The following is a 72,089-nucleotide window of genomic DNA, read 5'->3' on the forward strand; positions in this document are numbered from 1 at the left end:
GAAGAGGAGGTGGCCCAGGAGGAGGAGGAGGAGGAGGAGGAGGAAGAGGGGTCATTTTTAGCACTTTCAGGCCAGTCTCTTCGAAGTGACTCAGAGGGAGGTTTTTGGCAACAGCAGAGGCCAGGTACAAATGTGGCCAGCCAGGGCCCACTACTGGAGGACGAGGGGGACGAGGATGAGGAGGAGGTGAAGGAGGATGAGGATGAAGCATAGTCACAGCGGGGTGGCACCCAACGCAGCTCGGGTCCATCACTGGTGCGTGGCTGGGGGGAAAGGCAGGACGATGATGATACGCCTCCCACAGAGGACAGCTTGTCCTTACCCCTGGGCAGCCTGGCACACATGAGCGACTACATGCTGCAGTGCCTGCGCAACGACAGCAGAGTTGCCCACATTTTAACGTGTGCGGACTACTGGGTTGCCACCCTGCTGGATCCACGCTACAAAGACAATGTGCCCACCTTACTTCCTGCACTGGAGCGTGATAGGAAGATGCGCGAGTACAAGCGCACGTTGGTAGACGCGCTACTGAGAGAATTCCCAAATGTCACAGGGGAACAAGTGGAAGCCCAAGGCCAAGGCAGAGGAGGAGCAAGAGGTCGCCAAGGCAGCTGTGTCACTGCCAGCTCCTCTGAGGGCAGGGTTAGCATGGCAGAGATGTGGAAAAGTTTTGTCAACACGCCACAGCTAACTGCACCACCACCTGATACGCAACGTGTTAGCAGGAGGCAACATTTCACTAACATGGTGGAACAGTACGTGTGCACACCCCTCCACGTACTGACTGATGGTTCGGCCCCATTCAACTACTGGGTCTCTAAATTGTCCACGTGGCCAGAGCTAGCCTTTTATGCCTTGGAGGTGCTGGCCTGCCCGGCGGCCAGCGTTTTGTCTGAACGTGTATTCAGCACGGCAGTTGGTGTCATTACAGACAAACGCAGCCGCCTGTCTACAGCCAATGTGGACAAGCTGACGTTCATAAAAATGAACCAGGCATGGATCCCACAGGACCTGTCCGTCCCTTGTCCAGATTAGACATTAACTACCTCCCCTTAACCATATATTATTGTACTCCAGGGCACTTCCTCATTCAATCCTATTTTTATTTTCATTTTACCATTATATTTCGAGGCTACCCAAATTTGAATGAACCTCTCCTCTGTCTGGGTGCCGGGGCCTAAATATATGCCAATGGACTGTTCCAATGTTGGGTGACGTGAAGCCTGATTCTCTGCTATGACATGCAGACTAATTCTCTGCTGACATGAAGCCAGATTCTCTGTTACGGGACCTCTCTCCTCTGCCTGGGTGCTGGGCCTAAATATATGCCAATGGACTGTTGCACTGGTGGCTGACGTGAAGCCTTATTGTCTGTTACGGGACCTCTCTCCTCTGCCTGGGTGCTGGGCCTAAATTTATGAAAATGGACTCTTACAGTGGTGGGTGACGTGAAGCCTGATTCTCTGCTATGATATGAAGACTGATTCTCTGCTGACATGAAGCCAGATTGTCTGTTACGGGACCTCTCTCCTCTGCCTGGGTGCTTGGTCTAAATTTATGAAAATGGACTGTTGCATTGGTGGCTGACGTGAAGCCTGATTCTCTGCTATGATATGAAGACTGATTCTCTGCTGACCAGAAGCCAGATTGTCTGTTACGGGACCTCTCTCCTCTGCCTGGGTGCTGGGCCTAAATATCTGACAATGGACTGTTGCATTGGTGGCTGACGTGAAGCCTGATTCTCTGCTATGATATGAAGACTGATTCTCTGCTGACATGAAGCCAGATTGTCTGTTACGGGACCTCTCTCCTCTGCCTGTGTGCTGGGCCTAAATATATGCCAATGGACTGTTGCACTGGTGGCTGACGTGAAGCCTGATTGTCTGTTACGGGACCTCTCTCCTCTGCCTGGGTGCTGGGCCTAAATATCTGACAATGGACTGTTGCATTGGTGGCTGACGTGAAGCCTGATTCTCTGCTATGACATGCAGACTGATTCTCTGCTGACATGAAGACAGATTCTCTGTTACGGGACCTCTCTCCTCTGCCTGGGTGCCGGGGCCTAAATATCTGAGAATGGACTGTTCCAGTGGTGGGTGACGTGAAGCCAGATTCTCTGCTATGGGACCTCTCTCTAATTGATTTTGGTTAATTTTTATTTATTTAATTTTTATTTTAATACATTTCCCTATCCACATTTGTTTGCAGGGGATTTACCTACATGTTGCTGCCTTTTGCAGCCCTCTAGCCCTTTCCTGGGCTGTTTTACAGCCTTTTAACGTGTGCGGACTACTGGGTTGCCACCCTGCTGGATCCACGCTACAAAGACAATGTGCCCACCTTACTTCCTGCACTGGAGCGTGATAGGAAGATGCGCGAGTACAATCGCACGTTGGTAGACGCGCTACTGAGAGAATTCCGAAATGTCACAGGGGAACAAGTGGAAGCCCAAGGCCAAGGCAGAGGAGGAGCAAGAGGTCGCCAAGGCAGCTGTGTCACGGCCAGCTCCTCTGAGGGCAGGGTTAGCATGGCAGAGATGTGGAAAAGTTTTGTCAACACGCCACAGCTAACTGCACCACCACCTGATACGCAACGTGTTAGCAGGAGGCAACATTTCACTAACATGGTGGAACAGTACGTGTGCACACCCCTCCACGTACTGACTGATGGTTCGGCCCCATTCAACTACTGGGTCTCTAAATTGTCCACGTGGCCAGAGCTAGCCTTTTATGCCTTGGAGGTGCTGGCCTGCCCGGCGGCCAGCGTTTTGTCTGAACGTGTATTCAGCACGGCAGTGGGTGTCATTACAGACAAACGCAGCCGCCTGTCTACAGCCAATGTGGACAAGCTGACGTTCATAAAAATGAACCAGGCATGGATCCCACAGGACCTGTCCGTCCCTTGTCCAGATTAGACATTAACTACCTCCCCTTAACCATTTATTATTGTACTCCAGGGCACTTCCTCATTCAATCCTATTTTTATTTTCATTTTACCATTATATTTCGAGGCTACCCAAATTTGAATGAACCTCTCCTCTGTCTGGGTGCCGGGGCCTAAATATATGCCAATGGACTGTTCCAATGTTGGGTGACGTGAAGCCTGATTCTCTGCTATGACATGCAGACTAATTCTCTGCTGACATGAAGCCAGATTCTCTGTTACGGGACCTCTCTCCTCTGCCTGGGTGCTGGGCCTAAATATATGCCAATGGACTGTTGCACTGGTGGCTGACGTGAAGCCTTATTGTCTGTTACGGGACCTCTCTCCTCTGCCTGGGTGCTGGGCCTAAATATCTGACAATGGACTGTTGCATTGGTGGCTGATGTGAAGCCTGATTCTCTGCTATGATATGAAGACTGATTCTCTGCTGACATGAAGCCAGATTGTCTGTTACGGGACCTCTCTCCTCTGCCTGGGTGCTGGGCCTAAATTTATGAAAATTGACTCTTACAGTGGTGGGTGACGTGAAGCCTGATTCTCTGCTATGATATGAAGACTGATTCTCTGCTGACATGAAGCCAGATTGTCTGTTACGGGACCTCTCTCCCCTGCCTGGGTTCTTGGCCTAAATTTATGAAAATGGACTGTTGCATTGGTGGCTGACGTGAAGCCTGATTCTCTGCTATGATATGAAGACTGATTCTCTGCTGACCAGAAGCCAGATTGTCTGTTACGGGACCTCTCTCCTCTGCCTGGGTGCTGGGCCTAAATATCTGACAATGGACTGTTGCATTGGTGGCTGACGTGAAGCCTGATTCTCTGCTATGATATGAAGACTGATTCTCTGCTGACATGAAGCCAGATTGTCTGTTACGGGACCTCTCTCCTCTGCCTGGGTGCTGGGCCTAAATTTATGAAAATGGACTGTTGCAGTGGTGGCTGATGTGAAGCCTGATTCTCTGCTATGACATGCAGACTGATTCTCTGCTGACATGAAGCCAGATTCTCTGTTACGGGACCTCTCTCCTCTGCCTGTGTGCTGGGCCTAAATATATGCCAATGGACTGTTGCACTGGTGGCTGACGTGAAGCCTGATTGTCTGTTACGGGACCTCTCTCCTCTGCCTGGGTGCTGGGCCTAAATATCTGACAATGGACTGTTGCACTGGTGGCTGACGTGAAGCCTGATTGTCTGTTACGGGACCTCTCTCCTCTGCCTGGGTGCTGGGCCTAGATATATGCCAATGGACTGTTGCAGTGGTGGCTGACGTGAAGCCTGATTCTCTGCTATGACATGCAGACTGATTCTCTGCTGACATGAAGACAGATTCTCTGTTACGGGACCTCTCTCCTCTGCCTGGGTGCCGGGGCCTAAATATCTGAGAATGGACTGTTCCAGTGGTGGGTGACGTGAAGCCAGATTCTCTGCTATGGGACCTCTCTCTAATTGATTTTGGTTAATTTTTATTTATTTAATTTTTATTTTAATACATTTCCCTATCCACATTTGTTTGCAGGGGATTTACCTACATGTTGCTGCCTTTTGCAGCCCTCTAGCCCTTTCCTGGGCTGTTTTACAGCCTTTTTAGTACCGAAAAGTTCGGGTCCCCATTGACTTCAATGGGGTTCGGGACGAAGTTCGGATCGGGTTCGGATCCCGAACCCGAACATTTCCGGGAAGTTCGGCCGAACTTCTCGAACCCGAACATCCAGGTGTTCGCTCAACTCTATGTGTGGTCTCTTTATGGCACCATATTACCAATAGTGATGGATGAACATCGGCCGGGACGATTCGCAAACGCAATCAAATGTTTGTGAACTGCAAGGTCGCAGCGGGACCCATTCACTTTAATGGCAGGCGACCCTAGTAAACCTTCAGGTCATATTTGCAGCCACCAAATACTTACTAGTAGTACACAAATAGTCCCACAACATGGACAGTGACATACCAGAGGGGGAATCAATTACAAAAATTCCCACAAAAAATATGTATTTTAATCAAGGGAAATTTTTATGCGTCTTAAAAGGAAATTATCTAAAATGTGGCCTGCTGGAGCCTAGAAACATTTTATTTTAGGCCACGGGAGTACAGGCCCCAAGAATTAGGAATTCACCTACAAGAAAACATCAAGTGATTATGTGGCTGGAGGTATATTAGACGGTCATTGGATATCAATTTTACTGCAGGCCAGTACAAATAGATGTCAAATACATATGTTTAAAAGAACAAAAAATATAAAATTGGATTTAAAATATGGCTAACGACATCCCCCCTCTAGAAAAAAAAACAAATGATAATAGTTGAAATTCGATAACACGTGGTTGTTGTCAACAGGTGTAGACTTCCTCCAAGGTCCCAAACATTAGGCTTTCACCGGTCAGAAAAGGCCTTTTATGCCGCTGTATTTACCTAAGACAGGGACCATTATTTGTTCTGGGTGGTGGCGGATATTTGTGGGCTATCATAAGGAAATTCAATTAAACGTGGTCGTCACAGGTGTTGAATTCCTCTGAGATCCATGCCTCATTAATTTTTAGAAATGTGATGTAGTCCACACTGTCGTGAGCTAGGCGAGTGCGCTTATCGGTCACGATTTCCCCTGCTGTGCTGAATGTCCTTTCGGGGAGGACACTAGACGATGGGCAACCCAAGAGTTCCGTGGCAAATTGTGCCAGCTCTGGCCACAGGTCAAGCCTGCACACCCTGTAGTCTAGGGGTTCCTCGCTGCTCAGAACGTCAACATCGGCCGTTACCCGATGTAGTCGTACACCTGTCCATCTAGGCGTTCCCTGAGGCTGGATCCGGAGTGCGGCTGTCGATGGGTTGGCTGCAAGAATGATCTCATATCCGAACTGACCAACACATTTTCAAACCGCCCTCTTCTTGCATGTGCTGTAGTATTGGTACTCGCAACAGTTTCTCTGTGGGTGGAAATTCCTGTGCCAGCACCTGCATCAGCAGAATGCAGCATCTCTCGCAGCAAGGCCTGTAAATGCTGCATTCTGACAGCCCTCTGTGATGCTGATAACATGCCTGCCATTTTGTGTTTGTACCTGGGGTCTAAGTAGGTTGCCACCCAGTACTGGTCCTTTCCCTTTTTCCTTTTTTACAGGGGTCCCTCTTCAAACACTGGAGCATGAAGGCCCCTATTTGCACTAAATTGGAAGAGTACCACCAATAGAGAATGACTCACAAGAAATGTGAGTACACATGCTAAGCCTGCACGTACGGTATAACACCAAAAAAGAAAACAAGGCTAGCACAAATAATGATGAATGTAAGCTTTATTATAGTCTCCACATGAGACAAAATGTTTTAAAATACACATAAAAAAACAACAATACAATGGTGAGTGGAGAGCACTCAGAATAATGGTACACCACTGGATAACAAAACGTATCAAGGCTAGAAAAATAATACAGATGTCCTAAGATGTATATGTATGGCACCGGCCAAATATCAAATATATAAAACTAGCCAAGACTATAAAACTAGATCAGAGTAAGATAAATACATGCCACAATATAAAGTGCATAGTGCAAAACATGACAAGGTGCATAAGTATATCACATTGAAATAGCCATTAAACAGCCATAGAATAAATACCTGAGTGATGAACCAAAAGAGCCCCAACGCACGTTTCGCGCAAGCTGAAAGAAGCTTCAGAACCCTGAAGAAGCTTGCGCAAAACGTGCAATGGGGCTCTTTTGGTTCATCACTCAGGTATTTATTCTATGGCTGTTTAATGGCTATTTCAATATTCAGTATTTGTGGAAGCAGGTATATAGAACCCTTTAATCAGTTTTTTGGGAGGGGAAACTGGTATATCACACCAGTTGCAATTAGTTATTCCAATGACGTTTGTCCCTCTGTATAGCTACGGTATCTCAGCAGAACCGCACACAAATGCTGCACAATAAAAATGCACTATGCAGAAATTATATTATAGGTTTATCACACCAATGCCTCAATCAGATTTTTTGGGGGCAACTGGTATATCACACGAGTTGCAATTAGTTTTTTAAATAGAGTTTGTCCCTCTATCTAACTGCGGTATCTCAGCAGAACCGCACACAACTGCTTCACAATACAGATACACTATAATATAATTTCTATGCTAGAAAGTATGTTATAAGTATATCACACCCCTCAGTATATCACATCTATCGATAGCACACCTATACCAATCTTTTAAAGGACTTTTGTGGCCTTATTAGCTAGCATTTGGTGTCTCTATACTATCTAACAGTCTTTCCCTACTCCACACAGCAATCTCTCCCTACATCCCTCGCCATTGCATGCTTCTACTTAAATGCTCTACTTTCATGATATAATATCACTGTACCGTGAACTTTTTCCGTTTTCCATACATTTCACCTGAAAGCCAAATATCACTAACTTTTTGTGAGTATTGTATATAGCAGGCTCCAAATCGCCCACAGGGCAACAGGTTATTCCCCAAGTGGGCCCCTAGTCCTCCAAACCCTAAAAAAAATAACACATGATACAGTTGGCTGATGGTACAACATAACGACAGGCAACATACAGCACCTCAACCAACCCATCTCTTAGGCTACTTTCACACTGCCGTTTCAGGGTCCGTCTGTGAGATCCGTTTCAAGGCTCTCACAAGCGGCCCCAAACGGATCAGTTTAGCCCCAATGCATTCTGTATGGATGCGGATCCATTCAGAATGCATTAGTTTTGCTCCGTTCTGCCTCCGTTCCGCTCTGCAAGCAGCGTTTTGGTGTCCGCCTGGCGGTGCGGAGCCAAACGGATCCGTCCTGACTTACAATGTAAGTCAATGGAGACGGATCAGTTTATATTGACACAATATTGGTGCAATTGTAAACTGATCCGTCCCCCATTGACTTTCAATGTAAAGTCAGGACGGATCCATTTGACTTACACTTAGTCTTAGACTTTTTTTTACTAAGTTATGCAGACGGATCCGTACTGAACGGATTGCATCGTTTGCATTTAAAGGTGCGGATCCGTCTGTGCAGATAGCAGATGGGTCCGCACCTAAAGCAGGTGTGAAAGTAGTCTTATATATATAAAAATTAGTTTCTGTCTATCTGTCTGTCTAGACGTTGTGGGGATCCGCTCTGGTAGGCAGTGGTAGCGAGTGCAGTATAGAGGCAACACAGAATGGTCTTGGTGTAAAACACGATGCTTTGTTTATTCACACGGTGCATACAAGTGAAAGACGGTGCAGTTCATAGGGAGGGTGGTCACACACAACAGCAAAATAATAGTTCAAACACAGCAAGTCCCTGCTGCAGGCTACTTGAGGCCTGTTTCAGTCACATAAAGCAAAGTCTATTTAAAGCCAGGAGTAATGTCACATTTTTCGTGAAGTAAGTCCATGGGTCCTGCTTCTAGCCACAGGACACGGATCCCTCCTGGTTTCAGCTGCAGGATCCTGCACAGTCCTCCACAGGCCTCAGCACACAGCCCAGCTCACCTCCACTTCTCACTCTCACAGCCAGAGAACACAGAAGCTTCACATTGCACACCACACCCTTGTTGCTGGTCAGGTTTTAACCCTTCCCTGAAAAACCTGGCCTGGACCGTGGGGAGACAGGCACCCGCCCGCATATCTGCCTGCTCCCAATAAGAGCCGGCCCGGATCCGCTGTGTTAACAGCATAACCGCTGCAATATGCACTTTTCTGGCTCTTACTCCACCGGTGCCAGGACCCCCGGTGGCACGTACCTGCCGTCTATTACCACCCCAGGTATTCTCCTACATATCCCCCCCCTTTGTTCAACCCTGAAGGGTTGCACACCCTGTTCAATCCTGAGGGGTTGGACACATGTACAACAGTGTACCCGGGAAAGGGCATCGGCATTCCCCTGTAAGCGGCCTGCCCTGTGTTCGACACTGAACTTAAAATTCTGGAGGGACAAGAACCATCTGGTGACCCGGGCACTCCCCTCCTTGGCCCGGCTCATCCACTGGAGAGGGGAATGGTCGGTCACCAGACGGAACCTTCTCCCTAACAGATAGTACCTAAGGGACTCGAGGGCCCACTTAATGGCCTGGCATTCTCTCTCTACCACACTGTACCTGGTTTCCGCTGGGGTGAGTTTGCGACTCAGGAAGACAACAGGGTGTTCCTCCCCACTGATTTCCTGAGAGAGTACTGCCCCTAGGCCCACTCCAGAGGCGTCCGTCTGAACGACAAATTCCCGTGTGAAGTCGGGTGTCACCAAAACCGGGGACCCACACAGAGCCGACTTCAAACGGGAAAATGCCTCCTCCGCCTGCTCATCCCAGCGGACCATCACCGTCTTCCTCCCCTTTAAAAGTCTTGTCAATGGGGCCGCTACTGTGGCAAAGTTGGGGATAAAGCGCATGTAATATCCTATCATCCCTAGGAACGAACGTACTTGCTTGGTGGTAAGAGGTCTGGGCCAGCTCTTGATCGCCTCAACCTTGTCTACCTGGGGTTTGACAACTCCCCGCCCAATCACGTATCCCAGGTACCGGACCTCCTCGAACCCGAGCGAACACTTTTTTGGGTTGGCCGTCAGTCCAGCTTTTCTAAGTGAATCGACTACGGCCTGTACCTTGGGCAGGTGACTCTCCCAGTCCTGGCTAAACACGATGATGTCGTCCAGATATGCCGAAGCATATGGACGATGGGGCCGTAGGATGACGTCCATCAATCGCTGGAAGGTGGCTGGAGCACCATGTAGGCCAAAGGGCAAAACTTGGTACTGAAATAACCCCTCGGGGGTGACAAAGGCAGTCTTCTCCTTTGCCGCCTCCGTGAGAGGCACCTGCCAATATCCTTTTGTGAGGTCGAGGACCGAGAAATAGCGAGCTTTCCCTAGCCGTTCTATGAGCTCGTCTACCCGGGGCATGGGGTAGGCATCGAATTTCGACACTTCGTTGAGCTTTCTAAAGTCATTGCAGAAGCGCAGAGTACCGTCAGGTTTTGGGATGAGGACTATGGGGCTGGCCCACTCGCTCCTTGACTCCTCAATAACCCCTAACCTCAACATGGACCTTACTTCTTCTGAAATGGCCTGTCGCCGGGCCTCCGGTACACGATACGGCTTTAACCGTACCCTGACGTGGGGCTCAGTGACGATGTCATGTCGGACTACCGGAGTTCGACCAGGAAGCTCAGAGAATACGTTCCTATTTCGACTCACCAACTCTTTGGCTTCCTGAGCTTGTTTAGTCGACAGACCACCCGCTATCTTTACTGCGGAGGTGCCCTCCCGGACCTCGGGTGGAGCTGGGATCTTCCCCGCAGTCAAGACAGTGCTTGGGCTGTCCCCAATGAGACACTCCCTATCTCTCCACGATTTCAGTAAATTTACATGATATACCTGTTCTGGCTTCCGCCGGCCTGGCTGGGATATCTTGTAATTCACTGACCCTACCTTCTCTTTCACCTCGTAGGGACCTTGCCACCGTGCCAAAAACTTACTGTCAATGGTGGGGACTAGCACCAGTACCCGGTCACCCGGGTTAAATGTCTGGACCTGGGCACTCCGGTTGTACACCCGGCTCTGTGCCAGTTGGGCGGCTTCCATGTGTTCCCGGACAATTGGTAGGACTGTCTCTATACGGTCCTGCATCTTTTCTATATGCTCTATAATACTCTTGTGGGGGGTGGGCTGTTGCTCCCACGCCTCTTTTGCGATGTCCAGCAACCCTCTTGGCCGTCGACCGTATAATAGCTCGAAGGGCGAGAATCCCGTAGATGCCTGGGGCACTTCTCGCACTGCGAACAATACGTACGGCAGCAACAGGTCCCAATCCTTTCCGTCTTTGGCTACGGTTCTTTTAAGCATAGTTTTTAGGGTTTTGTTAAAGCGTTCCACTAGTCCGTCGGTCTGAGGATGGTATACGGACGTGTGCAACCGTTTAACCCCTAAAAGCTTGCAGAGCTCCCTCGTCACCTTAGACATGAAGGGCGTCCCCTGGTCGGTCAGGATCTCTTTTGGAATCCCCACCCTTGCGAACGTACCCATGAGTTCTTTAGCTATGAGCTTAGCAGAAGTATGACGTAGTGGGATCGCTTCAGGATATCTGGTGGCATAGTCTAAGACCACCAAGATATGCTGGTGCCCTCTGGCCGACTTGTTTATGGGGCCTACCAGATCCATCCCTATTCTTTCGAAGGGGACCTCGATGATGGGCATGGGTACTAGGGGACTGCGATAGTGGGGCTGGGGGCTCGTCATCTGACACACTGGACAGGATTGGCAAAACCTTTTGACCTCCTCATAAACCCCGGGCCAATAGAACCTTTGCAGAATCCGCTCTTGGGTTTTTTTTACGCCCAAATGTCCTCCCAGCACGTGGGAGTGGGCCAAGTCCAGTACCACACGGCGGTATGGCTGGGGTACCACCAGCTGCTCCACTACCTCGTGCTGCACTTTGTCCACCCTATACAGCAGGTCCTGGTTAAAAGCCAGATGGGGAAACACAGAGTCGGCCCCTGGGTGCTGAGCCACCCCATTTACCACTGTCACCCCTTCCCTCGCCCGTAATAATGTTGGATCCTGGAGCTGGGCGGTCCCGAACGTGTCACGGGATACCTCCAGGTCCGGGATGGACGGGGTTTCCACGGATTCGCCTGCCAACACCTCTAGGGGAAACCTATCGGGATGACACTCTACGGGTGATGTGGTGACCCCTACAGCTGGTATCCCTGCATCGGGATCCTCGGGCACTGGGCCCGATTGTCGTCTGTCCCTAAGGGAAGGCATATTGCTCTTCCACAGAGTCCAGAACAAAGGAAAATCCCTTCCCAGTATGGCGGCATAAGGGATTTGGCGTCCCACTCCGACGACATGCTGCACCTCTGTGCCCAACACGGACATGGTAACCCTGGCAGTGGGGTACTCCCGGCGGTCCCCATGGATACAGACAATGGACAGGGTTTGCTTCTCTGGGAGTGTCTCAGACACTAAGGACTCATGCACTAGGGTCACCAGGCTCCCAGAGTCCAGCAAAGCATTAATCAGATACCCATCGACCAAGACTTGGCACAGAGGTGGCATATCGGTGGTCGGCCTGGCATCCGCGGTACATACAGGCCGGGCAAAGAAAGAGGACCGGCGAGCGAACCCGCAGTCCATGGGTTCAGGTGTTTGAGGACAGTTCGCTGCGCTATGTCCCAGGCCGTGGCAGTGCCAACATTGAATCCCCGTGGTCCCTCCCCGGTCTCTCTTCCCTGGAGTAGGACTAGCCTTCCCCCCCCTTTGTGGTTGGGTCCCTTTTTCCGGATCCCTAGCCTGAGAGGGAGCCCGACGGGATTCCTGCGCCTGCGTTGAGTCCCGCACCAAGTCCTGGGTTGCCACATACCTCTCGACAAGGCTTACTAACTGATCTAGGTTGCCGGGGTCTCCCTGACCAACCCAGCGCTGTATGGCCCTTGGCAGTGTGCGCACCAATCGATCAACCACCACCCGTTCCACCATCTGCGAGGGGCTCAATGTCTCAGGCTGCAGCCATTTTCTTACCAGGTGTAACAGGTCATAGGCCTGGGACCGAGCAGGCCGGGACTCGGAGAAGGCCCACCGGTAGACTCGATGTGCACGCACATAGGTATTAACCCCAAGACGAGCCAACACCTCCCCCTTCAGCCTCTTATAGCTTTTGGCTTCCTCCTGACTGAGGTCTTTTGTGCGTCTCCCACTAAAAATGGCGCCACTACTTCGGCCCACTGTTCTGCCGGTAACCTTTCCTGTTCCGCAGTGCGTTCGAAGACCATCAGGAACGCCTCGATATCCTCTTCGGGGCCCATCTTTCTTAACGCTGAGCGCACCTTATCCCGGGCAGCAGGTAGGATTGCGGTCCCCCCCGGGACGGCTTGTTGTTGTAACACCCGCATGGACTCCTGCATAGTCGCCAGTTGCTGGGCCAGTAGACTATTCAACTGCCGCTGGTCTCTCAGGGCTTCCTCATGTCTCCGAGTAGCCTCCTCATTACTTTGCACCAAGTGTCTAATAGCCTCCTCCATCTTGTCTGGAGCCACAAAACTTGCTGGCTTAATATATGACATACAGTCCAAACAGCACCATTTTCAGCCTCACTGCCGTTTGCCCGCTGAAGCCACCAATTGTGGGGATCCGCTCTGGTAGGCAGTGGTAGCGAGTGCAGTATAGAGGCAACACAGAATGGTCTTGGTGTAAAACACGATGCTTTGTTTATTCACACGGTGCATACAAGTGAAAGACGGTGCAGTTAATAGGGAGGGTGGTCACACACAACAGCAAAATAATAGTTCAAACACAGCAAGTCCCTGCTGCAGGCTACTTGAGGCCTGTTTCAGTCACATAAAGCAAAGTCTATTTAAAGCCCGGAGTAATGTCACCTTTTTCGTGAAGTAAGTCCATGGGTCCTGCTTCTAGCCACAGGACACGGATCCCTCCTGGTTTCAGCTGCAGGATCCTGCACAGTCCTCCACAGGCCTCAGCACACAGCCCAGCTCACCTCCACTTCTCACTCTCACAGCCAGAGAACACAGAAGCTTCACATTGCACACCACACCCTTGTTGCTGGTCAGGTTTTAACCCTTCCCTGAAAAACCTGGCCTGGACCGTGGGGAGACAGGCACCCGCCGGCATATCTGCCTGCTCCCAATAAGAGCCGGCCCGGATCCGCTGTGTTAACAGCATAACCGCTGCAATATGCACTTTTCTGGCTCTTACTCCACCGGTGCCAGGACCCCCGATGGCACGTACCTGCCGTCTATTACCACCCCAGGTATTCTCCTACAACGTCTAGACGTTCTTTATGCGCGATCAAACGACTGGACTGATTTTCACTAACTTTGGCACACAGGTACATCAGGTTTCCAAGAAGGTTTTAGACCGGGTCTCAGCTCTCTAGAACGTACCATTCCTGAGATGTTCCCAAAAAATTTGCCCCCCCGTTTTACTCCAGGTTTCCATAACAATCCAGCAATTTTTCTTTACTGCTTAAAGGGGCGGACAATGTGGAGGTCACTGTTTTTAACCACCTCCGGACCGCCTAACGCAGATGTGCGGTCCGGAGGTGGCAGCGCTGCGCAGAGTCACGCATATACGCGTCATCTCGCGAGACGCGAGATGACGCGAATATGCGCGCGCGCATGCGCAGTTCGCGCCGGCATTTCGCACAGGAGTATTTCGGCAGCAACCTGCCAGCCGTGATCATTGGCTGGCAGGTTGCTGATTTTAAAAAAATCCAATCAAAGTGCCAGATAGCAGATCATATTTGTAAATATGATCTGTTATATGGCTGCCTGCTCCTCTGCTGGTTCTTTTCGTCGGTTGGATCCAGCAGAGGAGCAGGCTTCACAGTGAGTACACCAAACATCACACTTTAGCCCCAGATCACCCCCCTGCACCCCAATTAACCCTTTGATCACCCCTTTGATCGCCCCTGTCAATCACAAGTGAAAAGAAAAAAGTGATCAGTGCAAACTGTCACTTTTTTTTTTCACTGCTATTGACCGTTAGGTTTCAGTATAGTTTAGGCCCCTTGGTTAGGTAGTTTAGGGATCGGTTAGCGCCCAGCCCACCGCACCGCAGTCCGTTATTCGCTGATTAGCGTATCGCTAATCAGCATTTGTACTTTTATAGTATCTGGAAGTGATCAAAACTGATCACGGTCAGATCTATAATAGTACTAGTGTCACTTTAGTTCTCCCTCCACCCAAAACGCAGTGTTTGCTCGATCAGGCCTGATCGCTCGCCCACACGTGCGTTCGCCCACACCCGCCCCACCGCAGTGACAAAAAAAAAAGCTTCAAGAGCAGCAGAGTGGGGCTGGTGCTGTCGGATTACGTGGTGAGGCATACACCAGCAGCCCAGCCCTTCCTGGACCTAGTACCAGCACTGCCGTACAACCTGGTGAAGTAGCGAGCACCAGAAGGGCAGTTGAAGCTGGTACGGTGGCACGTGCAGTAGTGACCCCGTCGCAGCCACCGCAAAGACGTGCCCGTAGAGCCCCTAGAATCCCAGAGGTGCTGGCAAACCCTGATTGGCAGTCCCCAACTTCAGCCGCACCTGTAGTTTTCCCTTTCACCGCCCAGTCTGGAGTTCGGGTTGAGACAGCTCAGATCGGTTCGGCCCTGGGACTTTTTGAGCTGTTCTTGACTGCGGAGCTTTTAGACTTAGTTGTGGCAGAAACAAATCGGTATGCCACACAATTTATAACCGCTAACCCGGGAAGCTATTATGCCCAGCCTTTCCGGTGGAAACCAGTCCAAGTTTCCGAAATTAAAACTTTTCTGGGCCTCCTCCTCAACATGGGCCTGACAAAAAATGAATTGCGGTCATATTGGTCCACGAACCCGATTCATCACATGCCCATGTTCTCTGCTGCAATGTCCAGGACACGATTTGAGGTCATCCTGCGTTTCCTGCACTTTAGTGACAACACCGCCTCCCGTCCCAGGGGCCACCCTGCTTTTGACCGGCTCCACAAAATTCGGCTCCTCATAGACCATTTCAACCTGAAATTTGCAGATATTTATACCCCAGAGCAAAACATCTGCATAGACGAGTCCCTAATACATTTTACCGGGCGCCTTGGCTTCAAACAATACATCCCAAGCAAGCGCGCCCGGTATGGGGTCAAATTGTATAAGCTCTGTGAAAGGGCCACAGGCTATACCCACAAATTTTGTGTCTATGAGGGAAAAGATCAGACCCTGGAGCCGGTCGGTTGCCCTGACTACCTGGGGAGCAGTGGGAAGACAGTTTGGGACTTGGTGTCACCCTTATTCGGCAAGGGGTACCATCTTTATGTGGACAATTTTTACACAAGTGTGGCCCTCTTTAGGCATTTGTTTCTAGAACGGATTGGCGCCTGTGGTACCGCGCGAACTAGTCACGCGGGCTTCCCCCAACGGCTCGTTAGCACCCGTCTTGCAAGGGGGCAGAGGGCCGCACTGTGTAACGAAGAACTGCTCGCGGTGAAATGGAGAGACAAGCGTGACGTTTACATGCTCTCCTCCATTCACGCAGACACGACAATACAAATTGAGCGAGCAACCCGTGTCATTGAAAAGCCCCTCTCAGTCCACGACTATAACCTCCACATGGGAGGGGTGGACTTCAATGACCAGATGTTGTCTCCGTATTTAGTTTCCCGACGCACCAGACGCTGGTATAAGAAGGTGTCTGTATATTTAATTCAATTGGCTCTGTACAATAGTTTTGTTCTCTACAGTAAGGCTGGGAGAACTGGATCCTTCCTCAAATTTCAGGAAGAGATCATCGAGAACCTCCTGTACCCAGGAGGTTCCGTGGCCCCATCCACCAGTGTAGTTAGCCGTCTACACGAGCGACATTTCCCCACTGTCGTTCCTGGTACCTCAACCCAACCGTCACCCCGAAAAAGATGTCGTGTCTGTAGCAGGAGTGGAATAAGGCGTGACACCCGCTATTTCTGTCCTGACTGTCCCGACCACCCTGCCCTATGCTTTGGAGAGTGTCTCCGGAAGTACCACTCACAGGTACACTATTAGCATAGGGATCATCTCACCAGGATAGGCACACAGGGCTATTAGGGCCCATTCACTCACTGCTGCTGCAAATGTCTCCTTTCACATGGGACAAAGTGCATAACGCACTTCGCCACATCTTTGGGCGATTTGCGCTTTGCACATTGACCCATGGGGAAGGAGAGGTTTGTTCTATAAAGGTAAAAAAAAAAACAAAAAAAAAAAAACACACCAGTAAGCAAACACGTTAATGTTCAGTTCAAAAAGTTAAAGTTACATGTTCTGTTCCAAAGTTAATAAAATTATTGTGTTGCGGCCTGTTTTTTTTTTTTTTTTGTCTTTTTACCTTCCAGGTGGACCAACCGATCTACTAGCTGCAGCACCGATGTGCATTCTGACAGAAGCATTGCGCTGCTGTCAGATTACACGCAAGTCGGTGTATGCGGCGCTGCAAGACGGGATTTTCTCCTCTGCAGTGACAGATACGTTTGCCGAGGCATACGAGCTGAGGAGGAGGCGGCGTTCCTATGCTTTGGCAAACACTTTGTATATATATATAAAAAATAATAATAATAAAATCCCGGAAATGATTTATTCATCCACATCGATTGATGCGAATGGAGAAATCTGGTTTGCCAGGGCATACGAGCTAAGTGGGTATGGATGTAGGGCGGAGCTCCTATGTCCTGGCAGACGCCTTTCCCCTCCATTTATTTTTTTTTGGCAGAGATTTTTTCATCCACATTGATCAATGCGAATGAAGAAATCTGTGCCGTTCATTTTTTTCTTTCAGCCCAGAGGCTGAACGGAAAAAAAAAATCTCATTACCTGTATGCTCAATATAAGGAGAATAGCAGAAACTCCTAATGCTGGCCATACATGTAATGATTGCGGAGACCCTCAAATGCCAGGGCAGTACAAACACCCCACAACTGACCCCATTTTGGAAAGAAGACACCCCAAGGTATTTGCTGAGGGGCATATTGAGTCCATGAAAGATTTAAATTTTTGTCCTAAGTTAGCGGAAAGTGAGACTTTGTGAGAAAAAACAAAAAAAAAATCAATTTCTATGAACTTGCCAGGCCCCTCATTGGATACCTTGGGGTGTCTTCTTTCCAAAGTGGGGTCACATGTGGGGTATTTATACTGCCCTGGCTTTTTAGGGGCCCTAAAGCGTGAGAAGAAGTCTGGGATCCAAATGTCTAAAAATGCCCTCCTAAAAGGAATTTGGGCACCTTTGCGCATCTAGGCTGCAAAAAAGTGTGACACATCTGGTATCGCCGTACTCAGGAGAAGTTGGGGAATGTGTTTTGGGGTGTCATTTTACATATACCCATGCTGGGTGAGATAAATATCTTGGTCAAATGCCAACTTTGTATAAAAAAATGGGAAAAGTTGTCTTTTGCCAAGATATTTCTCTCACCCAGCATGGGTATATGTAAAATGGCACCCCAAAACACATTCCCCAACTTCTCTTGAGTACGGCGATACCAGATGTGTGACACTTTTTTGCTGCCAAGGTGGGCAAAGGGGCACATATTCCAAAGTGCACCTTTCGGATTTTGCAGGCCATTTTTTTACACATTTTGATTGCAAAGTACTTCTCACACATATGGGCCCCTAAATTGCCAGGGCAGTATAACTACGCCACAAGTGACCCCATTTTGGAAAGAAGACACCCCAAGGTATTCCGTGAGGGGCATGGCGAGTTCCTAGAATTTTTTATTTTTTGTTGCAAGTTAGTGGAATATGAGACTTTGTAAGGAAAAAAGAGAAAAAAAAGAAAATCATCATTTTCCGCTAACTTGTAACAAAAAAAAAAAAATTCTAGGAACTCGCAGTGCCCCTCACGGAATACCTTGGGGTGTCTTCTTTCCAAAATGGGGTCACTTGTGGCGTAGTTATACTGCCCTGGCAATTTAGGGGCCCATATGTGTGAGAAGTACCTTGCAATCAAAATGTGTAAAAAATGGCCTGCGAAACCCGAAAGGTGCACTTTGGAATATGTGCCCCTTTGCCCACCTTGGCAGCAAAAAAGTGTGACACATCTGGTATCGCCGTACTCAGGAGAAGTTGGGGAATGTGTTTTGGGGTGTCATTTTACATATACCCATGCTGGGTGAGAAAAATATCTTGGTCAAATGCCAACTTTGTATAAAAAAAATGGGAAAAGTTGTCTTTTGCCAAGATATTTTTCTCACCCAGCATGGGTATATGTAAAATGACACCCCAAAACACATTCCCCAACTTCTCCTGAGTACGGCGATACCAGATGTGTCACACTTTTTTGATGCCAAGGTGGGCAAAGGGACCCATATTCCAAAGTGCACCTTTTGGATTTCACCGGCCACTTTTTACACATTTTGATTGCAAAGTACTTCTCACACATTTGGGCCCCTAAATTGCCAGGGCAGTATAACTACGCCACAAGTGACCCCATTTTGGAAAGAAGACACCCCAAGGTATTCTGTGAGGGGCATGGCGAGTTCCTAGAATTTTGTATTTTTTGTCGCAAGTTAGTGGAATATGAGACTTTGTAAGGAAAAAAGAGAAAAAAAAAAATCATAATTTTCCGCTAACTTGTGACAAAAAAAAAAAAATTCTAGGAACTCGCAGTGCCCCTCACGGAATACCTTGGGGTGTCTTCTTTCCAAAATGGGGTCACTTGTGGCGTAGTTATTCTGCCCTGGCAATTTAGGGGCCCAAATGTGTGAGAAGTACCTTGCAATCAAAATGTGTAAAAAATGGCCTGCAAAATCCGAAAGGTGCACTTTGGAATATGTGCCCCTTTGCCCACCTTGGCTGCAATAAAGTGTCACACATGTGGTATCGCCGTACTCAGGAGAAGTTGGGGAATGTGTTTTGGGGTGTCATTTTACATATACCCATGCTGGGTGAGAAAAATATCTTGGTCAGATGCCAACTTTGTATAAAAAAATGGGAAAAGTTGTCTTTTGCCAAGATATTTCTCTCACCCAGCATAGGTATATGTAAAATGACACCCCAAAACACATTCCCCAACTTCTCCTGAGTATGGCGATACCAGATGTGTGACACTTTTTTGCAGCCAAGGTGGGCAAAGGGGCACATATTCCAAAGTGCACCTTTCGGATTTCACCGGTCATTTTTTACACATTTTGATTGCAAAGTTCTTCTCACACATATGGGCCCCTAAATTGCCAGGGCAGTATAACTACCCCACAAGTGACCCCATTTTGGAAAGAAGACACCCCAAGGTATTCTGTGAGAGGGCATTGTGAGTTCGTAGAATTTTATTTTTTTTTGTCGCAAGTTAGTGGAATATGAGACTTTGTAAGAAAAAAATAAAATAAAAAATCATCATCATTTTCCGCTAACTTGTGACAAAAAATAAAAAGTTCTATGAACTCACTATGCCCATCAGCGAATACCTTAGGGTGTCTACTTTCCGAAATGGGGTCATTTGTGGGGTTTTTCTACTGTTTGGGCATTGTAGAACCTCAGGAAACATGACAGGTGCTCAGAAAATCAGAGCTGTTTCAAAAAGCGGAAATTCACATTTTTGTACCATAGTTTGTAAACGCTATAACTTTTACCCAAACCATTTTTTTTTTTGCCCAAACATTTTTTTTTATCAAAGACATGTAGAACAATAAATTTGGCGAAAAATTTATATATGGATGTCGTTTTTTTTGCAAAATTTTACAGCTGAAAGTGAAAAATGTCATTTTTTTGCAAAAAAATCGTTACATTTTGATTAATAACAAAAAAAGTAAAAATGTCAGCAGCAATAAAATACCACCAAATGAAAGCTCCATTAGTGAGAAAAAAAGGAGGTAAAATTCATTTGGGTGGTAAGTTGCATGACCGAGCGATAAACGGTGAAAGTAGTGTAGTGCCGAAGTGTAAAAAGTGGCCTGGTCATTAAGGGTGTTTCAGCTAGCGGGGCTGAAGTGGTTAAAGGGGTGGGCACCGTGGAGGTCACTGGTATTAAATGGATGGGCACTGTGGAGGTCACTGTTATTAAATGGGCGAGCACTGTGGAGGTCACTGTTATTAAAGGGGCGGGCGCTATAAAGGTCCCTGTTAAAGGGACGGGCACTGTGAAAGTCACTGTTAAAGGGGCGGTCACTGTGAAAGTCACTGTTAAAGGGATGGCCACTGTGAAAGTCACTGTTAAAGGGGCGGTCACTGTGAAAGTCACTGTTAAAGGGGCGGTCACTGTGAAAGTTACTGTTAAAGGGGGTGCCACTGTTAAAGTGGCGGCCACTGTAATAGTCACTGTTAAAGGGGCGGTCACTGTTAAAGTCAATGTTAAAGGGGAGGTCACTGTTAACCACCTCAGCCCCCCTAGCTTAAACCCCCTTAATTACCAGACCACTTTTTACAATTCTGCTAGACTATTTTCACGGTTTATTGCTCGGTCATACAACTTAGCACCCAAATGAATTTTACCTCCTTTTCTTCTCACTAATAGAGCTTTCATTTGGTGGTATTTCATTGCTGCTGACATTTTTACTTTTTTTATATTAATCAAAATTGACCAACATTTTCGCAAAAAAATGACATTTTTCACTTTCTGTTGTAAATTTTTTCTAATAAAACTACATTTCTATATAAATTTTTCTCTAAATTTATTGTTCTACATGTCTTTGATTAAAAAAATGCAATAAGTGTATATTTATTGGTTTGGGTAAAAGTTATAGCATTTACAAACTATGGTTCAAAAAAATTAATTTACGCACTTTGACTTTCTGAGCACCTGTCATGTTTCCTGAGGTTCTACAATGCCCAGACAGTAGAAACACCCCACAAATGACCCCATTTCGGAATTTACTTCTTCTGAGTACGGCGATACCACATGTGTGACACTTTTTTGCTGCCTAGGTGCGCAAAGGGGCCCAAATTCCAATGAGTTCCTTTTAGGAGGGCCTTTTTAGGCATTTGGATTCCAAACTACTTCTCACGCTTTAGGTCCCCTAAAATGCCAGGGCAGTATAAATACCCCACAAGTGACCCCATTTTGGAAAGAAGACACCCCAAGGTATTTTGTGAGGGGCATGGTGAGTTCATAGAAGTTTTTTTTTTGGCACAAGTTAGCAGAAAATTATTATTATTTTTTTTCTTACAAAGTCTCATATTCCACTAACTTGTGCCGAAATTTTTTTTTTTACATGAACTCGCCATGCCCCTCACGGAATACCTTGGGGTGTCTTCTTTAAAAATTGGGGTCACTTGTGGGGTATTTATACTGCCCTGGCATTTTAGGGGCCCTAAAGCGTGAGAAGAAGTCTGGAATCCAAATGTCTAAAAATGCCCTCCTAAAAAGTACTAATTGGAATTTGGGCCCCTTTGCGCACCTAGGCTGCAAAAAAGTGTCACACATGTGGTATCGCCGTATTCAGAAGAAGTAGGGCAATGTGTTTTGGGGTGTATTTTTGCATATACCCATGCTGGGTGAGATAAATATCTCTGTAAAAGACAACTTTTCCCATTTTTTTATACAAAGTTGTCATTTTACAGAGATATTTCTCTCACCCAGCATGGATATATGTAAAAATACACCCCAAAACACATTGCCCTACTTCTCCTGATTACGGCGATACCAACTGTATGACACTATTTTGCAGCCAAGATGCGCAAAGGGGCCCAAATTCCAATGAGTACCTTTAGGATTTCACAGGGCATTTTTACGCATTTGGATTCCGTGAGGGGTATGGTGAGTTCATGTAAGATTTTATTTTTTTGTCACAAGTTAGTAGAATATGAGACTTTTTTTTAGAAAAAGCAAAAAAAAAAAAATTATTCCGCTAACTTGTGCCCAAAAAAATCTATGAACTCGCCATGCCCCTCAAAGGTGATCTTTATAGTGCCGCAGCGATTTTACAGTGTTTTTGCAGTGATCAGAAAAAAAATCTGCGGATCCGCAAAACACATACGGACCTCTGAATGGAGCCTTACAGTGGGGTGATCAATGACAGGGGGGTGATCAGGGAGTCTATATGGGGTGATCAGGGGTTAATAAGGGGTTAATAAGCGACAGGGAGGGTGTAGTGTGGTGATTGGTGCTAGTTACAGAGCTGCCTGTGTCCTTTGGTCGATCCAAGCAGAAGGGACCACCAGAGGACCAGGTAGCAGGTATATTAGACTGTTAACAAAACAGCGTCTAATATACCTTTTTGGGGTTAAAAAAAATCGCATCTACAGCCTGCCAGCGAATTATCGCTGCTGGCAGGCTGTAGATCAACTACTCAGGTTAGCGTCGCTGTGAATGCACGCGCGCGTTCACACGCGAAATCTCGCCTCTCGCGAGATGACGCGTCGATGCGTCTACGAGGAATAACCCGCCCGCCCGCAGGACGCATCCCTGCATTAGGCGGTCGGGAGATGGTTAAAGGGGTGGTCACTGTGAAAGTCACTGTTAAAGGGGCGGTCACTGTGAAAGTCACTGTTAAAGGGGCGGTCACTGTGAAAGTCACATTTAAAGGGGTGGCCACTGTGAAAGTCACTGTTAAAGGGGCGGTCACTGTGAAAGTCACATTTAAAGGGGTGGCCACTGTGAAAGTAACTGTTAAAGGGGCGGTTACTCTTAAAGGGGCGGCCACTGTAATAGTCACTGTTAAAGAGTCGGTCACTGTTAAAGTCACTGTTAAAGGGGAGATCACTGTGAAAGATACTGTTAAAGGGGCGGTCACTGTGAAAGTCACTGTTTAAGGTGCAGACACTGTATAAGTTACTGTTAAAGGGGCGGTTACTGTGAAAGTCACTGTTAAAGGGGCGGTCACTGGGAAAGTCACTGTTAGAGGGGCGGTCACTGTGAAAGTCACTGTTAAAGGAGCGGTCTCTGTTAAAGGGGCAGTTAATGTGAAAGTCACTGCTAAAGGATAACTGTCGTATTTATTTTTTGGGGAGTATTGGATTGTGGTGATTATTATCACCTTGGTGGCCCTATTTCACCTTTTTACTGTGTATTCAATTACCTTTTCCCTGTACTGCCTACTTTTACCTGTGCTTAAAATAGGGTTGCTAGGCATGGTTTCTCTATCTGTTGAAGGACGGAAGAGGACGCAGAAGCAGGCTGCGTGCAAGGTCAGATTACTGACAGCCAGGGACTGTAAGTAAATTATTAAAGCCAGCTCCTCCCCAGCAGCTGAAAACAGTGCCTGGACTGTGTGCACTTCTCCCTGTCCCTGCGCTTGGCAGACGCTCCTTCACTCAGCAGAGCTGGAGAATGCAGAGTTGAAGCAGCGCAGAGCAGGGAAGGGAGATCTACCATCTGCTCAGTGTATAAATGAAAGCAACATGTGGTAAGAGGACCCCTTTGTGCTGCAGGAGATTAACCCTTTAGGGGGGAGGGCTCTGGTTACTGACACTTTTGGCGGGCTATTGTTACTGGCTAGTGAGGGCAGGCGAGATTAATCTCATCTTAACAGAATAGTGAAATTGCAGTTTTATGCAGACTGGTTGCTAAGGGCTGAATCTTATTAAATATGGGGTAAGTCAGTCTAATAGTAACTGATTCTGGAATATCATGTTATTAGTAACTACATATATGAAAATTTAAATTAGGGTCTAAATGTGACAGATATCCTTTAAAGGGGCGTTCACTGTGAAAGTCACTGCTAAAGGGGCAGTCACTGTAAAAGTCACTGTTAAAGAGGCGGTCACTATTAAAAAGGGCGGTCACTGTTAAAGTCACTGTTAAAGGGGAGGTCACTGTGAAAGTTACTGTTAAAGGGGCGGTCACTGTGAAAGTCACTGTTAAATGGGCGGTCACTGGAAAAGTCACTGTTAAAGGGGCAGTCACTGTGAAAGTAACTGTTAAAGGGGCGGTCAATGTGAAAGTCACTGTTAAAGGGGCGGTTACTGTGAAAATCACTGTTAAAGGGGCGGTCACTGTGAAAGTAACTTTTAAAGGGGTGGGCACTGTGGAGGTCTCTGTTAAAGGGGCGGGCACTGTAAAAGTCACTGTTAAAGGGGCGGGCACTGTGAAAGTCACTGTTAAAGGGGCGGGCACTGTGAAAGTCACTGTTAAAGGGGCGGCCACTATGAAGGTAACTGTTAAAGGGGTGGTCAATGCTAAAAGGGCAATCACTGTTAAAGGGGCAGACACTGTGGAGGTCAATGTTAAAGGGGCAGGCACTGTCAAAAGGGCAGGCACTGTGAAGGTCATTATTAAAGGGGCAGGCACTGTGGAGGTCATTGTTAAAGGCGCAGATACTGTAGAGGTCACTGTTATGGGGGAAACTGTTGATATTTTTTTACGACATTAAAACATTAAATAAACTAGATGAAATATACCCGTGCGAAGCCGGGTCCTTCTGCTAGTGTCCATATAAAAACTAGGTAGAGAGTCTATCCAGTTTATCATAGTTGCATCATGGGGCTGAGATTACATCTAGGTGAGCATATAGCTATACAGTTGGGCCCCTAGAATACATTTTACTGGAGGGCCTCAGGCACCCCAATCTGATATGAGTATCACATAAAGTGTAGAGTGCATTTGGACGGCACAAAACCATATATACTTTATGTTTAGTTTCCAGAGTCGTTACCCTTTGTCCAACCTTCTGACGCTTTCTTCAGTGCATCCTGTGGCAACACGTCTTTGCAATGCATGTAAGGGACAGAGTTTACAGAAGCATAAAGTGCTCCTAATCCATGATCTCGCCCGAGGTATGCAATGCTGGTATTAGATTTGCACTGGCACAATAATATAGCAGGAATTAAATCGTGGAGTCGCAGGTGGCAAGAGATCCAGACAAATCTGTTAGCTAGAATTACATCACCTGATTGTGGCTGACCTGCTGCTGAGCGTAAGGTGCCTAAGGGGATAACATTTTAATCAGCAAGCCAGAAAATTACCCTTATTTCTACTTCCATACCATAGGGTGGCTGTTTTGGGTTTTATAGTTTAAAGCAATTGAAAGCATTTTGCAGAACATTACATATTTTTGTCACTATGGTAACAAGTAATGTAGGTACCTATTCTCTGTTAAATTAAGTGTGATTTGCTATTACGGGAAATGTGATGCAGTTGCGATCTATTTCTTCCCTGGATAAAAAATACAATTTTTAAGAGGCATTGATTTGGGGGAAGTTACAGGATAATATGTTCTTACTTAAAGCTCATCGGAACAACATGAATGTGAGCTGCACGTGACCTAATACTGTCAGATTCAAGCGTCAGATTGTGCAAGCTGAAATTTTTATATATAATATTTATAATGTTGAAACTGTATTATAATGTAATTATTCTCTTCCTATCTATCCAATATATATCTAATCTATCTATATATCTATCATTTATCTATTTATCTATCTATCTATCTATCTATCTATCTATCTATCTATCTAGCTAGCTAATGTATCTCATATCTAAATAAACAAAAGAAGGAGACAGCAGCACTAAGCAAAGTATTCAAAGTATGGTGTACCTAACCCAGACCTTGATCAAATAGTCCCAAATAGCGTGTAGAAGGAATAATACATTTTTTTTATATGCATTTTGATGACATGAATGTCTGAGTATTTTTTTTACTCATTGTCAATCTATGATTAACCCCTTCCTGACCAGCGCCGTAAAAGTACAGCTCAGCGGGACGTGACTTGCTGCCCAGCGCAGTACTATTACGGCGTGCTGATCGGGCGGGTGCAGGGGCTGCACCAGCCCAATCAGTTGCAGGGGACCAGCTGTAACCATTAGCCAGACTCCTGCTGTATGCACATCTGCGCATTAACCCTTGCACTCCCGCGGTCGGCGCTGACACCGGCACGTGTGGGCTTCAGACATGTTCTGTAACGGGGACCCGATGGCAGGGAAGGCAGCCCGATGCCTTCCTTAGGCATTGTGTCTGCCTTCTGGGAAAGCCTGTGAGATCCAGCCACCTGAATCTCACAGGAATCAGGGTGTAAGTGTATTACATTGAGTAATACACTTATAGCCAATGGATCACAATACAGAAGTATTGTGATACATTGTAAAGGGGATCAGACCCCCAAATGTTGTGGGGAAAAAAAAACAAAAAAAAATCTAGTTTAAAAAAAAATATTGTTTCAAGTAAAAAAAAGCATCCTTTTCCCAAAATAAAGTAAAAATTTATTAGGTATCGCCGTGTCCGTATTGACCGGCTCTATAAAAATATCACATGACGTAAACCCTCAGGTGAACACCCTCAGTTTAACACTGTCAAAAAAATAAAATATAAAAAGTGTGCAAAAAATTTTTTTTTGTTACCTTATATCACTAAAAGTGCAACACCAAGCTATCAAAAAGGCGTATGCCCCCCCAAACAGTACTAATCTAACCGTTACCTCATCCCACACAAAATGAGTATCTACCTAAGACAATCTCCCCCAAAAAAATAAAAAAATATGGCTCTCAGACTATGGAGACACTAAAACATGATTTTTTTTGTTTCAAAAATGATTTTATTGTGTTAAATTTAAAAATAAAAAAGTGAACATATTAGGTATCGTCACATCTGTCACAACCTGCTATATCAAAATACCACATGACCTAACCCCTAGGGTGAACACAGTAAAAAAAAAAAATGGTGTACAAAAAGCAATTTTTTTGTTACCTTACACCACAAACAGTGTAATAGCAAGTGGTCAAAAAGTCATATGCACCCCAAAATAGTGCCAATCAAACCATCATCTCATCCCACAAAAAGGATACCCTACCTAAGACAAAAAAATTTGATAACTATTGTTCTCACACTATGGAGACTCTAAAACATGATTTTTTTTGTTTCAAAAATATCATTTTGTAAAAATTAAATAAATAAAAAAGTATACATATTAGGTATTGCCACATCCGTAAGAACCTGATCTAAAAATATATCATATGACCTAACCCCTCAGGTGAACACCGTAAAAAAAATGTAAAAAAAACCCATTCTTTTTATCACCTTACATCACAAAAAGCATAATACCAAGCGAACAAAAAGTCATATGCACACTAAAATAGTACCAATCAAACAGTCATCTCATACTCAAAAAAATTGAGCCCCTACATCGTCCAAAATATAAAAAAAAAGCTATAACTTACAGAATCTGGAGAATATAATGCTTTATTATGTGAAACTGAAACAAACAACCCAAAAAATTTGTCATATTTGGTATTGTCGAATCCGTAACAACCTGCTCTATAAAATACCACATGATCTAACATGTCAGATGAACATTGTAAATAGCAAAAAATAAAAACTGTGCCAAAACAGCTATTTTTTGTTACCTTGCCTAACAAAAAGTATAATATAGAGCAACCAAAAGTTATATATACCCTAATATAGTACCAACAAAACTGCCACCTTACCCTGTAGTTTTCAAAATGGGGTCATTTTATTGGAGTTTCTAATCTAGGGGTGCATCAGGGGGTCTTCAAATGTGACATGGCAACTTAAAATTATCCCAGTGATATCTGCCCTCCAAAAACCATATGGCGTTCCTTTCCTTCTGCACCCTGCCATGTGCCCGTACAGCAGTTTACAGAAACGCCCCATATGTGGTCGTAAACTGCAGAACTAAAGCAATAAATGTTTAGTTTTGTTTGGCTGTTAAACCTTGCTTTGTTACTGGAAAATAAAGGATTAAAATGAAAAATCTGCCCAAAAAAGTGAAATTCTGAAATTTCATCTACATTTTCCTTTAATTGATGTGGAACACCTAAAGGGTTAACAAAAATCAGTTTTGAATACCTTGAGGGGTGTAGTTTCTAAAATGGGGTCATTTTGGGGTGGTTTCTATTATGTAAGCCTCATAAATTGACTTCATACCTGAACTAGTCCTTAAAAAGAGGGTTTTGGAAATTTTCAGAAAAATGTCAAGATTCGCTTCTAAACTTCTAAGCCTTCTAATGTCCCCAAAAAATAAAATGTCATTTTCAAAATGATCCAAACATATGGGAAATGTAAAGTAATAACACATTTTGGAGGTATCACTATCTTTTATAAAAGTAGAGAAATTGAAATTTAGACATTTGCAAATTTTCCCAAATTTTGGGAAAATTTTGTATATTTTTTATAAATAAAAATGAAATATTTTGACTGAATTTTACCACTGTCCTTAAGTACAATATTTGACTAGAAAACAATCTCAGAATGGCCTGGATAAGTAAAAGTGTTTTAAAGTTATTACCACATAAAGTGCTTTTACAGAAATTGGCCTAGGCAGGAAGGTGAAAACTAGCCCGGGGTTGAAAGGGTTAATTAAATTCTATTGTTTATGTATTTTTTATCACTAATAATTATGCTCATTGTGATGTCACTACCTGCAGTTGGTCTATGTAAATCATTATGTGTGTATACGTATCACAATGTGCTTGAAAAAAGCTCCAGGTGGGAGCTAAAACGTTGCAGTTTTATTGATACAGAGGAATAAATCGTTAATTTCTAACGATAATTTGTTTTCCCTTAGTCCTAACAGCAGCACAGATGGGGTTAACTGCCCCTGTGGACTGGTAGGACCGGCGGAATTTTAATGAGCCCAAGAACCAATAAACGATCTTCAGCTCCCTGAAAGGGAGGAGATCACCCCCCAGCCCAACGTGTCTTTAACAAGTATGATGTAACTTAGGGAGGGATATTTGTGTGCTGCTGTTAGGACTAAGGGAAAACAAATTATCGTTAGAAATTAACGATTCCCTTACGTCCTACCAGCAGCACAGATGGGGAGATAGCAAGATAAAACCCCTAGGGAGGGTCCTCATGCCTGGCAGAAGTAAGAACTGTCTGCCCAAAAGCCGAAAACTCTGCCTTCCTAGCATCTATCCTATAATGGGAGATGAAGGTTGACTCAGAGCTCCAGGAGGCCGCCTTACAGATCAACTCTAAGGGGAGAAGGCTTCTTTCCGCAACCGAGGTGGAGACCGCCCTAGTAGAATGGGCTCTCACAAACTCGGGAGGATCTAAGGTTTGGGAGACAAAAGCTTCCTTAATGGCCTCCTTGATCCAGCGACTAATGGTGGCTTTAGACGCTTTACGGCCTTTAGACTTACCGGCAAACAGGATAAGGAGATTCTCATCTATCCTGAACTCTCTGGATCTATCCACATAGATCTGGAGGCATCTAGAAATATCCAGCGGATCTGTAGCTGGAGTATCAGAGGAGGAGGCTGTAAACAAAACTGGTAAAGAGATTACCTGGTTGATGTTTTGAAAAGTAGGCACCTTAGGTCTGAAGTATGGTAAAAACTTCAGGAGTACTCTGTCCTGTAAGAAAATAATATACGGATGAATTGCAGAGAAGGCCTGCAATTCAGAGACTCTTTTGGCTGAGGCTATAGCCAGAAGAAAGACCATCTTTAGAGTTAAATATTTGAAATCAACCTCCTCCAAAGGCTCGAAGGGGGGAGATGCTAGACCCCTGAGCACTACTGAAAGATCCCACTGGGGAATGGGTTTCAGTATAGTAGGCTTTAGTCTTTCCGCTCCCTTCAAGAAGCGTTTGATGAGTGGGTCCCGAGAGTATGGCCTGTTGAGACAGGCCGAGATGGCACAAATTTGTACCTTCAAGGTAGCTGGAGATAGGCCTCTATCTAATCCGTCCTGAAGGAAATGTAGTATCGCAGGAAGGGGCGGATCTGCAGACGCCACCTATTTGGAATCAGACCATGCCACGAAGATTCTCATGATCCTGGAGTAGGCCTTGTTTGTAGACTCTGCTCGGGAATGTGACAAAGTTCTCAGGACCGACTCGGAAAGCCCTTCTATGTTGGGAAGGGACTGATCAACCTCCAGGCTGTCAGGTTGAACCTGTGCAGATCTGGGCAGAGGTGAGTGTCCCACGACACCAGGGTCTGCTCCGGGGGGAGTCTCCAGTATTGTCCCCGACTCATCTGAATGAGCTGGGTAAACCAGGATCTTTTGGGCCAAAACGGTATGATGGCTATTACCGAGGCCTGATCCTGACGGATTTTCATCAATACCCTCGGTATCATGGAAAAAGGAGGGAAGATGTAAGCCAGCCTGAACCTCCACGGTATCGACAGAGCATCTATCGCCAGGGGGTTGTCTTCCCGGTACAGGGAACAGAACCTCAGCACCTTGGCGTTGAACCTGGTTGCCATGAGGTCCACCTCTGGCATACCCCAACTGTGAACTAGCTGCCTGAAGACCTCCGGATGCAGAGACCACTCCATGGTCGGTAATCCTCGACTTAAGCGGTCTGCTATCATATTGAGGGAACCTCGGATATGAACGGCAGATAGATGGGAAAGGTTCAGCTCTGCCCACCGAAGGATCACCCCGATCTCTGATAGAAGGGGTAATGACCTTGTGCCACCCTGCTTGTTTATATAAAGAACCGCAGTCATATTGTCTGACTGGACTTTCACCGCTTTGCCCCGAATCTGAGGGGCGAAGTGAAGGAGGGCTAGCCGGATAGCTCGCATCTCGCGAAGATTGGAGGAAAGATGCCGCTCCAGGGGGGACCAAGATCCCTGCACTTGGGATCCATCCAGGTGAGCGCCCCAGCCTACAAGGGACGCGTCTGTAGTCAATATGACCCAAACTGGTTGGGTCATAGACTTCCCTGCTGGCAGTCGAAACCACCATCTGAGGGAATCCCGGGTTTGACCGGACAGGGAGCACAGGGAATCTAGCCCCGCAGGGCTGCCGTTCCATAAGTGTAAGACCTCCGACTGAAGGGGACGGAGGTGCCATAGCGCCCAAGGGACTGCGTCTGCAGCCACTGACATGAGCCCCACCATCTTCATGAGAGTCCGAATAGAGACTCGACGAGGGACATGAAGGACCTTTGCCAGGTCCTGAATCCGCGCTTTCCTTTCTTGAGTCAACCGGAGGGACATCTCCACAGAGTCGACCACGAATCCTAAATAATGGATTGAAGATGATGGGCTCACATTCGACTTCTGCCAGTTGATGATCCAGCCTAGGCGGAGAAGAAAGGAGATTGCGACCTGAAGATGGTGGGTAAGGATCGGAACTGAAGAGGCTATGAAAAGCCAATCGTCCAGATAAGGAATAATAGTCAGCCCTTGAAGTCTCAATGCTGCCACCACCGATACCACCACCTTGGTGAAGATAAGGGGGGCAGAAGAGATTCCGAAGGGGAGCGCGGTGAACTGAAAGTGCCTGCGAACCCCTGAAATCTGGACCGCGATCCTGAGAAATTTCCGGAAGGCGGAATGGATCGGAATGTGAAGATAAGCATCTTTGAGGTCCAGAGTAGCCATGACATCCCCGAGGTTGAGGATATGGGCGACTGACCTTATGGTTTCCATGCGAAACCTTGTTTTCCTTATAAATCGATTGAGAAATCTCAAATTGATGATAATCCGGAGGTCTCCCGTCTTTTTGGGAACCAGGAACACTGGTGAGTAAATGCCTAGGCCTCTCTCCCCTGCCGGCACCTCCTCTAGGGCTCCCTTGGAGATATAGTCCTGGATGTAAGATTCCAGGACCACTTGTTTGGCCGGCCCGAAGTTTCGTGTAGCGACGAATCTCTCTGGGGGGAGAGAGAGAAAGTCTACCCGGTACCCGACGGAGACTAAGTTCAGAACCCAAGGGTCTGCGATCAACTGACTCCAAGAGTCTTTGAAATGGGAGAGACGGCCCCCCACGGGCGTTTGGGGGAGTGGTACGGGAAAGTCTAGAGGAGACACTGCAGGGACAGCAGGGCTTATCCAAGAGCCTCGACGAGGCCCATAGTCAGGACGGTTTTGCCTCCTTAGCGGGTTTTACAGGAGCGCCTCGAATATTTACGAGACGGTTCCCCCCAATCTCTGCGCCTAGATTGCTGCCCCGGGCGTCCTTCGCGCTTCTTTTCCTGCCTGGGGCGTCCCCGAAAGGGCTGCTGGGGGAGGCTCTTCCCCTTTTTGTCGGAGAGCCCCTCCATTATTTTATCCAATTCGGACCCAAACAGCCTGTCTGGTTCGAAGGGGAGCCCACAAAGATTAAACTTGGACGCGTTGTCCGCGACCCAAGGTTTCAGCCACAGTGGTCTGCGGGCAGCCGAAACTAAGGCCATAGTTTTGGCGGCCAGCTTCAACTGCATCTGGGTGGAGTCGACTAAGAAATCCATAGCCAGGTTGGCTGACTTGAAAGCTGCTAAGATATCATCCCTGGATACGCTCTGGTCCACATCTGTCTGGATCTGATTGAGCCTAGAGCGTAGATAGGTGGCTACTTCAGTGGCCGCAATCGAAGTTGATGCGGAGGCAGCGGCCGCCGCATAACTCCTTCTGAGGGTGCACTCTGCCCTCCGATCTAGAGGGTCCTGCAGACTAGACCCATCATCTGCAGGGACTAGAGTGCGCCGGGACAACTTGGCTATAGCCATGTCCACCTTGGGAATGGAACCCCATGATTCCACCAAGGGTTTAGCCATCGGGTACATAAGTGTAAACTTTCTAGTGAGAACTGGGCCTTTCTCAGGCTTTCGCCATTCTGTGCGCATCACAGAGAGAAGGGTCTCATCCGCTCTGAAGACACGCTGTGTCCGTACGGCGGGATCGGAGGACTCCCCAATGTCAACATCATGGTCCCCCGACCTGATGGACTTAAGTAGCTTCTGCGTCTTTTCTGGAGGGAAAAAGCAAGAAGTGATCTCTTCTTCCTCAGAAGAAGACCCCACCGAACAGGGGGTGGGTCTTTCGGCTGGTGCGACTGGAGCGGCCACATCCATGGGGGTCTGAGAGGGTCCTGGTAACCTCTCATTCAATAAGCGCACCACTCCCTTAATGGAATCATCCACGTATGTTTTCGTCCACTGAAACATCTCCTGCATCGTGGGTTCCGTGGACGCCGTGCGACAACTCTCACACCTCGAGTAGGGACAGCCGTCGTCTAAGGGCGTGTTACAATCAAAGCACGCCAAATGCTTCCTCTTGGCCCCAGTTTTTCGCTGATCCAGATCCTTGGGGGAAGCCATAGTCTGTAATTGGAAACAAAAAAGACAGGTCATAACACCTACAAAAAAATTGGAGGTGGAGAAACGAGACCTTAAGGGGGCCCACCAGCACTAGAGAAATATAGAGCTGCAGAAGAGGAACACACAAACCCACGTCAAGCAATAATATAAGGATATCACAAGGCACAGGGAACTCTGGAGCTAGCTTGTCAAAGCAATGCAACCAGAGCACTGAATGACAGGCTCTGGGCGCTTTAAAGGAAGAAGCCCCGCCCCCTGGGCGGGTCCCAAATCGTAAGTCTCTTAAGATATAAGAGAGCTAAACAAACTAGCTCAACATGCTTTGGATAGCTGCCCCGGGTCATCCTGGATCACAGGATGTCTATAGGGAAGTAACTCTTATCAAGAGGGTGAGGATAGAACCTCAGCCGCGCTGCGAAAAAACCGGAAGTGACGTAGCGCAGCTAGTGCGCGTCACTTCCGGATGATGGCGGCGCCCATAGCGCCACGCGCATGTGGCGATGGGAGGAACGGGAGACCAGGAGAAACTGAAAGGAGAGGGGAGGGGGACACCCCGCTCCCCGCGGTCCCCAGGTATATAAAAAAATCGCCGCAATCCGCCTGAAATAAAGGCAAAAAGAGAGCCATGTAAAAAAACGGGGCGATCCTTTACAAGAAAGAAAAGGAGTCCCTAACTCTCAGCTCCCAGAAGGAGCGATACGCCAGTCCAACCTGTCCAAAGGACAGAAAAAAACACGGTGGGCTGGGGGGTGATCTCCTCCCTTTCAGGGAGCTGAAGATCGTTTATTGGTTCTTGGGCTCATTAAAATTCCGCCGGTCCTACCAGTCCACAGGGGCAGTTAACCCCATCTGTGCTGCTGGTAGGACGTAAGGGAATCTACTACTTTCTTCACATCCCAGGAGTGCTGTGATCCCTTCTACATGCTCATATCTCATATCTATCTACAGTCGTACTTGTTTGTTAACCCTTCAGAATTTTCCATATTTCTACATAATTTTGAGCTAATTCTACATCAGATTTTCACAGAAGCAAACAAATAATTAAAAAATATTATACTTAGTCATGTATTTATTGAGGAAAATGATTAATATCACATGTCTATGAGTGGCAAAAGTATGTGAACATTTGCCTTCAGTATCTGGTGTAACCCTCTTATAACTGCCACTGAACGTTTCCAGTAATTGTTGAGTAGTTCAGCTTGGAACCACTAAGAACCAAAGCCGAGTTCCAAGTTTTAAAGTGGTTTTTCACTTTAAAAATCAAATACCAAAGTTATTCAACGAAGTCTTGCGCAACTTTGGTGATAACTAACTTCACCTCATTGGAGGCAATACATTTTAATGCTTTACGGAGACAGATCTCCGTACAGCATTAAACAAATTTTTTAGCAAAACGACTTTGGATGTAGCATCCAAAGCTCGCTTTGCTCATCCCTAGTGGAAAGACTTGTGTGATTAGGGTCGTTGTTTTGCTCCATGACCCATGCTGTCTTCAGATTAAGCTCACGCTGAGATGTCCTGACATTTTCCTTTAAAATTTGCTGGTATAATTTAGAATTTGTTTGTGCAGCAAAACAGGCCAAACCATAATACTGCCACCAAAGTGTTTCACAGATGGGATGAGGTTTTTATGCTGGAATACTTTATCTTCCTTTCTCCAAACACCTTGCTTCTCATTTAAACCCAAAAATTCTATTTTGGTCTCATCCATCCACAGAACATTGTTTCAATAGCCTTCTGACTTTTGAGGTGATCTTTGGCAAACTGCAAACAGGCAGCAGTGCAATCCTGCCATGCACATTGCTGTTGAGGGTCCTCCTGATGGTGGACTCATTAACATTAACCCTTTCATGACCAAGGGTCAGTGATGCCCCAGTGTCCAGGTCAAAATTTACAAATCTGACATGCGTCACTTTATGTGGTAATAGCTTTGGAACACTTTTACTTATCCACGCCATTCTGAGATTGTTTTCTCGTGACACATTGTACTTCATGATAGTCATATATTTGAGTCAATATATTTCACCTTTATTTATGAAAAAATCCCTAATTTACAAAAAAATATAAAAATTCTCAATTTTCTAAATTTCAATTTCTCTGCTTCTAAAACAGAAAGTCATACCTAATAAAATATTTATTACTTAACATTCCCCATATGTCTACTTTATGTTGGCATCATTTTGGAAATGTCATTTTATTTTTTTAGGACGTTAGAAGGCTTAGAAGTTTAGAAGCAATTCTTACAATTTTTAAGAAAATTTCCAAAACCCACTTTTTAAGGACCGGTTCAGGTCTGAAGTTACTTTGTGGGGCTTACATAGTGGAAACCCCCATAAATGACCCCATTGTAGAAACTACACCCCTCAAGTTATTCAAAACTGATTTTACAAACTTTGTTTACCCTTTAGGCGTTCCACAAGAATTAAATGAAAATGGAGATGAAATTTCTAAATTTCACTTTTTTGGCAGATTTTCCATTTTATAATTTTTTTTTCTTTAACACATTGAGGGTTAACAGCCAAACAAAACTCAATATTTATTACCCTGGTTCCGCGGTTTACATAAACACCTCACATGTGGTTGTAAACTGCTGTACAGGCACACGGCAGGGCCCAGAAGGAAAGGAATGCCATACGGTTTTTGGAAGGCAGATTGTGCTGGATTGGTTTTCTGAACGCCATATGTTTTTTTATTTTTCTGCCGATCGTCTTGTGCAGAGGCTCGTTTTTTTTTTGCAGAAAGTGTTGAGGTTTTTATTGGTACAGAGGAATAAATCTACTACTTTCTTCACATCCCAGGAGTGCTGTGATTCCTTTGGGTACATAGGATTTTTTGATCATTCATTATTATACTTTATGCTTAATTGGCTGTTTTAGAACAGTTTTCATTTATTTATTTTTACAGCGTTCATCTGAGGAGTTAGGTCATGTGATAGTTTTTTAGAGAAGATCGTTAAGGACGTGGCAATATGTATACTTTTTCTTATTTATTTAAGTTTTACACAATAATAGCATTTCTGAAACCAAAAAAATGATGTTTTAGTGTCCCTATAGTCTGAGAGCCATAGCTTTTTTTATTTTTTGGGCGATTGTCTTAAATAGGGTATCATTTTTTGTGGGACGAGGTGACGGTTTGATTGGTACTATTTTGGGGGTCATAAGCCTTTTTGATCGCTTGCTGTTGCATTTTTTGTGATGTAAGGTGACAAAAATAGCTATTTTGGCACTGTCTTTTTTATTTTATTTTTATGGTGTTTATCGGACGGGGTCTATCATGTGATATATTTATAGAGACGGTTGTTACGGACGCGGTGACACCTAATATGTGTATTTTATTTTTTCATTTTTTTTTATAGGAAAAGGCAATTTATTTTTTTAATTTAATTTTTTTATTTTTTTTTATTTTTCATTTTTATTATTTTCCCTTTCTTTTTTTATCAAGTCCCTCTTGGATCATGAAGATCCAGTGGGGCTGATGGCTGTACTATACTTTGCAATGCTCTTGCATTGCAAAGTATAATACTATTAGATGCCCTGTAATGACCTGTAGGTGGCAACAGCGGACGCTTTTGCAAAGCGTCCGGTTGCCATGGCAACCATTGGGTGCTGAAATCGCAGCGCTGCAGCCCCGATGGTTGAGAGAGGGAGCAACGGCGGGATCTATGGGGTTACAGGAGAGTGTCAGCATAGAGCTGACACTCTCTGTTGATGGCGGCAGCTCAGTAATGGAGTCGCCGCCATCACACACAGCAGGGGGATCGGGGGCAGCGCTGGAAAGGGGGGGATCAGGGGCAGTGCTGGAAAGGGGGGGGAATCGGGGGGGTACGGCCGCCAATATTGAGGGAGGCTGGGGCAGGAGGGGCTGGTGAGAATGAATGTATGGGGCGGGGAGGGGGTGGACCGCATCAGGGCAGCTGCCTCTAAGAAATGAGCTGCAGGCGGACACAAGAGGGGGCTTGGAGGGGCACAGCCACAGATCGGGGGCACAGATCGGGGGGGGGGGTATTACAAGCATGAAACCAATTTTTTTTTTCTGCCGTGATCCGATTGGTTAGGCACAGACTAACCAATCGGATCGATTGCCTGCAAGGGGCCACTCTGATTGGTCCCTTGCTGGCATTACTGCACTGTATGCTGTCCGTGACAGCAGCAGGGCAGGGGCAGAAGCTTTATTCCAAGCGCTTTGCAGCGCTTGGATTAAAGAGCTGGTTTGACGTTTATAGACGTTTATAGACGGGGCATGTGCAGCTATCACGTATATATACAGATTGCGGTCGGGAAGGGGTTAACATTACTTAATGTTAGAAAGGCCTGTAGTTGCTTAGAGGTTACCTTGGGTTCCTTTGTGACCTATCAGTCCTATCAGTGTTTGACAACATTCCCTCTATGACTGTGTATACAGAAATAGCTGCCAATCACTGATAGCACTGCCCAGAATGAGCAGAAATTTAAATGAATATAATACCAGTTTTACTGAACCATTTCTTATACAGTAAAACTATACATTAATCTTTTTAGTTCCTCCTGTTCTATGACATGGTGCCTGTAGATTAAATTGTAATTTCATGGTGACAGGTAGAGATGTCGCAAACATAACATTTTCCTTTTGCGAACGGCGAACGCAAATTTCTACAAATGTTCTCGAATGTGCGAACAGCCATTGACTTCTATAGGCAGGCGAATTTCAAAACCCACAGGGACTCTTTCTGGCCACAATAGTGATGGAAAAGTAGTTTCAAGGGGACTAACACCTGGACTGTGGCATGCCGGAGGGGGATCCATGTCAAAAGTCCCATGGAAAATTACATAGTTGACGCAGAGTTGGATTTTAATCCATAAAGGGCATAAATCACCTAACAATACCATTTTTTTTTTTAACAACGTGGTTTAAAACATCCAGTGTGTGTATACGATCAGGTAAGATGTTGTATCGATCAGGTAGTGTAAGGGTTACGCCCGCTTCACAGACATTGACAGACCAAACTCCCCTTTTAATGCACCGCAAACAACCGCAAACAGTCCATTTGCCCAACCGCAAACTTCCCATTTGCACAAGGTTGTATACCAAGCTAGCCATGTCCCGTTGATGTCATTGAAGGTTTCTTCCTCCACCCAGCCACGTACAACACCAAGGGTCCCAGAAAGGTGAATTGAATAGATTTTTCGAATGGGGAGATGGTTAAAAAAAACTCTGGCTCCCTCCACTTTGTTTGAATCCACGGTCACTGCGTCTGTGCCGTGCAATTTACTGTCCCACTCGATATGAGTGCTATTTTCTATAGTTCTCTCTTCTCATCAGTTTAGTCCCTGTTACGTCCCCAATGGGGTCCATTTATTAAATGGATTTTTCGAACGGGGAGATGGTTAAAAAAAACGCTGTCTCCCTCCCCTTTGTTTGAATCCACGCCACGGTCACTGTGTCTGCGCTGTGCAATTTACTGTCACACCCGATATGAGTGCTATTTTCTGTAGTACTATTCTCATCAGTTTAATCCCTGTTACGTGACATCCCCAATCTGGGGTCCATTTATTAAATTGATTTATCGAACGGGGAGATGGTTAAAAAAACGCTGGCTCCCTCCCCTTTGTTTGAATCCACGCCACGGTCACTGCGTCTGCGCCGTGCAATTTACTGTCACACCCGATATGAGTGTTATTTTCTGTAGTACTATTCTCATCAGTTCAATCCCTGTTACGTCCCAAATCAGGGTGGGATTACCTTTTGTGAAAAAAAATTTAGGCCGGGTACCTTCGACTGCCTTCACAGTGACAGACCAAACTCTGATACACCAAACTGAATTGATTTTAGAGATGGAAAAAGCAGCTTGGTTGGTCCTCTTACTCCCAAGTTGGGGCACTGCGCGTGCACGGAGCAATGTGCTGTGACACCCTATATGAGTGGTGTCTTAACTAGTACTATTCCTATCAGTTTAATCCCTGGAATAATTTAGTTCTGAGCTTTGTACTTGATTTGTATTGGAATTGATGGGGATTTTTTAAATTGTCTGCATTATTTCTAATAAACTATTAAGAAATTTTATTATGATTTTTTTATTTTATGTATTAAAAACCCACCCATAAAACTTAAAAAAAATAAAATACAAATTTTTAGTTTTTTCTATGAAAAAACATCCAGCCGTCCCGATCGCTTTTGGTCTGATCATAATGAAGCAACGGCCTTATCATCTGGGGTGTGGCAACATTGCCAACACACTCATAGAGGTGATGATCGCTTCATTGTGATACGAAAGCCCCTTCACCACAACAAGGTAACGATCACGAAAGGGGAATTGACACTTGTATGTGCCTTTTTTTTTTTTTTTTTTTGCAGCCACAGTGCAGCACCAGAGGCCAGAAAAATTAGGCATGTACACATGCCTGAAAAACAATGTTATTGTTGCAGCCGATGTTGTAGCAGCGGCCGGAAAAATTGATGTTTTCAAGGCAGAAAGGTGACTAAAACATTGCGGCTTGAACCCAAGTTGGTGGCGGAGAATTCACGAAAGTCATCCGGTATGCAGACATTAAATACAGCAGCATGGGGACCATTTTGAGGCCAAGGCATGTCATCAGGCCTTTTGTTAGTTAAACGTATCCCCTACTGTCAGTCCCTTCGGGATCTATGCCTCATTCATCTTAATGAAGGTGAGGTAATCAACACTTTTTTGACCGAGGCGACTTCTTTTGTCAGTGACAATGCCTCCTGCTGCACTGAAGGTCCTTTCTGACAGGACACTTGAAGCGGGGCAGGCCAGAAGTTCTATCGCAAACTGGGATAGCTCAGGCCACAGGTCAAGCCTGCACACCCAGTAGTCAAGGGGTTCATCGCTCCTCAGAGTGTCGATATCTGCAGTTAAGGCGAGGTAGTCTGCCACCTGTCGGTCGAGTCGTTCTCTAAGGCTGGATCCCGAAGGGCTGTGGCGATGTGTAGGACTGAAAAAGCTCTGCATGTCCTCCATCAACAACACATCTGAAAAGCGTCCTGTCCTTGCCGCCGTGGTCCTGGTAGGAGGAGGATTACTTTCACCTCTTCCTCAGTTAGATTCCCGTTGTGCTGTGACATCCCCCTTATAAGCTGTGTAAAGCATATTTTTGGGTTTGGTTTTAAACTGCTGCATCCTTTCTGACTTCCGGTAATTTGGTAACATTTCCGCCACTTTCTGCTTATACCGGGGGTCTAGTAGCGTGGCCACCCAGTACAGGTCGTTCTCCTTCATCCTTTTTATACGAGGGTCCCTCAACAGACATGACAGCATGAAAGACCCCATTTGCACAAGGTTGGATGCCGAGCTACTCATTTCCCGTTCCTCCTCCTCACTGATGTAATTGACGGTCTGTTCTTCCCCCCAGCCACGTACAAGACCACGGGTCCCAGATAGGTGACAACAACGAGCACCCTGGGATGCCTGCTGTGGTTGGTCTTCCTCCTCCTCAAAGCCACATTCCTCCTCTGACTCCTCTTCCTCATACTCCTCTTACAGCGTTGCCGCAGGTCCAGCAAGCGATGATGACAAGGCTGTTTCTGGTGGTGATGGTGACCACAACTCTTCCTCTTCACGCTCATCTACAGCCTGATCCAGCACTCTTCGCAGGGCACGCTCCAGGAAGAAAACAAATGGGATGAGGTCGCTGATGGTGCCTTCGGTGCGACTGACTAGGTTTGTCACCTCCTCAAAAGGACGCATGAGCCTACAGGCATTGCGCATGAGCGTCCAGTAACGTGGCAAAATAATTCCCAGCTCCGCAGAGGCTGTCCTAGCACCCCGGTCATACAAATACTCATTGACTGCTTTTTCTTGTTGGACCAGGCGGTCGAACATTAGGAGTGCTGAATTCCAACGTGTCGGGCTGTCGCAAATCAAGCGCCTCACTGGCATGTTGTTTCAGCGCTGAATGTCTGAAAAGTGCGCCATGCCGTGTAGGAACACCTGAAATGGCCACACACCTTCCTGGCCTGTTTGAGGACGTCCTGTAAGCCTGGGTACTTAGAAACAAAGCGTTGTACAATGAGATTCAACACATGTGCCATGCACGACACATGTGACAACTTGCCCAAATTCAATGCCGCCAACAAATTGTTTCCATTGTCACACACCACTTTCCCGATCTCCAGTTGGTGCGGAATCAGCCACTGATCCACCTGTGCGTTCAGGGCGGACAGGAGTGCTGGTCCGGTGTGGCTCTCTGCTTTCAGGCAAGTCAACCCCAAGACAGCGTGACACTGTCGTATCCGGGATGTGGAATAGCCCCTGGGGAGCTGGGGGGATTCAGTTGATGTGCAGCCAGACGCCGCAGCAGAAGAGAAACATAGAAACATAGAATGTGTCGGCAGATAAGAACCATTTGGCCCATCTAGTCTGCCCAATATACTAAATACTATGGATAGCCCCTGGCCCTATCTTATATGAAGGATGGCCTTATGCCTATCCCATGCATGCTTAAACTCCTCCACTGTATTTGCAGCTACCACTTCTGCAGGAAGGCTATTCCATGCATCCACTACTCTCTCAGTAAAGTAATACTTCCTGATATTACTTTTAAACATTTGCCCGTCTAATTTAGAACTATGTCCTCTTGTAGCAGTTTTTCTTCTTTTAAATATTCTCTCCTCTTTTACCTTGTTGATTCCCTTTATGTATTTAAAAGTTTCTATCATATCCCCTCTGTCTTGTCTTTCTTCCAAGCTATACATGTTAAGGTCCTTTAATCTTTCCTGGTAAGTTTTATCCTGCAATCCATGTACCAGTTTAGTAGCTCTTCTCTGAACTCTCTCCAAAGTATTAATATCCTTCTGGAGATATGGTCTCCAGTACTGAGCACAATACTCCAAATGAGGTCTCACTAGTGCTCTGTAGAGCGGCATGAGCACCTCCCTCTTTCTACTGGTAATTCCTCTCCCTATACACCCAAGCATTCTGCTAGCATTTCCTGCTGCTCTATGACATTGTCTGCCTACCTTTACGTCTTCTGAAATAATGATCCCTAAATCCCTTTCCTCAGATACTGAGGTTAGGACTGTATCACTGATTTTATATTCTGCTCTTGGATTTTTACATCCCAGGTGCATTATCTTGCACTTGACAACATAACATTTTAGTTGCCAGATTTTTTACCATTCCTCTAGTTTTCCTAAGTCCTTTTCCATTTGGTGTATCCCTCCAGGAACATCAACCCTGTTACAAATCTTTGTGCCATCAGCAAAAAGACACACCTCACCATTGAGGCCTTCTACAATTTCGCTGATAAAGATATTAAACAATATGGGTCCCAGAACAGATCAATGAGGTACCCCACTGGTAACAAGACCTTGGTCTGAATATACTCCATTGACTACAACCCTACAAGATAAGATAAATCTTTTAAAAAAGAAATGGGCCCGGTATCAATACCACTCATGTTTTTCTACATACTCATTCAGAGTCAGTGTATACATTCATCACAAAGTAGACTACCTTCCATTTGACGAGAAAATAGATGAGAGGGGTAGATATGTATTCCTTCATTGTCAGTGGAATGGTATTGTATGTATCTTGGCTTTTGTGTATATACCCCTCCCCCCTTTCTCCTTAACGGTTATTCATAGACTGGTGGAGTATGCAGATTCAAGGGGCAAATGCCCCATAGTAATAATGGGGGATCTTAATAATGTTATGACTGACGAGTTAGATAGATACTCTGTGATTCCAAAGGATAAACATGTGACTGGGCGTCAATCAGTGCTGGGGAAAATATCGCAGGGACTATCATTAATAGATGTATGGAGATATCTTTATGATGATAAGCCAGGGTTTTCCTGTTTTAGTTGGGGAAATAAAATAATGTCCAGAATAGATTTGGCATTGGTTAGTTCAGAATTAGTAAATAAGATCTCCAGCATGAGGTATGAAGCAAATAGTATTTCAGATCACTCCCCTGTCTGCCTGCGGTTTAAAACAAACCTAAGACGAATAAGCCGAGAGTTTCGCCTGAATCCACACTGGTTGAACTTAATTAAGGAGGAAGATGATATTAGGGTGGATATAGAGGAGTTCTGGAAATATAATCTGGGGTCAGCAGGTTTAGGGTATGTTTGCGATGCTTTTAAAGCATTTCTAAGTGGTATTTTGGTAAGCAAAATTAAGGGCTTAAAGAGGGGATTTGCAGAACAGGAGAGAGTGCTGACAGATAGGATAAAAGAAATAGAAGTAGAACTCATGACTAAGAAAATCCCTGAACTGATAGGCCAACTGGATCAGGCTAAAAGTGCATTGAGGAATTATCTGATGGACAAGGCAGAACAAAAAGTGTTTTTTGAGGGGGAACGATATTTCAGGGAATCTGGGAAGTCGGGGAGATTGCTGTCCACACTTATACAGAATCAAAGGGGGGGTAATAGTATTGATAGTGTTGAGAGGAGAGATGGGGGATGGCATCCAGCCAGGGAGAGATAGAGCTCGAATTTATTGAATATTATGGGGGCCTCTACTCCTCGGAGGGAGGGGGGGGGGGGTGCCTGAAGAATTCAGAATCTTCCTGGAGGGAGTACCTATCCCCAGACTCTCGGAGGAGGAGAGGGACTGGTTGAACGGCCCCATTGAAGTTGAGGAATTACAGGAGACATTGAAAACTATTCAGGGGAATTCCAGTCCTGGGTTGGATGGCCTCCCTTTCGAGATATACAGAAGATATGGAGATGTCATTCTTCCAGTGCTAGTGCAAGTCTTAAACGAGTCAATGGACAGTGGCGAACTCCCGTCCTCCCTCTCGGAAGCTGTAATAAGTCTGATAGGTAAAAAGGGTAAGGACGAGAAAAAGGTGGATTCGTATCGCCCCATCTCTCTCCTTAACACAGATTTTAAAATATGTGCTAAATTACTCGCAAACCGCCTAAGAAAAGTTATTGAGAAGTTAATACACCCGGATCAATCAGGGTTTGTACCCAAACGCCAAGCTCAGACGAATATTCGACGGACATTACTGAACATGCAGATGGGTGGGGAGGGTGCTCATTCCATCCTGTCTTTGGACGCTGAGAAAGCGTTTGACATGGTGGAATGGACATACGTCTGGAAGGTTATGTATGAGTTTAATTTGGGAGAAAAATTTATTAGATGGGTACAGCTTCTATATAATAACTCGAAAGTTAGGGTAAAAATCAATGGAGTAATATCAGAGTCAATACCTTTGCAGAGGGGAACCCGTCAGGGGTGCCCACTCTCCCCATTACTGTTCGCCATATTTGTTGAGCCATTGGCTTGTAAGGTCCGAGCAGATGAAAAAATAAGGGGGGTTGGGGGAAATGGTGCACTGGATAAGATATGCCTTTACGCTGATGATATTTTGTTTTTTGTGGACGGGGGGGGGGGGGGGGTACTAATGGTACTGCACCTGATGGAAATAGTAAATCAGTTTGGCCTTTTCTCCGGCTTTAGGGTGAACTGGACAAAGTCGGTACTGCTCCCAATTGGCCAGGAAATTGGGTCGGAGGAAATTATTGTTAAAATTTTGAAACCCACGGAGTCGTTTCAATACCTGGGTATTAAAGTTAGTTCGAGGATACAGGAGTATCTAGAACTCAATATTGACCCTCTTTTAAAAAGGGTTAAGGAAAAAACAAGTACTTGGCAAAAATTGTTGATCCGACAAGTGGACCGAATTGCGATAATAAAGATGGTTTTGCTACCACAGATTTTGTATGTTATTTCCTCCTGCCCAATCTGGATAGGGGACCATTTTTTCAATGCACTAGAAGGAGTGATAAATGACCTTATTTGGGGGAGAAAAAGGGTCAGGCTGAAACAAAAATACCTGAGGCTAGATGAGAAAGATGGCGGCCTCTCCGTCCCATGTTTTAGGGGTTATTACTATGCATCCCAGCTTCAGTGGCTAATGATGGAGGATGACAGACTGCGTCGCTTTTTGGAAGGGGAACTGGGAGGTCTCCAATATAATATCATTAGCACTCTAGAAGCTGGAGTGATAAAAATAAAGGGTAGGCAGTGCCCAATTAGTAATATGATACACTTAGTTTGGGTTGATGTTAAAAAATTACTAGGAATAAATCACTCACTAAAGTTTTCTCCCATTTGGGGAAATCTAAATTTAAAAGAATTTTGGAAGTTTGAAGATTTTGTATTTTGGGATAAAAAGGGTATTAGGTTTGTGCCCCAGTTGGTGGTGGAAGGAAAGTTGAAGACACTAGAGGAAATAGGTTTAAGTATAGATAAAGATTCCCTCATATGGTTTAGATATGCTAGATTAAAACATGCCTTTGATAAAACGGAGAATAGAGAATATCTTATTACGAAACACTCAGATTTTGCAGAATTTTGTTATCAGGGAATAGGGAGTAAAGTTTCAATCTCACAGATTTACAAAAAAAATAAAGAAGGGGTTAGGAGGGATGATTAGATTTAATAGTGAAAAGAAACGGGCACAAGAGGTGGAACCCTCAACTCTGGATTGGAGAAGTATATATAAAAATGTTAAAAGGAGTACCATTTCCAGTGGCTTCCGATTGACGCAGTTTTTATCCTCCACCGGACCTATATTACCCCCAGGGTGTTGAGTAAGATGTACAAAACAGGGGAGGCAAAATGCTGGAAGTGTGGAGAGGAGAGGGCTGATTTTGTGCATTTGATTTGGTTTTGTCCGATTGTACAGGGGTACTGGACTCAAGTTTTCCAGGACCTCGGGAGAGAGACAAGGAAATCTGCACCTCTGGAGATCAGTATAGCAGTCCTGGGAGACACCAGAAGAATTTGGGCGGATAGAGAAAGTGAAAGGAAATGGGAAAAAGGGCTGATGCTGGCACGTGTTGTATTGGCTAGAGGATGGGGAGCGGACAGTCCGCCAAGTGTGGTAGAATGGAAAAACCTATGTGAAAGGGTGTTAAGCTATGAAAAACCGGTGGGTAAATAAGGAGTAAAAAGGGGAGAATATAAGTTTTTGAAAAGAGGTCATGGAAAGGAAAAAACCTTGAGGATACTCCCAAGACAACCAAGAGGGTGGAGGGGAGGGTGGAGGTGAGGGTGGGGGTGGGGGGAAAGCTCTTCCTTTTTCTGGGTCTTTGTAGTTATTGCGAAGCAAAAGTAAAAAGGATGGGGAAAAATTGGTATGGCACACCTGTGTAATTTATGACGGTGTATATTGGTATTTTTGTAATGTCTATTCCCTATCTATGTCTTGTTTTAATGAGAAGAAGAAAATGATAAATAAATATAAAAAAAAAAAAAAGTCTAGATGAGCGATGTCTACTGCACCTCCTCCATCTATTATTTTAGTCACCCAATCAAAAAAATCAATAAAATTAGTTTGACATGATCTCCCTGAAGTAAACCCATGCTGTTTTTCATCTTTCATTCCATGGGATTTTAGATGTTCCACAATCCTCTCCTTAAGTATGGTTTCCATTAATTTCCCCACTATTGATGTCAGGCTTACTGGCCTATAGTTGCCCGATTCCTCCCTACTACCTTTCTTGTGAATGGGCACAACATTTACTAATTTTCAATCTTCTGGGACGACTCCTGTTGCCAGTGATTGGTTAAATAAATCTGTTAATGGTTTTGCTAGTTCACCGCTGAGCTCTTTTAATAGCTTTGGGTGTATCCCATCAGGCCCATGTGACTTATTTGTATTAATTTTAGACAGTTGACTTAGAACCTCTTCCTCTGTAAAGACACATGCATCAAAAGATTCATTAGTCTTCTTTCCTAACTGAGGTCCTTCTCCTTCATTTTCCTTTGTAAAAACTGAACAGAAGTATTCATTGACGCAGTCAGCTAGTTCTTTATCTTCTTCCATATACCTTCCTTCTTTTGTTTTTAATTTGGTAATTCCTTGTTTTAGTTTCCTTTTTTCATTTATGTATCTGAAGAATGCCTTATCGCCTTTTTTCCCTGACTGAGCTAATTTCTCTTCTGCCTGTGCTTTAGAAGCTCTTATAACTTGTTTGGCCTCTCTCTGCCTAATCTTATAAATTTGTCTGTCATCCTTGTTTTATTTGTTTTTTTTTAATAATTCCTAAATGCTATCTTTTTGTTTTTAATGTCTTTGGCCACTTCTGCTGAGTACCACAGTGGTCTCTTCCTTTTTTTGCTTTTACTGACAAGCCTAATGCAATTTTCTGTTGCTTTCAATAGTGCCACTTTTAAGTAGTCCCATTTCTCCTGGACTGCAATTAAACTATTCCAGTCTGATAGGGACTCGTATACCACTAATCTAATTTTAGAAAAGTCAGTTTTTCTAAAATCTATAACTTTAGTTTTTGTGTGGTGTGACTCAGTCACTGTACTTATAGTAAACCACACTGACCGGTGATCACTAGATCCCAAGCTTTCCCCTACAGTAATATCAGATACCAAATTCCCATTTGTGAATACTAAATCTAAAAAGGCCTCCTTCCGGGTTGGCTCCTCCACTACTTGCTGTAGAGATAATCCCAGTAGGGAATTTAGAATATCTGTACTCCTGGCAGAACTAGCTATTTTGGTTTTCCAGTTTACATCTGGAAGATTGAAGTCTCCCATAATGATAACTTCCCCCTTCAATGTCATTTTAGCTATTTCCTCAACTAGTAGATCATCTAATTCTTTGACTTGGCTAGGTGGTCTATATATCACACCTACATGAGTTACCTTATGATTATCAAGCTGCAAGGTAACCCAAACTGACTCTAAATTGTTCTCGCTAACTTGTATCAAATTAGATTTTATGCTATCTTTTACAAACAGGGCCACCCCTCCCCCTTCTTGCCTTCTCTGTCTTTCCTGTATAGAGAGAACCCTGGTATTGATATATCCCAGTCATTACTCCCCTTGAACCACGTCTCAGTAACAGCCACTACATCTATATTCTCTGATGCCACTATAGCCTCAAGTTCATTGATCTTATTCCCTAGACTGCGAGCATTTGTAGACAAGACTCTGAGCTTGTCATTTCTTAACCTTTGTGCTACTGGCCTCTTCTGGCATTGTTCCGGGGGGCAGTTGGACTGCTGGATTATCACTCTTTTGCCCCCCTTTCTTAGTTTAAATGCTTCTTAGCAAATACTTGGAACTGTTCACCGAGGACATTCGTTCCCTTGAGAGAAAGATGCAAACCATCTTTCTTGTACAGTTCTTTTCCATTCCAACAAGAGCTAACATGAGACACAAAGCCAAACCTTTGGTTCAGACACCATTCACAAAGCCATACATTGAATTCCTTAATGCGCATCTTCCTGTCATGCTGAAGGTTATGCACAGGCAAAACTGCAGAGAATGAAACAGTTGATGCAACCTCCCGTATATCCTTTCCAAGTGTGTGAAAAGCTTCTTTCACCTTTGAAACCTCATTGCAAGCCAGATCGTTTGTCCCAAGATGGAGAATAACATCTATTTCCCTTTCCTGCTTTGCTTGCCTAACAATAATAAGAATCTGTCGTCTATCCCTGCTAGCAGTAGCACCAGGGAGACATCTCACAACACCATTCTCCTCAAACTTCACACCTCTTATGATGGAATCGCCCACCAACAGCTGCTTACTATCAATCCTCACCTTCTCCTTTTTGTCTTTGGCTGCAGTCTTACATACTTTAGGCATGGGAGACGATTGTTTCTCACCCACTGTGCTTGAGCCATGCTCCATGTTGCTCTTGCACTCTGAAAGTGCTGCAAATGAATTATGGAGAGCCACAGACTGTGGGACATGCCTTCTATCCACAACTCTCAGTCTACCAGAACCTACAGTAACCCATCTTCCATTTCTAGGGGACCTCTGTGGCAGTGGCATTGCAATGTTCTCAGCCTGAGTTTTTTTAGTGGTTAATTTAAAAATCTCATATTTCAAAAAGGTAATTTCCTGCTGTGTTATGGAGAGCTGTCTACAGATCAGACAGTATCCAAACCTCTGAAGAGTGGAACCTGAAATAAAAGCATAACAATTCCTGCACAGAACCAGGTCTGCCATTGTAAAAAGGGGAAAGATTTTAAACAAAAAATCTTACTTGTTTAGATTTTATCCACCTCCAGATTACCTCCTGAGTATCTCCTGAAGAGGACTCAGCCGAGGAGGTTATGGAAGAGGATGGAGTAGGAGGAGTAGAGGAGGTGGCAGTAGGCCTGCCTGCAAGTCGTGGCGGTGTCACCAACTCCGCTGCAGAGCCACACATTCCATGCTTGGCAGCCGTCAGCAGGTTGACCCAATGCGCGGTGTAGGTGATATACCTGCCCTCACCGTGCTTTGCAGACCAGGTATCAGTGGTCAGATAGACCCTTGCCATAACACTGTATGCCAGAGATGCCATGACTTCCTTTTCAATCACTGAGTAGAGGTTTGGGATTGCCTTATTAGAAAAAATAAATCGTCCGGGTACCTTCCACTGTGGTGTGCCAATAGCGACAGATTTTTTTGAAGGCCTGGACTCCACCAGCTGGTATGGTAAAAGCTGGCGGGCTAAGAGTTCTGTCAAGCCAGCTGTCAGATGCCGGGCAAGGGGGTGACTCTGTGACATTGGCTTCTTACGCTCAAACATTTTCTTTACAGACACCTGATTGTGGGCAGATGAGATGGAACTGCTCAAGGTGTGAGGCGGAGTGGTGGGTGGTTGAGAGGGAGCAAGGAGGACAGCAGTGGTTGACGTGACAGAAGATGCTGGACCAGGAGGAGGATGGTGGCTTTGAGCTTGTGTGCTGCTTCTACTCGTCATCATGTGTTGATCCCATAGGCGTTTGTGATGTGCGATCATGTGCCTTCGCAAAGCAGTTGTACCTAGGTGGGTGTTGGATTTCCCACGACTCAGTTTCTTTTGGCACAGGTTGCAAATGGCATCACTGTTGTCAGAGGCACTCATTTGGATTGAATTTAGAGATAATTCATTTATTTAATTGTCCATCCCAAAGAGATCTTTTTAGATAATGGCCAACGTTTCGGTCCACCAGGACCTTGTTCACGGCCTAAGTATAGATACATACAGAGAAGTTTTTAAGTACAAATTCAATTTTTCAGGACATAAAGACAATAGTATATAACAAAATATAAGTATATATGATAGATATGTAGATGTTGGAAAAGACATATAAAGTTGGTGTTGAAAATTATATATAAACATATCCATCTGGGTAGGATGATTGTAGGTATTTTTCTTCAGTCCGAGTTGAGCTATTATGGGACCTATATACAGGGGTATAGTGTGTATGAATGTATATCTTTACATCTATATTTTTACATCTACATACCCCTCTATATACAGACGTGGACAAAATTGTTGGTACCCTTTGGTCAATGAAAGAAAAAGTCACAATGGTCACAGAAATAACTTTAATCTGACAAAAGTAATAATAAATTAAAATTCTATAAATGTTAACCAATGAAAGTCAGACATTGTTTTTCAACCATGCTTCAACAGAATTATGTAAAAAAATAAACTCATGAAACAGGCATGGACAAAAATGATGGTACCCCTAGAAAACACAGAACATAATGTGACCAAAGGGACATGTTAATTCAAGGTGTGTCCACTAATTAGCATCACAGGTGTCTACAACCTTGTAATCAGCCATTGGGCCTATATATATGGCTCCAGGTAATCACTGTGTTGTTTGGTGATATGGTGTGTACCACACTCGACATGGACCAGAGGAAGCAAAGGAAAGAGCTGTCTCAAGAGATCAGAAAGAAAATTATAGACAAGCATGTTAAAGGTAAAGGCTATAAGACCATCTCCAAGCAACTAGATGTTCCTGTGAGTACAGTTGCACATATTATTCATAAGTTTAAGATCCATGGGACTGTAGCCAACCTCCCTGGACGTGGCCGCAGGAGGAAAATTGATGACAAATCTAAGAGACGGATAATCCGAATGGTAACAAAAGAGCCTAGAAAGACTTCTAAAGAGATTCAAGGTGAACTTCATGCTCAAGGAACATCAGTGTCAGATCGCACCATCCGTCGTTGTTTGAGCCAAAGTGGACTACATGGGAGACGACCAAGGAGGACACCATTGTTGAAAACGAATCATAAAAAAGCAAGACTGGAATATGCCAAACTACATGTTGACAAGCCACAAAGCTTCTGGGAGAATGTCCTGTGGACAGATGAGACAAAAATCGAAGTTTTTGCCAAGGCACATCAGCTGTATGTTCACAGACGAAAAAATGAAGCATATCAAGAAAAGAACACTGTCCCTACTGTGAAACATGGAGGAGGCTCTGTTATGTTCTGGGGCTGCTTTGCTGCGTCTGGCACAGGGTGTCTTGAATCTGTGCAGGGTACAATGAAATCTCAAGACTATCAAGGAATTCTAGAGAGAAATGTACTAGCCAGTGTCAGAAAGCTTGGTCTCAGTCGCAGGTCATGGGTCTTGCAACAGGACAATGACCCAAAACACACCGCTAAAAACACCCAAGAATGGCTAAGAGGAAAAAATTGGACTATTCTAAAGTGGCCTTCTATGAGCCCTGACCTCAATCCTATTGAGCATCTTTGGAAGGAGCTGAAACATGCAGTCTGGAAAAGGCACCCTTCAAACCGGACACAACTGGAGCAGTTTGCTCATGAGGAGTGGGCCAAAATACCTGCTGAGAGGTGCAGATGTCTCATTGACAGTTACAGGAAGCGTTTGATTGCAGTGATTGCCTCAAAAGGTTGCGCAACAAAATATTAAGTTAGGGGTACCATCATTTTTGTCCATGCCTGTTTCATGAGTTTATTTTTTTACATAATTCTGTTGAAGCATGGTTGAAAAACAATGTCTGACTTTCATTGGTTAACATTTATAGAATTTTAATTTATTATTACTTTTGTCAGATTAAAGTTATTTCTGTGACCATTGTGACTTTTTCTTTCATTGACCAAAGGGTACCAACAATTTTGTCCACGTCTGTAGGTCCCATAATAGCTCAACTCGGACTGAAGAAAAATACCTACAATCATCCTACCCAGATGGATATGTTTATATATAATTTTCAACACCAACTTTATATGTCTTTTCCGACATCTACATATCTATCATATATACTTATATTTTGTTATATACTATTGTATGTATGTCCTGGTGGACCGAAACGTTGGCCATTATCTAAAAAGATCTCTTTGGGATGGACAATTAAATAAATGAATTATCTCTAAATTCAATCCAAATGAGTGCCGTGGTTACTTCATAAATCCTATTTGACCACTTCCACTGAGCACCAACAGTACAAAGGAGTGCCATCCACTATAATTATTGTTGTCAGAGACAAACACACAAAAAAAATGCCACACTGCTGAGCTTTGCAATGACGGCATTCTGGTGGTGGCAACAGCGAGCGTTGATTGGCGTGCTGTCTGGCTGACCCCGGGTGCCGATACATGCTGTCTGACTGTGCCACTAGCTCCTTTTTGCGATGACCTCCCCCTGCTTCCAACTCGTCTCCTCCTTCTCTCTGTCTCCCCTTCTGAACTTTCCCCCTCTTCTTCTTCTCTTCGAGCAGGCACCCACGTGGCATCCACGGACACATCGTCATCATCAACCACTTCACTTGTATCTGATACCTCAGCAAAGGAAGCAGCAGCGGGTACAACATCATCATCATTATCACACTGTACGTCCATGTGTGTAATGCTGCCTGACTGAGACATATCCCTGTTATCTACATCCCCTGGCAATAATGGTTGCGCATCACTAATTTCATCCAACTGATGTGTAAATAACTCCTCTGAGGGATCAAGTGTGGTGGCTGTGGTGGTAGTGGTGGTGGTGGCGGCGGCGAGAGAGTGGTAACTTGAGAGCAGGTGACCAAAGCTGTGCTGGAGGAGGATGGTGTGCCAAGGTTCTTAGCGGAAGCTGTTGAAGATTGGGTGTCCTGTGTAAGCCAGTCAACTATTTTCTCCGAATTTTTTGGGTTCAGGGTACGTGACCTCTGAACACTGGGCATTATTCCAGGGCCAGTGGAAATCATAGCACCACGAACATGACGGCCCCTGCGGCGTGGCCTGCCTCTGCCTGTAATTTTTTATTAGATAAGTGTTACTATGCGTGCAAGGTACTGTGCCACCCTATATAAGTGGTGGGCAGTGGGCACAGTACAGTCTGTGTGGGCCTGACACACATGGGCTTGCAAATGTGATTAGATCACAGAATTTTTTTTAAATAGCATTTTTTTTCCCTGCAATGTATTTGGGTGAATAACACCCTGTAACGGTATGAGTGCAGGCCTAGCCACTAGCCAGTGGGCACAATACAGTATGTGTTGGCCTGACTCACACGGGCTTGCAAATGTGATTAGATCACAGAAAAATGTTAAATATAATTTTTTTTTTCTGCAAGGTATTTGAGTGAATGACACCCTGTAATGGTATGAGTGCAGGCCTAGCCACTAGCCAGTGGGCACAATACAGTATGTGTGGGCCTGACGCACACGAGCTTGCAAATGTGATTAGATCACAGAAATTTTTTAAATATATTTTTTTTCCTGCAAGGTATTTGAGTGAATGACACTCTGTAATGGTATGAGTGCAGGCCTAGCCACTAGCCAGTGGGCACAATACAGTATGTGTTGGCCTGACACACACGGGCTTGCAAATGTGATTAGATCACAGAAAATTTTTTAATAGAATTTTTTTTCCTGCAAGGTATTTGAGTGAATGACACTCTGTAATGGTATGAGTGCAGGCCTAGCCACTAGCCAGTGGGCACAATACAGTATGTGTTGGTCTGACACACACGGGCTTGCAAATGTAATTAGATCACAGAAAAATTTTAAATAGCATTTTTTTTCCCTGCAAGGTATTTGGGTGAATAACACCCTGTAACGGTATGAGTGCAGGCCTAGCCACTAGCCAGTGGGCACAATACAGTATGTGTTGGCCTGACACACACGGGCTTGCAAATGTGATTGGATCACAGAAAAATGTTAAATATAATTTTTTTTTCTGCAAGGTATTTGAGTGAATGACACCCTGTAATGGTATGAGTGCAGGCCTAGCCACTAGCCAGTGGGCACAATACAGTATGTGTTGGCCTGACGCACACGGGCTTGCAAATGTGATTAGATCACAGAAAATTTTTTAATATAATTTTTTTTTCCTGCAAGGTATTTGAGTGAATGACACTCTGTAATGGTATGAGTGCAGGCCTAGCCACTAGCCAGTGGGCACAATACAGTATGTGTTGGCCTGACACACACGGGCTTGCAAATGTGATTAGATCACAGAAATTTTTTTAATCACATTTTTTTTCCTGCAAGGTATTTGAGTGAATGACACCCTGTAACGGTATGAGTGCAGGCCTAGCCACTAGCCAGTGGCCACAATACAGTATGTGTTGACCTGACACACACGGGCTTGCAAATGTGATTAGATCACAGAAAAATTGAAAATATATATTTTTTTTTCTGCAAGGTATTTGAGTGAATGACACCCTGTAACGGTATTAGTGCAGGCCTAGCCACTAGCCAGTGGGCACAATACAGTACGTGTGGGCCTGACGCACACGGGCTTGCAAATGTAATTAGATCACCGAAAAATTTTAAATATAATTTTTTTTCCTGCAAAGTATTTGAGTGAATGACACCCTGTAACGGTATGAGTGCAGGCCTAGCCACTAGCCAGTGGGCACAATACAGTATGTGTTGACCTGACACACACGGGCTTGCAAATGTGATTAGATCACAGAAAATTTTTCAATTGAATTTTTTTTCCTGCAAGGTATTTGGGTGAATGACACCCTGTAACGGTATGAGTGCAGGCCTAGCCACTAGCCAGTGGCCAGTATACAGTATGTGTTGGCCTGACACACACGGGCTTGCAAATGTGATTAGAGCACAGAAAAATGTTAAATATATATTTTTTTTCCCTGCAAGGTATTTGAGTGAATGACACCCTGTAAAGGTATAAGTGCAGGCCTAGCCACTAGCCAGTGGGCACAATACAGTATGTGTTGGCCTGACACACACGGGCTTGCAAATGTGATTAGATCACAGAAAAATTTTCAATCAAATTTTTTTTTCTGCAAGGTATTTGAGTAAATGACACCCTGTAACGGTATGAGTGCAGGCCTAGCCACTAGCCAGTGGGCACAATACAGTATGTGTGGGCCTGACACACACGGGCTTGCAAATGTGATTATGTCACAGAAAATATTAAATAGATTTTTTTTTCATCTGCGAGGTATTTTCTGTCACACCCTGTATGAATGGTGTGCACTGTGCACACAGTGCTGTCTATGACTGATCCTGCAGCCTCTCACACACGGGCAGCCAGGCAACTGCAATATATATATATGAAAAAAAACTAAAAAAAACACTTATGTACCAGCCCTGAAAAGGGCTTTTTGGGGTGCTGTCAGGACGCTGTCCTTACAGCAGATCAGTCTGTGGACACAGAACAATGTCCTAGCTAACGCTTTCTCTATTGAATCAGCAGCAGCGACACTCTCCCTCCTCTCACTGTGAATGCAGTTTCCAAATGAATCTAAAATGGATGCTGTCCAGGAGGTGGGAGGGTCTGGGAGGGAGGGTCTGCTGCTGATTGGCTGGAATGTGTTTGCTGACTGTGAGGTACAGGGTCAAAGTTTACTCAATGATGATGTATAGGGGGCGGACCGAACATCGCATATGTTCGCCCGCAGCGGCGAACGCGAACAAGCTATGTTCGCCGGCGAATAGTTTGGGACATCGCTAGTTACAGGTTCCCTTTAAATGTCTGAGTCTGAGTGTCTGAGTGTGGATTGGTTGGGTCTAAACTCTTTGGAGTTGGTTTTGTAACGTTTTCCACCAAAATGAGTATCAACAACTCTTCTTCTGAGGTCCTTAGAAATCTTATTTGTTCGTGCCATGATGCACTTCCACAAATGTATTGGGAAGATTAGGCAAGATCCCTGTACTTTAAATAAAACAGGTCACTCTTTGAAACCTGATTTTTTTTTGCTATTGATTTGAGCCGCCGGAAGTAGAAGCACTATGCACAGTGAGCCGGCTGCTGCTTCATGAATTATTATCACAGGGATTGCAGTTCATTGAATGTAACGGATACGGATGGCCCTTAGCAACGCTAATTTAAAGAGTGCTGCTTAGGGCCAAATAAATGTTTTGGCTAAATAAAGTCTATTGCAAAATTGCTATCAAATGCCCTACACTTTAGCAAAAAAATAAAAATATGACAGTTATCCTTTAAAGGTTCACATAGTATTGCCACTCAGACATGTGATATTGGATCATTTTCCTCAAGTGATGAATTATAATATCTTTATCTACTTGTAGACCTTGTGTGAAAATCTGACGTCATTTTAGGTCATATTTATACAGAAATATAGACACTTTTGAAGGGTTCACAAACTTTCAAGCACCACTGTAGATAAAAACAGGTTCAGATGTTTCCTTTCATTCCACTAGTCCATAACTTTACTGGATACTATTAGTGTTGGGTGAATAGAAGCATCTGAAGTGGAATTCAATCCGAAGTTTAGGAAAAATTAGTTTTGCACCAATGCCTAATTTCATGGTGTTTCTTTTCCTAAAATGGTGGCTACATGTGTTAAAAAGTGAAAGTAAGAAGCCCGTGAATGCGAGCTCACCCATAATGCCTTATTCTGCATAGTCTCTGCCATTTCACTGTGAGTTGAGCATAGTAAGAGATATGACAAGTGCTATGGACAGTTTTGCTAAAAGCTTTTAAATGTGGAATTTTGGATAGGGAGAGTGCAGGGAGAGTGCAGGGACAGTGCAGAGAAAGTGTAAGGAGATCGCAGGAAGAGTTTTTGCACACTGTAGGGAGAACATAGGGAGAATTCAGGGGCAGTATAGGGACTGTAATCTGGGATCCACAGAAGAAAGCGCAGTCTGTATCAATGCCTCCTGTGTAGGGCAAGGAGCCATCTAATTAAACAGTGTCCTCCCTAATTCTCAAATTGGGGTGAATAAGCTGTCTAATTTTACTGTTATTGGGGTGTCCACCTTGTTTAATAGATAACCAATTATATGATGCCTTGATTCTCAAATTTTGTTGTTTAAGCTTTCTAATAGGGTTGAGCGAACCCGAACTGTAAAGTTTAGGTTCGTGCTGAACTTTAGGATTTTTGAACCCCGGATCCCAAACCAAAACTTTTCAGTAAAAGTTTGGGTTCAGGTTCGGTGTCTGGCGAGTTAATGGCGCTTTTTGAAAGGCCGCAGCCAATTAATAAGCGTTTGACTAGTGTGCCCTTAGAAGCCATCACAGCCATGCCTACTAATGGCATGGCTGTGATTGGCCAGTGCAGCATGTAACCCAGCCTCTATATAAGCTAGAGTCACGTAGCACTGCACGTCACTCTGCTCTGATTAGTGTAGGGATAGGATGCTGCTGCTGTGAGGGAGACAATAGGAAAGAATCTTTTATCAAAAGTGCTTGTTTAACTCAGCGATCTACAGTGATTTTGTATTGTGGATGCAGTGCACAATATTTTTGCCCTGCCCTTAGCCCAGTGACACTGAAAAAGAACTTTTATTCGTCTGTTAGTTAGGCGGGCGTCGGCGGCCATTTTATGCAAGTTCAGTGCACCAGCACAGCATATGTGCTTTTGTGACAGTCAAATACAAGTTTGAAATACTGCAATTATATCCTGGGTTTAAAAAAATCACCAATTTTGGGCAATACCCTACATCTGGGGCCTTTGCTGCATTTTTAAGTGTGAAATACAAGCTTGAAATACTGCAATAATACTCTGGGTTTAAAAAACACACCAATTTTAGGCAATACCCTACATCTGGGGCCTTTGCTGCATGTGTCAGTGTGAAGTAACAGGTTGAAATACTGCAATAATATTCTGTTATAAAAAAAAAATACCCATTTTGGTCAAAATACTAAATTTGCAGCCTTTGCTGCATTTTTCACAGTGAAATACAAGCGTTAGATACTGCTGTTATATTCTGTTATAAAAAACACACCCATTTTGGGCAAGATCCTAAATTTGCGGAGAATGAGGAGAGCGTCAAATAAGGGACGTTATTTCAGAGTTATTTGGTCGAGCCTAATGCGGCTCTACGAATAGTGAGGCCATAACAAGTACAGGTGATAGTAGATTGGGTTGCTGACAGTGCCTCCTGTTTCTTCACATTGTCTCTCACCCGGTCTCCTGCTGAAAGATCAGAGTTGGCACATGCAGCCCATGTCCATCAGTCCTTCACCTCACCCCCTTGCAAATGAGCCAAGCAGTCTGAGCCCCAAGTCATGAAGCCGTCTCTTCTGCTTTTTGATGACTCTGCTAGCAGGGTTTCCCAGGGCCATCCATATAGTCCTGCCCTAGAAGTGGAAGAGATTGAGTGCACCAATGCCCAACCACTTATGTTTTAGAATGAGTACATGGGAGGACCACCGTAGCACGTCTTGGATGATGACGAAACACAGGTGCCAACTGCTGTGGCTTTCTGCAGTGTGCAGACCGACAAGGAGGGCAGGGGTGAAGACTGGGTGGAAGATGATGTGGAGGATGATGAGGTTTCCTAGACAGTACGCCTGCTACTGCCCACAGCAGCAAGGGACCGAGCACACCAAAGCCAGCTCCTAGGAGTTCCCTGGCAAGGCAGTTCTTCAGGCAATGTGCTGACGACAAGACACGAGTGGTTTGAACGCTGTGCAATCAGAGCCTGAAGCGAGGCATAAATGTTCTCAACCTGAGTACAACCTGCATGACCAGGCATCAAAGTGAAAAGCACGAGCTGCAGTGGAGTAGACACCTCAAAGGTCTCTGGCTCCTCCTGCTTCCTCTTCTGCTGCAGTCTCGGCCTCTTCATCCACCTCTGGAGTGACAGTGGCACCTGCCACCCTGCAAACAGAGGATCTGTCAGCAATGCCACCACCTAGGTCACCAAGCATCTCCACAATGTCCCAAGGAAGCGTTCAGCTCTCTATCTCCCAAACACTGGAGTGGAAGAGGAAGTACCCCCCTACCCACCCACGATCCCTGGCCCTGAATGTTAGCATTTTAAAATTCCTGGCCTTTGAAATGATGTCATTCCGTCTGGTGGAGACAGAGAGTTTTAAAAGCCTTATGGCGGTGGCTGTCCCACAGTACGGCTGTCCCAGCCGCCACTACTTTTCCAGGCGAGCCATCCCTTCCCTTCACAACCAAGTGGAGGACAAAATCAGGTGTGCACTGCGCAACGCCATCTGTGGCAAGGTCCACCTAACTACGGATACGTGGACCAGTAAGCACGGCCAGGGATGTTATATCTCCCTAACAGCACACTGGGTAAATGCAGTGGCGGCTGGGCCTGAGGCGGATAGCAGTTTAGCGCATGTCCTTCCAGCACTGAGGATTGCAGGGCGCTTAAGTTTGCCTCCTGTTTGTTCCTCCTCCTACTCCGCTTCCACATCCTCTACCACCTCCTCATCCGGTCAGTGTGACACCTTCACCACCAACTTCAGCACAGTCAGGGGTAAACGACAGCAGGCAGTTTGGGGGACAAACCCCACACCGCACAGGAGCTGTGGATGGGCATGGAATAACAGACCGATGAGCGGTTGGTGCCAGTGAGCCTCAAACTCCGCTTGGTGGTGTGCGATAATGGGCAAAATCTCATACTAGCTCTGGGACTAGCCGGTTTAACGCACATCCCTTGCCTGACGCATGTGCTGAATTTGGTGGTGCAGAGGTTCTTTAAAAATTACCCTGATATGTCAGAGCTGCTGCAGAAAGTGCAGGCTGTCTGTGCGCACTTTCGGCATTCTCACCCTGCTGCTCGCCTGTCAGCGCTTGCAGCGTATCTTTGGCCTTCCCTCACACCACCTCATTTGGAACTCCACCTTGCACATGCTGGCCAGACTGTGCGAGCAGCAGCAGATGATAGTGGAGTTTCAGCTGCAGCATCACGGGTGAGTTGCTCTGCGGTACAGCACCACTTCACCACCAATGACTGGGCCTCCATGCGAGACCTGTGTGCCTTGTTGCGCTGTTTTGAGTATTCCACCAACATGGCCAGTGCCGATGGCGCCTTTCTCAGCGTCACTATCCAACTTCTATGCCTCCTTGAAAAAACGCTTCGGGCGATAATGGAAGAGGATGTGGCACAGGAGAAGGAGGAGGAAGAGGGATTATTTCATAGGGTTTCAGGCCAGTCATTCAAAAGTGGCTCCGAGGGTGGGTTCCTGCACCCACAAACGCCAGCTACACAATTGTCCATCCAGGGCACAGTTCTGGAGGATGACGAGGTGGAGGATGAGGAGGAGGACATGGAGAAGGAGGAACCGTGTTCACAGCAGGGTGGCACGCAAACCAGCTCATGGCCATCACTGGTGTGTGGCTGGGGGGATACAGAGGACAAAGACGATACACCTCCCACAGAGGACAGCTTTTCGTTGCCTCTGAGCAGCCTGGCACACATGAGCCAGGCTGTCTCCGCAACGACCGCCGAGTTGCCCACATTCTAACTTGTGCTGATTACTGGGTGGCCACGCTGCTGGATCCCCGTTACAAGGACAACGTACCATCCTTAATTCCGTCACTGGAGCGTGAGCGTAAGATGTGTAAGTACAAGCGCACACTGGTAGACGCGCTGCTGGTGGCATTCCCACCTGACAGCGGGGGGAACAGTGGAAGCACAAGGCGATGGCAGAGGAGGAGGAGGAGGAAGAGGTCGCCAACGCAGCTGGGGCACCACTAGCACCTCAGATGGCAGGGTTAGCATGGCCAAAATGTGGAAAAGCTTTGTCAGCACGCCACAATAACCAGCACGACCAGCTGATATGGAAAGTCTTAGCATGAGGTAGCATTTCAGCAACATGGTGGAGCAGTATGTGGGCACACGCCTACACGTACTGAATGACGGGTCTGCCCCCTTCAACTTCTGGGTCTCCAAATTGGGCACATGGCCTGAGCTTTCCCTTTTATGCTTTGGAGGTACTGGCCTGCCCTGCAGCCACTGTATTGTCTGAATGTGTGTTTAGCACGGCAGGGGGCGTTATTACAGACAAGCGCAGGCGCCTGTCCACAGCCAATGTGGACAAGCTCACGTTTATTAAAATAAACCAGGCATGGATCCCACAGGACTTTTCCGTACCTTGTGCAGCATAGACATGTATACTGGCCTTACCCAACCATTGTTATACTACAGCACAATTGCTCATCGTTGTATTTTTTTTATTTCCCACTCTTTTGGGGTGTACCTAAAAAAAATAATAATAATAAAAACCAAAAACCAGTGTTGGCTACCTCATCCTCCTCCACCGCCGCTTCCACCTACACTGCTACGTCCACCTCCTCAACCTCCTACTCCATATGGACCTCCACCTCATACATCAAGATTATTTTTTTAAATTTGTACGTATTTTACAACATCCTCCCCAAACGTTACTAAAATGTCAAAATAAAAAAAATAAAACACTGATTTAGGCATCACAAGCCTCCTAGAACAACAAGTGAAAGGTTGGGAATTTTATTTTATTTTTTTATATATTTGGGTTTCTGGGGGTTAATGTCATTTCACTAATTTGTCTGTTACATTTTAGGGTGAAATTCAACAATTTTTGGCTGTGATATACCCCTGCTCTACCTAGTAGACAGGTAAATAAATTTCACTAATCTGTCTGTTACATTGTTGGGTGACATTCACCAATTTTTGGCTGTAATATACCTCTGCTCTACATAGTAGACAAGGAAATACATTTCACTAATTTGTCTGTTACATTGTTGGGTGAAAAATGCTAATCTTTTGCGGCCTACACTGCATTTAGGACAGTACGAATCAGGTGAGACCAGAACAAGTATAGACTATAGTAGATTGGGGGTCTGACAGTGCCTAACGTACATTCGCATTATCTGCCACCCAGTCCCCTGCTGAAAGATCAGAGTTGGCACCTACAGCCCATGGCCATCTGTCTTTCAACTCACCCCCTTGCAAATCAGGCAAGCAGTCTGAGCCCAAAGTCATGCAGCAGTCTGTTATGCTTTTTGATGACTCTGCTGGCAGGGTTTCTGTGGGCCATCCACATAGCCCAACCACTTATGTTTCAGGATGAGGTCATTGGATGACCACGTCTCTGATGATGACAAAACACAGATGCCAAGTGCTGCGGCTTTCTGCAGTATGCAGACCAACAAGGAGGGCAGGGGTAAAGAGTGGGTGAAAGATGATGTGGAGGAAACTAGAGATACTAGACCCCACATGGAATCAAGGTAATGCGAATGACCTTTCTAGTTCGGAGAAAGAGGCGGTGGTCGCACAAAGGCACCAGCACAGCAAAAAAGGGAGCAGGGTGCAAAAGCGTCTGTTACATTCTTGGGTGACATTTTACCATTTTTGCAGTGAATAAACCCCTGCTTTGCATAGGTGACAGGGACATAAATTTCTAAAAATCGTCAGTTACATTGTAAGGTGACATTTGACCAATTTTGCCGTATATAAACCCCTGCTCTGCGTAGGTGACAGTGACCTAATATTTGTAAAATTGTCTGTTCAATTGGTGGGTGACATGAACCCATTTTTGGCGATGAAAAAACCTTGCTCTGCATAGGTGACAGGTAATTAAATTTCAAAAATTCATCTTTAATTGACCCGCGCCCCCTCCTGTCATTTGATACTTCAACTTTAACAACTTGTCCCACATTTCCACTCAACCACATTGGAGCCATTGACCTCCCTTGGATGTGGTATCTCTTTCTCATGCTCCGTCTCGGGCGTGGAACCCTGATATGCCGTTAACATTGATCAACATGGTAGGCGCAGAAAAGAACATCGAAAGATGACAGAGAAGATATCCAAATGGATCGTGGACCTCACAGAGTCGTACGATCAGGCAGAAGTTATCTAGAGTCAATAAATCGGCAGCAGGGCCTCTCCTGTCTAACGTTTCCAAATCCAAAATACCCCAGTGACATTCCCTATAATTTTTTTTATTAATCATTCCAATAACAGGGCATCTTAAGAGTCCTGTATTGTTATTTATTGTCACTACCTCCCTGAGTCGGAAGTGGGTAATTGCCATGCGCCCCCTCCTTTACTTGGAAGCTTCAGCTTCAATAATTTGTCCCACATTTCCGCTCGATCACATTTAATTTTATACATTGACCTCCCTTGGATGTGGTATCCCATTCTCTGCTCCCTCTCCAGCGTGGAACTCTGATTTGCCGCTAACCGTGATCAACATGGTGGGCACAGAAAAGAACATCGAAAGTTGATAGAGCAGATATCCAATTGGATCGTGGACATCACGGGATGTGCGACATGGTGGAGCAGTATGTGTGCACACGCCTACATGTACTGACTGATGGGTCTGCCCCCTTCATCGTCTGGGTCTCCAAAATGGCACATGGCCTGAGCTTGCCCTTTACGCCTTGGAGGTGCTGGCCTGCCCTGCATCCAGTGTATTGTCTGAACGTTTGTTTAGCATGGCTGGAGGGGGTTTTCACAGGTTATATTTCCTAATGTTTTGGGGTGTACCCTAATAAAAAAAAAAAAAATTATAAATAAAACCAAAAAGCAGTGTAGGCTACCTCCTTCTCCTCCAACGTCACTTCCACCTTCACCGCCTCCTCATTCTCCTACTTCATATGGACCTCGTCCTCCAAGATCAAGATTATTTTTTATTTTTACTTATTTTATGTTATTTCCATATCCATGCTCTTAACCACATTTGCAGCCCTCTAGCTCTTTCCATGACTTTTTTTAGAGCTTTTTTAGTGCTCCAAAGTTCGGGTCCCCATTGACTTCAATGGGGTTCAGGTTCAGGGTCAAGTTCGTGTGAAATTTGGGTCCCGAAGTTGAACTTTTTTGTGAAGTTCGGCCGAACCGTCGAACCCGAACATCTAGGTGTCTGCTCAACTCTACTTTCTAATTTTACTGTTATTGGGGTGTCCACCCCGTTCACTAGATAAGCAGTTCTATTGCAACTTGATTCTCAAATTGGGGGGAATACATTTTCTAATTTTACTGTTATTGGGGTGTCAACATTGACATTAAATATTATTTTACATATACAGTTAGTGTTACTGTACAGTATGTGCAACAGACAGTTGCCAGGGCCCGTCCAAAGGAACGGACAGTGACAAAAATGTTGCTGTAGCTGGCATAAGTAGCAGCAGAAGAAGGGAGGTGGAAGCAGCAGCTGCAAAAACAGGCCAGAGCTGCAACTGTCATCCATTGGTCGTGTTTTGACTTCCAATCTGCTGATCTGGAACGGTTCACTCAGTCTTCAACATCATCTAAACTAACCTTAGACACCCACAGCCAGGAGTGCCTCTGACACTACACTTAGTTGGCATAACCTGCCTCTTTCCTGGGGTAGACTGTCTGCTACTCAGGAGCCTACCTGTCGGAAACAACTACCGTTACACGGCTTCATAGAGACAGTGGCAGGCATTCAGCACGGGATCATGGGGGTAAAATGACATTTTGGCTGTTGTGGGAATTTTTCATCAATGAAGTCAGCATGGCTGTATGTAGGATCTGTGAGCAGAAGGTGAAGCCCGTCAGGGTTCTAATGTTGGCACCATAGCCCTCCTTCAACACATGGAGCAGAACCATAAAGTGGCCTTGGAAAAGCGTGTTGCTAATATAGTGGTACAGTCTGGCGCTTCTCCCAGTGGCTTCCACCCCTTCTCCAGCAGTCAAGGCTCCACCACCTCAACAGAAGGTAGCTGTGTTTCCTTCCCATCGTCTACTGGTCTGAATGCTCCTCCTCCTGGTGATGGGTTTTACCAGCAATCGATCACCATGGCGACTGCAAAGAAACAACAGTATGCATGCACTCATCCAATGGCGCAGAAGCTGAACGTGCTCCTAGCCAAGGTGCTGTACCACAGTTCCTCCCTTTCCATGTGGTTGACTCTGCACATTTTAGAGAACTGATGGCTTGTGCCCAAGCTGTCACTACTGTACCAGCCCTGAATATGTACGTAAAGCAGAAGGTGGGCCAGTCCTTGAGCCTGACGTTTGGAGCTGTAATTATGGTCAAGGAAAATATATGTCTTTTACGGCCAACTGAGTAAATGTGGTTCTTGTTCAGGCACACCAGCAACTTGGCCAGGTCATGGCAATACCGCATCTGCATTCTCATGCTGTGATTCCGGTGCCAATGTCCTCCTCTGCCTCATCATCCTCCACCTTGTCCTCAGACTCCACTGTAGGCACAGTTCTGAGTGGTCCTCCAGCCAGACCTATGCAGAGCATGGCAGTGTTATGCCCTTCTGCACTTGGTCAGCCTGGGCAAATGGAGTAACACAGGGGAAGAACTGCTCGGTGTCATCAACCAAAAAATCGAATCCTGACTGTCTCCTCACAAATTGAAGATCAGAACCATGGTCACGAATAACAGGAAGAAGATTCTGTCAGTGCTGCGTCAAGGAGGGCTGACCCATGTGCCTTACATGGCGCATGTAATTAATCTGGTTGTAACCCGGTTCCTGAAGTCTTCCACCCAACTGAAAGATGTCTTGAAAATGGCCAGGAAACTGCATACACTTCAGACAGTCTTACAGTGCAAAGCACGCCTCCGTGAGCTGCAAAGACAAAATGGTGTTCCCTAACATTGCTTCATATATGACATTTCCACACATTGGAACTCCACCCTCCACATATTAGACCGACTGTATGAGCAGAAGAAGGCTGTTAATGATTTCTTAATGATGCAGGTGGACAGGAGTACTCCCCTGTGTAACTTTGACATTAGTCAGTGGTAGCTCATGCGTGACACCTGCTGTTTTCTCAGGGCCTTTGAGGTGGCCAATTTATTTGTCAGTTGACAGGGCTAGGGGATGAATTATGTCATTCCACTCCTCCAGACGCAGATGCTGATAAATCTGGCTGGCCTGGGGATGGGAGACAAGGCGCCTACATCTCACGGCCACCTTGGCCCTGTGGGAGCTGAACTGGCGGAGAAGGAGGTTGAGGACGAGGAGAAGGACATTAACACCCATGAAATGTATACAAAAGTAGGTTGTTTATCTGCCCAAGCAACAGGAGAGGAAAAGGAGGAGCTGGAGGGCAATGAGGAAGACCAGTCAGACAACCTCTACAGACCATGGCAGTATGCAGTCAAGATGGAGGCAGGGATTCCCTCCGATTCCCTTTTGCAAATGGCCAGATGCATACTAAGCTGCTTGACAGCTGCATTATCACCATTCAGCAGAGGGCTGAACACTGGCTCTCCACGAAGGTGTGACTAGGGGCACCCTGTCCACTCACGTTCACCTGTCATGACTGCTGGAGGATGGGTGGGAGTGAAGGAGCAGCACCAGCTCTGTCAGCAGCAACTTGAGTCTCGAGTCTCTGATGAGCAAGTTTTTTCAATCGCCTACTAAAGAAACCAGCCAGCAGCAGGACAACGGATCCTGTCTTTGGCACATCCAACGGTCAGTATTTTGCATCATGATTTCCCCATGATTTGGAAGCCAAAAACAGGAGTAGGTCCAAAACTCAGAAAACATGCAAATATTTCTCTCACATATCATCTCTATTTTGGGCCGAATCCTCTTTTTGCCTAACAAATATCGACCAAATACTGACCTTTTTCTTTATTTATTTGTTCTTCTGACAGATCAGAAGAAGTTAAAATAATGTGAGGTCAACACTGACTTACTGCTGACACCCTCCCCACTTTGTAACCGGGCAACTATTTATATCAGTGGCTAACAAAATAGGTTATATATCAATCTATGTGGATGCAGCAGACGGTGTAAAATGAGACTACTCTATTTAGTAGAATTTGTGGCTAACAGAACAGGCTATCTATCAATCTATGTGGAAACATGGTGTGAAATGAGAAAGCTCTTTCACTCTATAGTAGAATCAGTGCCTAAGAGAACAGGTTATCAAGCAATCTTTGTAGACACCCCACAAACAGCGAAATGAGATAGCTCTTTCCCACTTTAGTAGAATCAATGGCTAACAGAACAGGTTAGCTAGCAATCTAAGAGGAAACAGCAGACGTAAAATGACAGTTCTATTACTCTATAGTAGAATCTTTTGTCACTTGGTTAAGAACATTATACCTGACGTTAACATTGACCTGTCAGGCTGAGTTCACACTTCAGGTATTTCGTCAATTAATTCCAGCAGTTACTGTATGGTGAGCCAAAATCAGGAGCCAATCCTACTCTCAGATAAGGTATTATGAAAAGATCTGCACCTGTTCTGTGCGTTAAGTGAAGTGTGAACTGAACCTAATAGTGACGCACAGTCATTTTACAGCTAACAGAAGTGATTCAAAAGTATGTGTTTGCACTGCCACAACATTGCTTTAAAGAATCTTTTTTTCCTCCACTACTTAATTGGCACTGCCTCCATGTCCTTCCTTTGTTCCACTTTTTATTTTACTAAAGATTGCTTTTTGCTTTTCTTTTGGTTTAGCTAGAGGTTAGCTAGGACTGTTGCTGGCCTGCATGACAATGTGCAAGTTCATATACTTTATGAAACCTGGTTGTCATACTGATGCACAGTAACAGTTTCACTACCAGAAAGAACTATCTATGCATGTTGCTACAATGTACAGTTACGTACACCGAGATACACTCTTCCTGCAGGCTGAGATATAGCTGATTTAACTCTTCGTGACAAATGAATTAGAAATGAAGCAAATAAAATAAAAATTTCAGCAAAGCATTGAAATCTAGTTTTTAAAAACTACATCACTAGTTACTATGACTGGCTCCCCAAAGCCCTAGTCATAGTTTCCATATACTGCACTGATGAGTAGTAAAAAGTCAGAAACAGGTGTATAGACTATGGTAATAGTGATGTATTTTTGCTAGATACTAGTGGTTTACAGTAGATGACGATTATGTCACTGTGCCCACTCTCATAGCTTAAGACATAGTGGTCTTTGGCTTTTTAGAGTGAACTTCTGGGCAAGGAGACAACTGCTCCCATGCCCATCATTTTAGAAGTTTGTGCCCCACAGTGCACAAATGAAACAAGTATATAGGGTGGAACAGGCACTCTATCACCTGAAGCTGCGGAGAGGTATTTCTACAGGTAAGTATCGTGTTTGGATATAGTGTACACTGAGACAGTATATCGTATGGAAAATATTTATTTATTTCATTTAGGACATCCAATTCATATAGTAAAAAAATCAGAGATATAACAGGGTCCTGAAAAGGTGTAATAAGATCCTTAGGAGTAGTTCATGCAAAGTTGTAATAAAATCTTTAAAAATAATTCATGTAAAAATAGTTCATGCGAAAATAGTATTTCATGCAAAGGTAATAATAGTTTATGCAGAAATAATAGTTCATGTGGAAAAATTCGAGAATGATGTATAGTACAGACTAAAAGTTTGGACACACCTTCTCTTTCAAAAAGTTTTCTTTATTTTCATGACTATGAAAATTGTAGATTCACACTGAAGGCATCAAAACTATGAATTAACACGTGCAGAGTTATATACATAACAAAAAAGTGTGAAACAACAGAAAATATGTCATATTCTAGGTTCTTCAAAGTAGCCACCTTTTGCTTTGATTTCTGCTTTGCACACTCTTAGCATTCTCTTGATGAGCTTCAAGAGGTAGTCACCTGAAATGGTTATCACTTCACAGGTGAGCCCTGTCAGGTTTAATAAGTGGAATTTGTGGAGAAGTCAGGTGGATACACAGCTGATAGTCCTACTGAATAGACTGTTAGAATTTGCATAATGGCAAGAAAAAAGCAGCTAAGTGAAGAAAAACGAGTGGCCATCATTACTTTAAGAAATGAAGGTCAGTCAGTCCGAAAAATTGGGAAAACTTTGAAAGTGTACCTACTACTAATGTCCTTTTGGACTTATTAACACCTTTTTTCCTTGCACCTACCGATTTCCTAAGACTTAACTTTTAATAGTCATAAATAAAACTTTCTAATTGTGCTCCGACACATATTTAGTAGAGTTGAGCGAACACCTGGATGTTCGGGTTCGAGAAGTTCGGCCGAACATCCCGGAAATGTTCGGGTTCGGGATCCGAACCCGATCCGAACTTCGTCCCGAACCCGAACCCCATTGAAGTCAATGGGGACCCGAACTTTTCGGCACTAAAAAGGCTGTAAAACAGCCCAGGAAAGAGCTAGAGGGCTGCAAAAGGCAGCAACATGTAGGTAAATCCCCTGCAAACAAATGTGGATAGGGAAATGAATTAAAATAAAAATTAAATAAATAAAAATTAACCAAAATCAATTGGAGAGAGGTTCCATAGCAGAGAATCTGGCTTCCCGTCACCCACCACTGGAACAGTCCATTCTCAGATATTTAGGCCCCGGCACCCAGGCAGAGGAGAGAGGTCCCGTAACAGAGAATCTGTCTTCATGTCAGCAGAGAATTAGTCTGCATGTCATAGCAGAGAATGAGGCTTCACGTCAGCCACCACTGCAACAGTCCATTGGCATATATTTAGGCCCAGCACCCAGGCAGAGGAGGGAGGTCCCGTAACAGAGAATCTGTCTTCATGTCAGCAGAGAATTAGTCTGCATGTCATAGCAGAGAATGAGGCTTCACGTCAGCCACCACTGCAACAGTCCATTGGCATATATTTAGGCCCAGCACACACACAGGCAGAGGAGAGAGGTCCCGTAACAGAGAATCTGGCTTCATGTCAGCAGAGAATCAGTCTGCATGTCATAGCAGAGAATGAGGCTTCACGTCAGCCACCACTGCAACAGTCCATTGGCATATATTTAGGCCCAGCACACACACAGGCAGAGGAGAGAGGTCCCGTAACAGAGAATCTGGCTTCATGTCAGCAGAGAATCAGTCTGCATGTCATAGCAGAGAATGAGGCTTCACGTCAGCCACCACTGCAACAGTCCATTGGCATATATTTAGGCCCAGCACCCAGGCAGAGGAGGGAGGTCCCGTAACAGAGAATCTGTCTTCATGTCAGCAGAGAATTAGTCTGCATGTCATAGCAGAGAATGAGGCTTCACGTCAGCCACCACTGCAACAGTCCATTGGCATATATTTAGGCCCAGCACACACACAGGCAGAGGAGAGAGGTCCCGTAACAGAGAATCTGGCTTCATGTCAGCAGAGAATCAGTCTGCATGTCATAGCAGAGAATGAGGCTTCACGTCACCCACCACTGCAACAGTCCATTGGCATATATTTAGGCCTAGCACACAGGCAGAGCAGAGAGGTCCCGTAACAGACAATCTGGCTTCATGTCAGCAGAGAATCAGTCTGCATGTCATAGCAGAGAATGAGGCTTCACGTCACCCACCACTGCAACAGTCCATTGGCATATATTTAGGCCTAGCACACAGGCAGAGCAGAGAGGTCCCGTAACAGACAATCTGGCTTCATGACAGCAGAGAATTAGTCTGCATGTCATAGCAGAGAATGAGGCTTCACGTCAGCCACCACTGCAACAGTCCATTGGCATATATTTAGGCCCAGCACACACACAGGCAGAGGAGAGAGGTCCCGTAACAGAGAATCTGGCTTCATGTCAGCAGAGAATCAGTCTGCATGTCATAGCAGAGAATGAGGCTTCACGTCAGCCACCACTGCAACAGTCCATTGGCATATATTTAGGCCCAGCACACACACAGGCAGAGGAGAGAGGTCCCGTAACAGAGAATCTGGCTTCATGTCAGCAGAGAATCAGTCTGCATGTCATAGCAGAGAATGAGGCTTCACGTCAGCCACCACTGCAACAGTCCATTGGCATATATTTAGGCCCAGCACCCAGGCAGAGGAGGGAGGTCCCGTAACAGAGAATCTGTCTTCATGTCAGCAGAGAATTAGTCTGCATGTCATAGCAGAGAATGAGGCTTCACGTCAGCCACCACTGCAACAGTCCATTGGCATATATTTAGGCCCAGCACACACACAGGCAGAGGAGAGAGGTCCCGTAACAGAGAATCTGGCTTCATGTCAGCAGAGAATCAGTCTGCATGTCATAGCAGAGAATGAGGCTTCACGTCACCCACCACTGCAACAGTCCATTGGCATATATTTAGGCCTAGCACACAGGCAGAGCAGAGAGGTCCCGTAACAGACAATCTGGCTTCATGTCAGCAGAGAATCAGTCTGCATGTCATAGCAGAGAATGAGGCTTCACGTCACCCACCACTGCAACAGTCCATTGGCATATATTTAGGCCTAGCACACAGGCAGAGCAGAGAGGTCCCGTAACAGACAATCTGGCTTCATGACAGCAGAGAATCAGTCTGCATGTCATAGCAGAGAATGAGGCTTCACGTCACCCACCACTGCAACAGTCCATTGGCATATATTTAGGCCTAGCACACAGGCAGAGCAGAGAGGTCCCGTAACAGACAATCTGGCTTCATGTCAGCAGAGAATCAGTCTGCATGTCATAGCAGAGAATGAGGCTTCACGTCACCCACCACTGCAACAGTCCATTGGCATATATTTAGGCCTAGCACACAGGCAGAGCAGAGAGGTCCCGTAACAGACAATCTGGCTTCATGACAGCAGAGAATCAGTCTGCATGTCATAGCAGAGAATGAGGCTTCACGTCACCCACCACTGCAACAGTCCATTGGCATATATTTAGGCCTAGCACACAGGCAGAGCAGAGAGGTCCCGTAACAGACAATCTGGCTTCATGTCAGCAGAGAATCAGTCTGCATGTCATAGCAGAGAATGAGGCTTCACGTCACCCACCACTGCAACAGTCCATTGGCATATATTTAGGCCTAGCACACAGGCAGAGCAGAGAGGTCCCGTAACAGACGATCTGGCTTCATGTCAGCAGAGAATCAGTCTGCATGTCATAGCAGAGAATCAGGCTTCACGTCAGCCACCACTGCAACAGTCCATGGTCATAAATTTAGGCCCAGCACCCAGGCAGAGGAGAGAGGTCCCGTAACAGACAATCTGGCTTCATGTCAGCAGAGAATTAGTCTGCATGTCATAGCAGAGAATCAGGCTTCATGTCAGCCACCACTGCAACAGTCCAT

The sequence above is a fragment of the Bufo gargarizans genome, chromosome 2 (assembly GCF_014858855.1).
Source record: "Bufo gargarizans isolate SCDJY-AF-19 chromosome 2, ASM1485885v1, whole genome shotgun sequence".
Lineage (NCBI taxonomy): Eukaryota > Metazoa > Chordata > Amphibia > Anura > Bufonidae > Bufo > Bufo gargarizans.